At 35.7% G+C, this 72,089-nt stretch overlaps 1 pseudogene; it reads left to right on the top strand.

Annotated features, from left to right (window-relative positions):
* The first annotated feature begins 38,753 nt into the window (after positions 1-38,753).
* Positions 38,754-54,480, top strand: LOC112855682 (ras-related C3 botulinum toxin substrate 1 pseudogene; annotated as a pseudogene).
* The last annotated feature ends 17,609 nt before the right edge of the window (positions 54,481-72,089 follow it).

Genomic DNA, 72,089 nt, shown 5'->3' with positions numbered 1-72,089 from the left:
CAGAGAAAAGAAGGCAATGTAGAGTAGTAGAAAGAACATAGTATTTACACTTAAAGGAAACTAAATTTGAATGAATTTATTTCATTTCTTAGCTCTAATGTGGTGGGGAAAAGTTATATTCTCCATATCTCTAAAATAGGAATGAATATACCTATATCACAGGGTCGTGATGAGAATTGACTATTGTGATGCATGTGTGGTGCCTAGCACAGGGTGGATGCCCAGTGAATGTTCTAGTAAACTATCCTTCTTAATAGATGATGTGCATTGTACTAAGAACTTTGTATAAGTTTATCTCAATTATTTTACCTAAAAGCATTGGATGTATATTGATATTTATACTTTAAAGTAAATAAAAACTCATCCAATATTTTATATTTATAAGACATTTATTATAAGGCTCCATATGCTTCTAAGTGCTGAGTTGTAAGAATTTGGTTGCTTTGTTCACTGCTGATTTCCCCCTGGTGGTTGATAACCATAAGTATTTCTTGAGTGAATAAATGCAAATCTTAATCTCAGTTCAGATATAACACTGAGTCATGGTGAAACAGAGGAAATTGCTAAAAATTTTAATAATAAACCATAAGCCCTTTTCTTATTAACAGAAAATCTCTGGAGGTTTCATGTATTCTTTTTAAATTTTGGCATAATGTTCCAGTCAATGTTCCAAAGAGTTAGTCTTTCTGTAGTCCAGGAGAAAACAAAATCTAGCTGTTCTGAATTTTTACCTGGCTTTACCTGAAGAATAGTTTGATTTTTGACCACCATATATTTACTGCATAAACTCCCCCCAAAATCTCACAAACCTCAACATGTCAACAACGTGATACCCACCAATTAAGAATGTGTATGTAAGATATATAATGGTATGTAAGCAATTATTAATTAAAATTGGACATTTCCCATTGGCTCACACTGGTATCATTCCCTGTCCTTGCTCCCACAGATGGTCTGAAGCTCAGCACATCACACATTAGTCCATAAAATTCTTCAGGGAAACTATATCAAATTTTGTCTGATTAATGAAGTGTCCACACTCAGGGAATTTCCACAAATGCTCTATTGCCAATTCTTGATTACAATACAGTGAGATGGTGTTTTGAAGTATTCTGAGTATTTCTTTATTCCATGATGTTTAAGGAAGCCCTAAAATGTGGAAATAAAGCAGGGCAACTGGGTGGCTCAGTCGGTTGAGCATCAACCTTCGGCTCAGGTCATGATCTCAAGGTTGTGAGTTCGAGCCCTGCATCAGGCTTGTTGCTATGAACATGTAGCCTGCTTCAGATCCTCTGTCCTCCTCTCTATCAGACCCTTCCCTGCTTGGGTTCTCTCTCTCTCAAATAAATGAACATTAAAAAAAAAAATGTGGGAATAAAGCAAATGCTCTGTGGTAATTGACACCTAAAAATAAAGTCACTGGAATCCTATATCATGACTCAGCAACAGAGTATAAATCAGTACATGTGGTAATGGGCAGTTAAAAAAATAGCCACTGGAATCCTATATCATGACTCACAGCAACAAAGTGTAAATCCATACACATTGACCATGACTTAGATCTAAGTTCTCACAGTGACTTCAAGCTTCTTCTAGAATATCCACTATCTTTTATTACTGGGCACCCAGAAATGCTATTCTCTGTCTTCTCTGTAGTTAGATGAGACCATAAGTCTGTGTTCCCACTAATGAAATAGAATTACGTGTGACATTCCCAGACCAAGACTTCATGAAGCTAGTGTGCCCACTCTGTATTTTCTTCTTGCCTGGTGGCATTGTGGGAATAGGAGAGTTATTAATGTCACTTTAGCTTTTTGTAGCAGCCAAGCTGACCCCCAATCAGATCTACTACTAATGGATACATGGTTGAGCATAAAATGTCTAGTATGTTTGACCCATTGCATACTTTGGGATCTCTTTGTGTCTGATGTTTTTTCAATACAAACAAGGTGTGTATTCATAAGCAAGGCATTGATTAATACAAGCCTACTTTAACAATTGCAGTTAAAGGAATTTTATTGATCTATGGATTTGTAAGGTTTTTCATTGTATAGTAGTTACAGGCCTACTTTGTGTTAAGATTAGCATCAATATTACGGATAAAATAATAAAAATAAAAAATAACTCTTGGTCCTAGCTGTCTGAAGATTTTATTATTTCATTCCCAGAATGAACCAATTCCTTCTAGTGACAACTCTACATTATGGAACAGTGAGCATGAATTTAAGTACACTGTCTCTGTTGCAGATATTTTTTACAGAGTCTATAGTAAACCTGTGGAGTACTTTGGAAAGATATATATTGATAGTTTCAAAGCGTTTATGTCTTCAATGTCTAATAAAGTAAGCACTCTTTCAGGGGCCTTGGTTGGTTTAGCTCTTGTTTTAAAACTCTATGTCCAAAATAACCAATGTTAATATTGTGAGAATTATGAATTATACTAACTCCAGTAAAGTTGGACAACTATATGATGATGCTTCAGTGTGTGTGTGTTTGAAAGTGATCTAACAAAAGAAAAATGTCCAAACTTAGTTTGGGGATGCATGATACATGATAAACTTCTATAATTTCAATTAACAGTAGAGTATTTATTGTGTTATTTATGTTGGCAAAGTGAAATATTGCAAATTGGCTTTATTTCTGGTCTTTATTTAACCAGTCTGGAAAACGGGTGGAAATATATTGGGTGACAAATGGAAGAAAATCCAGACTTAAACTTTGAGCTGTATGAACAAGTAACATTCTATGTAAATATTTTATTTAAAGACAGAAAATAATATAATAGACTGAAAATTCCACATAGAATGAAATGTTTAACAACAGCATTTTTCATACACTTCTAGTTTGAGTGTAAATGATGAAACTACTTTGGAACTCTGTTTGTCAATTTCTTATATGTTTTAACATACAGTTACTCTAACTCTACATTTCTACTCCTAAGTATATATCTAAGAAGGATGATTAAGTCCATAAAACATTTTATACAAGACTGTCTACAACAGTTTTATTCTTCATACCCAAACCAAGAAAAATTCCAAATCTGTTTGAATGGGAGAATAAGCAAATTATGATGTATTAATGCAATGTAGTACTACATTGCAATAATAATGAGCAGACTAGACAGGTCAATGCAAATATGTTTCAAAAATGTGTTGAGTGGGGCGCCTGGGTGGCGCAGTCGGTTAGGCGTCCGGCTTCAGCCAGGTCACGATCTCACGGTCCGTGAGTTCGAGCCCCGCGTCAGGCTCTGGGCTGATGGCTCGGAGCCTGGAGCCTGTTTCCGATTCTGTGTCTCCCTCTCTCTCTGCCCCTCCCCCATTCATGCTCTGTCTCTCTCTGTCCCAAAAATAAATAAAAACGTTGAAAAAAAAAAATTAAAAAAAAAAATGTGTTGAGTGGAATAAACTAAAAATAAAGGAATTCAAAGTAGGATTGGATTCATTGACGTGTAGCTTGGGAACTGAAGAAATTAATTCATATTAATATGGCTAGAACGAACTCTCAGGAGATCGTTAACTGGGAAAAGGCATGAGAAAACTGCTCATAGGTACAAAAATACCCATTATCTTGACTTGGTTAGTGGTCACCTAGGTATGTTAATATGAACAAAGTAATTTAAAAAATAAATAATAATTAAAATACTTTTGGAAACATGGTATCACATCTTCAGTTGAGATGTCTGGGTCTCAGATGATACATTTTGTCACTCAATATACATTAAATATTTATTAAGGATTTACTATGTATCAACCACTTGGCTCAATGGTGGGAATTTTAAAGTGAATAAGGTATTGATTCTGTCTTCAAGAATCTCCTAGTCTGTGAAGAAAAGGAATAAAATAATTCATAACAAATCATTGATTCCTTATTAACAGTATTTGATTGCATGTGGTACATCCCATGTAAAATGTGTGACTATGATGATGGCACAATGGAAAAATTGAGGCATATGGAACAGGTTTCATCTTCACTGTTACATAATGCACTTAATTATCACGAAAATAGCATCCTCCCAAAGCACAAATGTGGGAAAGCTATGTGGCTAACCGATCCTGTGTGTATTAGCTCTGTTTCCTTAGTTAAAACCAGTAGTCTCAAAATGAACCCCATTTCTTTCTAACAGCAGCCACTAGGAAAAGTGGATTGCTCTAGAATGGCAATTAATGAAAATGCTTCTGTAGACCCTAGATCTCAAATTCTTCATTGGAAATGTTAAGATGACTTATCGGGGGAAAAATCCCTAACCAAATTTAGAACTTGAGGATTTAATAGAAACTTACAATGAAAGTATCTAAAACTAAATGACATAACATATACATGGAGAAGATTTCCATTCTGGCCTCCGAAGGAAAAGCCTTCTTTCTTGCCATTCTACTCCTTTCTAGTCTAGAACACAAGGCCCATCTTCAATACTCTTTTTGCCAGTCCTCTGCTAACAGCCCTCAGATAGTCTATTCCACTTATTTCTTTTAGTGGACTCCTCCCAGACCTTTTGTTTTCATTGCAGGTGTTTGCAGTTCCAGCACTCTGCATTTTCAGCTGCAATGAGAAAGGGCTGGATACAAGGAGGGCCGTTTCATGGGTCCTTTCCAACTGACTCATGGTTAATGTGTCATATTTCAAATTCCTTTTTCAAAGAGTAGTTTGAGTGTTGTAGTGTTCTGAAATAAAATGAGAACACATCGTTTATGCAAACTATAACCTCTCTGTCTTTAATTGCAACATCAATACTTCAGTGAAAAATAAATAATTGAGCTAAGAGCTCTGGCAGAATAAGGGTTAGGCTTATTTTGAAATTTCTTTCTTAAAAGACCAAAGCATTAAACTGCATGGTTATAAACTCACAGCTCAAATAAAAAACCAAGTCATGCAAGGCAAATACTATTCCTGTAAAAAAAGTCATATAAGTAGAGAAAAGCTGAATCAAGTGCAAAGCTTGGCAAATATGTAAATATGCTAACAAAAGCTATTTTCTTACCAAAGCCAGATTGATGCTCCCTGTAGTTAAAAAACAAACTATATTACCACCTAGAAATCTCAAGCTTTATAAAAATGTATGGGTACAGAAAAAATGATCTAGGCAATGGCACATCATGTAATATATGCTGAATTTTACCTAGTAATGAAAATTGAAAAATGTAAAACCAAAAAACAGTGGCTTTCAAAGAATTTTTAGAAACAGCACTGAGTAGGTTCTATTTGTATTACCATTGACAAGTGAGCCGCAAACAGATTCTGCACAGACCCCTGCTCCTTCACCCACTGTAAACTTTTCAGTGGCATACACATCACTACTGGCCAAGAAACAATCCACTTAAAGGCATCCATGAATGACGGGGACTGTGTATAAAGGCGGAGAAATAACTGTTACTTAATCTGTCAAATTGTTCTTTCAGAAGAAGTTATGTTTAGCACATTACCCTGGGAACTGGGCTGGGGAACTTGATCTCAACAGTAAGTTGCCCCACTGTGTCTTCAGCACCTCGTTGTGGGCCAACAGTGGGAGTTTTGTTTTACCTCTTTCTTAATGAGAAAGCACCTCATGAATTTTCATCGACTATCCACATAGGCAGGCTGCTCTCTTGGCGGGGGGTGAGAGGGTAGCATCATTTTAATAGGTATGGATGCATGCCCAGGAGGATTTGCTTGAGGTTTTGGGGATCTTTGTTGTCCCATTTGTCACCTGCTTCTCTAGAAGTGAAGAAAGTTGTCCCAGTATTTTTGCAAGGTCTTTTCTTCAATGCAAAAGAAAAAGCAAGGAATATTTCACTAGGGTGGAATTGATTCTAGACGTTTGAGTGCTTTCTTTAAAAATAAATACCTTCTTATCCTGGCGAAATCTTCAGTCATTTGGCAGCATGGGATAAAAGGGTAGACTGTGTGAATAAAAGTGAGGTCGCCAGAAAGCCTGTAGTCTTTTCCAACCTATTCTTCCCAAAGTGCTTCCTTTTATTCTAGCAATCTCAGAGAAAGACTGGAAGTGCCCATTTGACCTTTTTTTCAAATAAACATACAACGTATTATAACTCTTATAAATATAAAAAGCAAAGTTTGTGTCCTTGCCAAGAACCCTCTCATTGTAGTACAAATTAACACTGAAGCAAAAGCTTTCACCTAGTTATCATATCTATTCCACTTATTCTCTTGTCTCCAGAGCCTTTCTTTTTTCTCTTCCTTCACCTCACTGCCAAAAGATTTTTACTTCTGAAGAAAACATAAATTTATATTGCGGAACTGAAACACTGCTGTATTGCAGATTGTCATTTAGTCATGGTAGACCAAGGCTCTTAAAATATGTTCATAAAACAGAACATCAAATAGTTACATTGCCTACATGCAGTTTAGTGGAAATTATAGATTCTTCTATTTACTATAAGGACTGCTTATATTTCTTCAGTATCCCTTATATGAGCACTTATTCTTTTAATTTCTCTCCTTGGTTTTAGATGTTTTCACCTTGAAGAAAGGAGTTTCCTACAAATCCATATTTGTTTTCTGCTGTACTTGATAAATCACAACAGTATTTTATATGGTTTTAAAATTAAGCATGAATAATCGCTCTTAATTATAAAGATGTATGCTGATGTTCTAAATCTATCCTTGTTTTTAATTATGCAGTTATTCCAAATAGAAAGGTTATTTTCATGGAAGGTTGCCAGATGTTTCACTGGCTTCTATATACTGAATTTTGATATAGTAGGAGAGGGGCACTTGGGTAGCTCAGTCGGTTAAAGCATCTGACTTCAGCCCAGGTCATGATTTCACATCATGAGTTCGAGCCCTGCTCCGGGCTCTGTGCTGACAGCTCAGAGTCTGGAGCCTGCTTTGGATTCTGTGTCTTCCTCTCTCTCTGCCCCTTCCCTGCTCACTCTCTGTCTCTGTCTCTGTCTCTCTCCAAAATAAACATTAAAAAATAGATATAGTAGGAGAATATATTTGGCGATAGTTTCAAATTAATGGTGAATAAATATCATACGTTAAATAGGGACAGTACCAGGCTTACAGAGTTGATGAGTATTCTTTTTTATAAGAAATTTCCCCTTCAGGGGAAAAGTCATTATATAACATTTAATTTCTGATGAAACACCAATCAACACTTAAATCTATAATTTAAGTCATTGATTTCATTAAAGCACTCATACTTTCTTTTATTTAAGTGTCCATTTTAGCATGAATTGATGTGTATCCCTTCTTTTTTTTTCTGGATGAGCAGAGAGTTTATTACTTCTTTATTACTTCCAGCGTTATATACTAAAGTTCATCCTTAGCAACAATTATTTGTTATTGGCCTTACCAATCCACTTTCCATCCGTAAGTAAGTTTACCCCTGCATTCCTTTTCTTCTCTACCCAGCATGTAGTCAGTAGTCTATCTTTATAAGCACTCTTTTCCAAAAACTGTTAGCTCCCTCCCTCTGTTTTTCCATTTTCCAAATTAGCAACACAGCCATCTCTTTTCTCTGTGTTCAAACATGCAGCTGAGTACTGATGTTGACAATTCCACAGCTCCAGAAAGTGATGTTTAGGTTCAGAGCCACAAATGTTATGGAAATCAAATAGGCAAGCAAAACTGCGTCAGTAAGATGACTCTCCTAATTTTAAAGGAGATTGTTTAACATCTTTTCTTATATCTAAATCTCATATCAACCTTTACTTGCAGCCAGTTTTAGCTTTACAGTTTTACTTACAATACAGTCACCAAGTTTAGACTCCCTGGTCTTTCAATCAGCAATTCCAAGCTTTCCAAGTGCAATTCCATGTTAACTTGACTAAAACACCGGTCTTTTTTATTAGTTGAGCTTCTCCTGAGTCTTATCGTGTTTCCCTTTCCACCTGGCGCATTTGGAGACCACCAGTTTGCCAGGCACCTTGAATTCAAAGATGAATCAAACACAGTAATTGAAGGGTTGCTAGTGTCAGAATGGTACTATGAGCCGTGCAACAGAAAAGACAATAGAATGCTTGTTTAATTAATTAATTAATTGATGACCCCCCCCCCCCAAGATTAATGAAGGCAGGCATAGTGAGCATTTGTAAGGCTGTGGCAGAGATGTGATTTTGTTTTAGCATGAATCATTGATTAGATAATCTGTTTAACAGATTACTTATTAGCCTCTATTCATTGTTAACAGAAACAAGGAAGACTTTAATCAATGATACAGTTGATGGAAATTTTTGACATTATTTTGGCTTGATGAGGAGCTATGCAAATGATAAAACCATCAATAAAACCAAGAGCTCTCTATTTTTCATCACTTAAGAATTTACTTGATGCCAGTCACTATGTAAGTGTTTTTGAAGTATTATATTATTAGATCTTTACTTCACTTTGAGGTAGATGCTCTTATTAAAATTCACTATCACACCGCCATTTTATAGATGAATAGTTGATGGTTAGAGGCAGTATGTAACTCACCCAGGATCATTCTGCTGGTGAGAATACATCCAGGACCTTTGAATCCAGCATCCAAATTATTAATCATCTCTTCCTTACCTAATACTAAAATTTGAAAGTTCTACTCAGTCACATGGAGAAAGAACTTTATACTCTTATGTAGCTTAGAAAAGACCTACATTCAGATTAGATAGTAATGAGTACTGTCTAATAATTACACTTTTTTTTATGTCAACAATTGCGATATTCTCTCTTAATATAACCAGTGAAAGTTAATGTCTGAAACACTATTGTGTTCTAAATAATCTACTATCTTAAGACAAAGAGTCCTAAATGTAAATATCCACATATAGTGTTATCACACTGAATTTGTTTCATTTTAATCTATTTCATTTATCTTTTAAATACCTAGGGATCTATGTCTCAGTCAATACTCTGATCTTTTCAAATTAAATTATCCTCCTTTAGGGAGATAGCCTGATAAAAGTGATTTAAGTAGCTCAAACAATTTGGGTTCATTTCCCTTTCCTAGTTTGAATCCTATTAAAATAGTTGGCTTTTTCATTTTTAAATTGAATTACTGATACCTGTAGACATTGCTCTGAATGACTAAGGACTTAAATTAGAAAAATAGACCCTAGATATTTAGGTAGTTACTTTTTTTTTAACCTATTATTTTTTTTTCCTGAAAGATGCTAGTGATTCTGTATGCTTTTTTTCTTCATTGTTTCAGTACATTTGCTTTGCAGTTCGTAAAACCATGTTTCTGAAGATAATATAAATAAAATATTGTAGGGGCACCTGGGTGGTTCAGTGAGTTAAGCATCCACCTTCAGTTCATGTCATGGTCTCACGGCTGTTGAGTTTGAGACCCACACTGGGCTCTGAGCTGACAGCGCAGAGCCTGCTTTGGATCCTTTGCCTATCTCTGTGCCCCTCCTCAGTGCTTGCATGCTCTCTCTCTCTCTCTCCCAAAAATAAATAAACGTTAAAAATAGAATAAGACAAAAAAATAAAAGAAAATCCTGGAAATTAAATGTTATTTTAAGCTTACCAAATTGTTGTTCTAAGTTTACCAAACTGTGTTTCACATTTGAAGTTGTCTTGAGATGAATTCTCTTCAGAAGCAGAAAATCTCTTTTGATAACCATCCTCATCAGTAAATATAGGTTGTAAGTTGTGACATCTGGTTTAGTTAGTTGAGACTGTATCAGATGGATTTTGACTCTCCCTGAATATTAGATTTACTAGGCAATAGTTCATCTCACTTGTACTTATAAATAGAGCAGGTTCATATTTTTAAGAGTACGACCTCCTGGGGCGACCTTCAGAGTCTACAATATAAAAGGAGAAGACAATGTAACTAATTAAATCAAATGGCAAAATAGTAACAGACACAGATTTTTCTCTTTAACCATAAGTTATTAAAAATTTAATTTTTTAATTTAAAAATATTAGAGAAATAATATTGAAACATTGTTTTATTATGAGGTAGGATGTAGTTAAATGAAAATAACTCCTACCCAGGTATAGCTTGCTAAAAGCTTTGCTCCCATGTATCTTACTTCTGCTGTTGAATACTGACAATCAAGAAAGAATCATCATATGTTAATTTGAAACGAAATCAGAAAGACATGCAGAAAGTATATATGGGCACAACGAAAACCTAGGGAATGAATTGAATTTTAAGGGCTAACATTAAATATGTCAAAGTTTATGCTAGTTTTGTTCAAATATTCTCATATTTTTCTTTATATAAGTATAGGTAAATAGTTTGTTTTATTTTTTAATGTTTATTTTTTTAATTAATTTTGAGAAAGAGAGAGACAGACAGGGACAGAGAGGGAGAGAGAATCTCAAGCAAACTTCACACTGTCAGTGTAGACCCAGATGTGGGGCTTGATCCCACAATTGTGAGATCATGACTGGAGCCGAAATCAAGAGTAGGACACTCAACTGACTGAGCACCCAGGCGGCCCGATAATTTGTTTTCATTGGAACTTGTAGAGTTATATTCATTTACTAATTCACTCCCCAAGAAGTGAGTTCTACAGTGGACCATTGAACTCTGAACATATTGACTGAAATGTCCCAAATTCTTTCTTATTTCAAAAGTTAACTGTAAAGGAATATCAGTGCAACTATAATATTATTTCTTATTTAAGTTGTGAAGAATATGTGTTAGAGCAAACACAAATCCCTACCAAATTATACTGAGATATATTCAGTTAATGAGACTAACAGCTTGTTTCTTAAAATACAACAATATTTTTGAATTTTTGAACTAAAGATATGAATGACTGTAAACTCACATACACACATCTAATATAAATACGTGTTTGTGAATACTTAATGTTTGGAATTATATGGTTTCTACTGAATTTGACTACAGTCTCACTTAAATTTTGTAGTTGGTTGAGAAATTTTGTTTAAAATAAATTATTTCTGATGCAAGAAATTTCATTTTCAAGATGACTGTATTTACGTTCTTTTATATGGTCTCTGAAGTCTCTAAGCAAGAGTTTTTAGCTTTTTTGGACCAAAACTGTGAATGCTCAAATCTATACCTTTTTTTTTTTTCTCTTCTGTATAGTCTAGTGAATGGACAACACAAGGAGTGGTAATTATATCCCCATCCTGAAAGAGACATGCTGAGTTATCAGTTCAGTTGGTAGTTTATTGGGTTAATCTAAATGGTTAGTAATTTTTAATTTATTTTAATTTATTTTATTTTATTTTTTATTTTAGAGAGAAAGAGTACAAGTAGGGGAGAGGGACAGAAGGACAGAGAGACAGAATCTTAATCCACACACAGCATGATAACCCACATGGGGCTTGATCCCATGATCCTGGGATCATGAACAGAGCCAAAATTAAGAGTTGGACATTCAACCAACTGAGCCACCCAGACATCCCTAAATCCTTAGTAATTTTTGAATGAGTTTGTAAACTGGCTTTTGTAAAGAATACAAAATAAATAATTGAGCTAAACCGTGCCCAACCTAGAAATAAATATTACAATGTTCATTAAATAATTATTTTACCCAAAGTTAATCATACACATCCCTCTTAGTCCTGTTGAGTTTACTTTCTAACATTTGTTGAATCTTTCTCTTCCTCCTATATCCACTCTTACTGCTTTAGTTTATTATGCTGTCACAAATGTCCCTGTGTCCCTGCTTGTTGTATTTTGTCCTGATTTATTTCTCTAAATTTATAATCTTTTTTCTTCTATTTCATTTTGATTCCATTTTCTATTTTGTTATCAGAACAGTATTTTAAAAACACAATTGTTCATTCTTTTTGAGAGGGAGGAAAACAAAACAAAACAAGAACAAAACTTGCCCTGGTTTAACAGTTCATTTACAATTGGTCTCTTGTTAACATGTTTTTAGCTCCTGCATTGCTCATACATTACCTGCACAAGGCAATACTCAATTATTTGATATTTCCCACATATACATCCACATACTTTAATGCTTTTCTATAATTTGCCTCTTTTCCAGAAAAGTCCTTTCCTTTCACATAGTTAACGTTCTTTGAGGCACTGCTTAACATACAGTTCTCTGGAAACATTCTCTGGTAACCATACGTCTAATGGAAAACTCCTCTGAGCTCCAGCAACCCTTGAGCATACCTCTCAATATCAGTACCTCTTGAGTATTGATTGTGTTGTCATAAATGGGTCCTTGGAGTCTTCACTTCTGTATCACCAACAAAGTACACAGCATCAGACAGGTCATAAGAATCCAAAAATATTTGTAGAATGTAAGATTTTAAAAATTGTATGTTTTACCTGTATACTTTAGCATGAGCTCATTGAGAATTAGCATCACGTTTAATTCACCATTATCAATAATTGAGAAAATATTGTTCTTTTTCTTCAGTTTAAGCCCTATATAATTTTATGAATCAGAAGTAAAAACATTCCATTTTCTCAATTTTCCCAGCTTTGCTCATACTCCTTAACTCATAACCCAGTCATCACCAGAAATAGTTTGTTAATAGTTGCCATAACTTTCTGATGTCTTCTCTGCCTATTCAAACAAATGTTTGTAAGCATACACAAACAATAAGACATTTTTAATTTAAAAATAAATTTTATTATAATTATTATATATATGTGTGTGCATATATAGATAAGTATATATATGTATATGTACATGTGATTATGTATCTATATATCTGAAACTTGTCATTTTTCATTTTTATTATTTTATATAATAATACTAGGCGCATTTTTCCATGCCATCCTATACAGATCAACCTCATATTTTTAGTGGTTTTTTAGTATTATATTATTTGGAAATGCCTTACTGCAGTTGTCCTGAGTGATAGTGAAAATAAATAGCTTTTTCAGTCATTTCTTCAAGATTGTTGAAGTGAGAAGTTTTACTTGAAAGTTATTTTTACATGATATTTTAATATTAGATAATACCACTTGGCTCCCTGAAAGTTTAAATTATGATTCTTTCATATTTTCCTCATATTTTTCTCATATTTTTCTCTCCACCTCTGTTTATCATAGTGTTTATATTTATATTTCACTTGTAGCCACAATTTCTCTGGTATTCAGTTATTTTTTTATTATTTGATATTTAGCCAACAATTCTTTGTTTTTCCTTTAAAAAATTACTTCTAGGCTTAATTTCATCACTAAATACATCAGATAAGAACATTCTGTGAATATATTCAAGTTTGAAAATATCCTCCCATTACAAAAACCCTGTCCAAACATACTACAATATTTTCAGGTCATACTTTTTATCCTCTGGAACTTACAGACATGACTTAATTGCTTTGGGGCTTTGAACACTGCTTAAGGGAAGTCAGGGGCCAACCTCATAGGTAAGTTGTTTGACAACCTGGAAAACTGAAAAATCTTTTCTTTATTTGACAGTATATTCCCCAGAAGGACATATACCATGAAGCTAATAAAAATTAAGCTTCAAGATAACTCACTAACCGTGTATTCACATAGGTCCTATATTTGTGAAAAAAAAAATTGGGAAAGTAAGATACTTGACTTTGAGTCAGTTGAGACTTGGTGTCTTACTCTACTCTGACTTTCCCTTTGTTGGATAAAGTAAGGTGGTGTAGCCTTATTAAGCATTTTGGGAATTGGGTTAAGTAAAAATTTAGTTTGCTTTAGTTTTAATGATATTTTTATGTGATGCACAGTCAATTTTTGTGTATAGTTAATTTATTGACAGCTGTCCTGGTGTCACAGTTACTTCCAGGAATAACCCTACCTCTCACTCTAATGACTGACCAGGCATCAAGTCATTAAAATACAGACACATTGATAACAGTACAATATGAGTGTGTTCCGTAGCATCTAGTGACCAAATTATGTAGGTAGGAAAAAGGCAGTTTGAAAAGTATGAAAAAAGAAGCTACACTGTGAAAAACTCTTCTGAGTGTTGGGGGGGGAGGGTCTGCAAAAATCACCAAGAGACCTAATAAATACATGACATTATTAATGACATGTTGAGAAGCTGAAATAAATTATTTATTTCTAGTTCTCAATATTGAATAGTAACCTATACTAAAGGAAATTATAACCATTATGTTCTTTTTAGAAAAAAAAGTGGCAATATTGTTATTCTATGAAAGATAATAAAATTAATGCTATCTATAAGTGTAGGGGAGAAAAGTATTGTAATGGTATATCAAGAACTTAATGGAACTGCTATTTTGTTTTTAGATTTTGTGGTATTCATCAAAAGATTTCAAATTTATAATTTTTCTTAGTCTGAATGTTTATACATAATTTTTTATTCGAATTTTTGTGGTCTTCCTCTTAAAAAGAGACATTAAATTAGATAAGCTTCATCCAGTCTCCCTCTAAATCTTTAAACCTCTCATGCTGAATTAAAATTTCTTATTTTAAGGTTTAATGTTTTTAATGTTTATTTATTTTGAGAGAGAGGGAGGGGGAGAGAGAGAGAGAGAGAGAGATGGAGAGAGAGAGAATCTCAAGCAGCAGCTCCATGTTGAGCATGAAGCCAGATGGGGGGCTCAGTCCCACAAACCATGAGATCTTGCCCTGAGCTGAAATCAAGGGTCAGGTGCTTAACCAACTGAGCCACCCAGACTCCCCAAAGTTTAATTTTTCATATGAAGATACACTTTTTCTTTCATTTCAGTGAAATTTCTCTTTAAATTTCCCCGGTACTTTTTGGTTTCAGTTTCATTTATTGGGTATTCTACTTTGGGAATTATTTTTTGTTCTTTGCCCTTCATATATTATATTCTTCCACATAACTGCCTTAATATGTATCTTAGATTATGGAGTTTATTGTGATATTTCTAGTCTTTTCTCTGTGTCAGATGCTGAAATTTCAACCATATCTAATGTGTTCTTGGCCAGTACTGCCAAATCAACTCCAGGAAACTCTAAAAAATGGTCTCTTGCCTCAACTGCGGCTGTGTTGTTGTTGTTTTTCTTTACCTGAGACTGTAAAGAATCTAATTTTTGATTGAAGTATATCAATGAGAAATCTCAGCATTTGAATTTTCTTGCTGTCTTTTCTAAGAAGCGCTTTGTGGTATACAGGAAGAGATTAGAAACTTGTCATGGCAGAATTTCCATATTGGTGTTTCTTCATATGACCACCCATATTCTAAATGTTTAAAATAGATTTTTTTAGCTTTTTGTGTGTGTTTTTTTTAGCTTATTAAGAAATAGAAAGCATTTGATAAAATTGTATTCCATCAAAATTGTATGGATTTTTATGGTTATTATCTTATTTTTCATGTATTTATGTTTAACCATACAAAATATATTTTGTTTGTGTAGATTTGCGTATAGTATAACTCAGAGATTAAACTTTTTAAGATTGATTAATTGGCCAACTTGTGAATTTTTATACTGTTTTTTAATCATTTTTGTCTTTTAAGTAAAAAAAAAATATCAGGTGTATTATATACTCGGTCTTCATTTTTCCAATAATTATACATGTACTTTCTGTTCCTTATCATATTACAGAGGTTAAAGGAGTGATTTCTATAGTATGATCTGCAAACCCAAAGGTAGGAAAATGATGGAGCTTTGGGTTCATACTCTTGTTAAAGCTATGGCACTCTCACTCCTATGTGATTAACCTATGACATCTACAAATGGTTTAATTTAACCAAAGTATTTAGCTGCAGAGTTGCTTATTTTTCATAAATAAATATAAAAATGATCTAAACAGTAGGCTCACAGCAGGAATTATTTTCTTTTCTATCTCTGTAATTAACATACATGTCAAGTATTTTCATATATTTTTGGAAAATCTTGATTTGTTTTCCTTCTTATAATAATTTTATTATACAGTTATTTTTGTTATGCCTCATAATCTGTCTTCGGTGACCTGGACTCTGTTTTACTATAAGAGTACTAAATATTTACATTGCATATTAATTAATATTAAATTTTAATCAAATACATGTAAAATAAGCAATTAAGAGTTTGTAGCTGCCTTCCATTATGAACATATTCCCTTCATGCCTTCCAAATTCCTCCTCTTATTCAGTTACAAATTTTTTTTGATATTTCCTACTTGGAAAATTATATTTTCTGAATTATTAACAGATTATTCTGATTATTAACAGAATAACATATTTTCCATTTCTGCAAAATATCCCTTTTCTTGTTTGCTTCTTGTATCATTCAATTAACTCTCCTCCTATCCCACACCAAGAGTTTCACTGGAATAATTTGTGTGTGTGTGTGTGTGTGTGTGTGTGTGTTCGTTTTTATAATAGGTCTGAGTCACCACCAAATATTAGTTGATATGTTACTATGGAATAGTGCCTAAGCCATAGATATGTTGAGGAAGTTTTTTGAAAGTCATATTGGATTATTATTTTACACATTATTATTATTATTATTATTATTATTATTTAGTTATTTGGCTATGATAAAGTAAGACTAGTACAATCTCACTCAAAACAACTTCCATATCATTGCACATGACTGTTAAACTATGTGGAAGCAACTTAGTACGTAGTGCAGTACATAGCTTGAATTGGTCATACAACCATTATGAGGATATATTTAATGATTTAATGTTAGTATTTCAATGCTGGAGTATGTTGGTTTTCAACAGTTGACACAGTGCAATATTGGTATATTTTTTGACCTATGGTTTTTGTACGTTCATTTTGGTGAAATGTTTTCAACATTTTGAGTTTCTTCACTTACCACTGTAATTTTAGAGCAGTAAATTGCCTCAGTAAGTTTTATGAGATAAGTTTCAGTCTTTCAATTATTTGAAAGACTTAATGGTTCACAGAAAATCAGAGGTACATTTTATGTGTCTGCATTTAAAATATCCACTTCATTGAAAATGAAGCCAAAAAGAAACTGGATCTTATTATATTAGTGACAATGTTATCTATAAAAGTATAATTTAGATTCATTAATGCAGTTTCATTAGAGACATGTTTATTGCGAACCTACCATTTTGCCAGGCACTTGGGATAGAGCAATGAAGAAGTGGTTAACCACACATATCCTGCTATAATGGAGAACATAAAGAGTGTGTGTGTGTGTGTGTGTGTGTGTGTGTGTGTGTGTGTACACACATGTATATGGTGGTAGGGAATGATAAGTGCTGTAGGAAGAAAAAGGAAGCAGGAAGGTGGAGAATGAATTTGCAGAAGGGAGTTCATTTTTAAATAGCTTGCTTAAGGGAAAGCTCACTGAAAGCTCTGTGATAGAATAAAAATGAACGTGAATGAATGAGCAATGAAGGTATGTAGTAGAAATAACATTCAAAGCTAAGAGCCAGCTCAAAGGTAATGATGTTGCAATATGCTGGGGGAAAGCCGTGGAGGTCAATACAAATGTAGCTGAGAAAGTGAGGGAATGAACAGTAGGTGAATCCAAAGAGGTAATGGAGGATCCGACTGTCTTGATAATTGTGAGCAGTGATCAGATTATGAGTAATGGCATACTATTGCTGGTAGAGGAAAAATGGATGGACAAAGACAAGAACCGAATTAGGCAGATGAATTGAAATATTATCATAATAATCATGACAAGAATTATAACTCATGTATCAACTCTGTGGTGAGAAGTCATTGAAAGTTGTTGGGAGATATATATATATATATATATATATATATATATATATATATAATTTTGTATATATGTATTAAAGTTAGAGCTAACAATTTTCTAAGAGATTAGATGAGGGATTTGTGAGAAAGAGTGATCAAAGATGACTATAAGAATATTTTCACAAGAGTAACTGAAATCTGTAAGAACTTTAAAATGAGAAGGTTTTTGTTTGGGGTTAATTATTAGGGATCAGTTTGTATATGTCAGTGTTAAGAACATCAGGAAACATCTAAATGGAGATGTATGCAATGGATAGGAACCTAGAGCTCACACATAGAGGCCTGAGATGAAGATATATATTTGGTGTTCATCAGCCCACACCCGTGAGACTGAATAAGATCACCAAGAGGCTAATTATCATTGGAAAAGAAAAGAAATCCAAGGACTGCATTCTGGTGCACTCCACATTCAGGAGATTGAATGAGGATATGGGGGGGGAAAAAAGAGAAAGACAGCAAGAAAATTAAGCAAATGTGGTGTTTTGGCAGTCAAGTGAAAAAGGGTTTCAAAGACGAGTGAAGAGTTATATCAAATGGTGTTGATAGATCAATAAATTGAGGACAGAAAATAAACACTTTTTTAAAGGAGACTATTTTTCCACTTGATTATGGGTTTTTAATCCTTTATTTGTGACCCACCCATTTCGAAATGGCAGAATGTGAAAGCAAGTCATACGTTTAAGCTCGGAGACGAGGGGTAAAAAAATAAACTGCACCCACTGATGAGAGGACATTTAAATATACATTTCAAAAGAGTGGCATGCAGAATTGAGAAGAGTGATCAAGGCCATTTTTATAAGCACTGTAACATGAATTGAGATGCTATACATAGTAAAAGTTAATAAAATGACATTGTGGGCATTATGCTCAATATCAACTATTAGAAATGCAAATGAAAACAACAGTGAGATACCACGATTTAACTACTGGTTGGAAAGTAAGTAAATAGAATGGTTAAAATTACGAAGACGGTACCAAGTATTGACAAGGGTGTGGAGCTTTTGGAAATCTCAGACACTGCTAGTGTGAATGTAAAAGAGTTACAGCTACATGGATAAATAGGTTGTCAGTTTCTCATGAAATTAAACGTATACTTACTATATGCCTCAGAGAATAAATTCATAGGTAGTTTTTCAAGAATAAGGAAAATCCATGTCTATGTAAAAGCCTCTATGTGAATGTTCACAACAACCTTATTCATAATTTTCAAAACTGTAAACAACCCAAGTATTCCTCACCATGTAAATCAATAAGTAAATTGTGGTATATCCTTGCAGTGGAATGTTACTCAGCTGTAAAAAGACATATTAATACATACATCATCATGGGAATGTGAAAAGTACTCTGAAAATAAAAGAAACCAGACACAAAGGATTGCATACTGCTTTGTCTTGGAAATTCAATAAAAGTCAAAACCATAGGGAAAGACAGATTAGCGGTTTCCTGGGGATACGAGGTGGGGCAAGGGAATTGCCTCCAAAAAGGCACAAGATCACTATTTGGGGAAATGGAAATATTCTGTATCTTGACTGTGATTGCCTTGACAGTATATATTTGAAAAGACCCATTGGTGAATTTTAAGATGACAAAACTATAGATTTTTCATATGAATTACCCTTGGGCAAAAATTACTCTTGCATTGCAGTGTGCATTTAAAGTGGGTGAAATTTATTATAGGAAACTTACCATTATTATAACTGATGACATGCTTTGCCTGTGTAACATAAGCAAAACTAACATGTAACATGTTTAGTGCAAGCATTTTTTTTTAAGTTTTCAATTTTAATTACAGTATAGTAAGCATACAGTGCTATGGTAGTTTTAGATGTATAGTATAGTGATTCAACAACTGTATACGTTACTCAGTGCTTATCATGAAAAGTGTACTCTTTAGTCCCCTTTACCGGTTTCTTTATTTTTTTTTCAAGTTTATTAATTTTGAGAAAGAGAGAGGAAGAGAAAATGAGTGGGGGAGGGGCAGAGAGAGAGGAGAGAGAGAATCCTGAGAAGGCTCCACACTCGTTGCAGAGCCCTACATGGGGCTCAGTCACATGGCCATGAGATTGTGACCTGAGCCGAAATCAAGAGTCAGAAGTTAAACTGACTGAGCCACCCAGGCATCCCTCCATTCACCTATTTCACCCATTCCCCAAGCCACCTCTCCTCTGGTAAGCATCAGTTTGTTCTCTATAGGTAAAATCTGTTTCTTCATTTCTCTCTTTTTCTCTCTCTTTTCTCTTTGTTCATTTGCTTTGTTTCTTAAATTTTACATATGGTTTTTGCCTTTCTTTGATTGGCTTATTTTGCTGAGCATTGTAATCTATTCCATCCTTGTTGCAGATGGCAAGATTTATCATTTTTATGGCTGAATAATATTCCTTTGTGTGTGTGTGTGTGTGTGTGTGTGTGTGTGTGTGTGTACACAAAGACATACCACCTTTTGTTTATTCATCTATCAATGGACACTTGTGCTGCTTCCATAATTTGGCTATTATGAATAATGTTGCCATAAACATACAGGTGCATATATCTTTTTGAGTGAGTGTTTTTGTATTTTTTGGGTAAACACCCAGTAGTGTGATTACTGAATCATAGGGTGTTTCTAGTTTCTAGTTTCTATTTTTAATCTTTTGAGACACCTCCATACTGTATTCCACAGTGGCTGCATCAGTTTACATTTACACCAACAATACATGAAGGTTCCCTTTTCTCCACGTCCTCACCAACCCTTGTTGCTTCTTGTGTTTTTTATTTTAGCCATCCTGATGGATGTGAGGCGATATCTCATTGTGATTTTAATTTGCACTTCCCTATTGATGAGTGATGTTGAGCATCTTTTTATGTGTCTGTTGGCCATCTGGATGTCTGTTTTGGAGAAATGTCTATTCATGTCCTCTACCAAATTTTAAATTGGATTATTGTCTTTTGGGCGTTGAGTCGTATCAGTTCTTTATATATTTTGGATGCTAACCGTTATTGGGTATGCCATTTGCAAATATCTTCTCCCATTCACTAGGAAGACTTTTAGTTTTCATTGTTTATTTTGCTATGCAGAACCTTTTAGTTTGGGTTAGTACCAATAGTTTATTTTTGCTTTTTTTCCCCTTACCTCAGGAAACATACCTAGATAAATGTTGCAATGGCTGATGTCTGAGAAATTACTGCCTGTGCTCTTGTCTAGGATTTTTATGGTTTCACGTCTCACACTTAGAGTCCTTAATCCATTTTGAGTTTATTTTTGTGTATGGTGTAAGAAGACCATCCAGTTTCATTCTTCACAAGTAGCTATCTAGTTTTCCCGACACCAATTTCCCATTGAGTATTCTTGACATTTTTGACAAAGATCAATTGACCATATAATCATGGGTTTGTTTCTGGGCTTCTGTTCTGTTCCATTGATCTATGTGTCTATTTTTGTTCCAGTACCACACTATTTTGATTACCACAACTTTGTAGTATAACTTGAAATCTGGAATTGTGATACCTCTAGTTTTGTTTTTCTGATTCAAGATTCCTTTGGCTGTTTGGGGTCTTTTGTGGATCTATACTAATTATAAGATTATTTTTTGTAGCTTTGTGAAAAATGTTGGCATTTTGATAGGGATTGCACTAAATCTGTATATTGCTTTGGGTGGTATGAACATTTTAACAATATTTGTACTTCCATTCCATGAGCATGGGATATCTTTCCATTTGTTTATGTCATCTTCAATTTCTTTTATCAGTATTTTAGTTTTCAGAGTTCAGGTCTTTCAACTTCTTGGTGAAGTTTATTCCTAGGTATTTTATTATTTTTGGTGCATTTGTAAATGGGATTGCTTTCTTAATTCTCTTTCTGTTGTTTCGTTATTAGTGTATAGAAATACAGTGGATTTTTCTACATTGATTTTGTATCCTGTGAATTTATTGAATTCATTTATCGGTTCCAGTAGTTCTTTTGGTGGAATGTTTAGGGTTTTCTATATATAGTATAATATCATCTGTAAATAGTGAAAGTTCTACTCTTCTTTACTAATTTCAATTCTTTTTATTTCTTTTTGTTGTGTGATTTCTGTGGCTAGTACTTCCAGTAGTATGCCAAATAAAAGTGGTGAGAGTGGACATCTTTGTCTTGTTCCTGACCATAGTGAAAAAAACTCTCAGTGTTTCACCACTGAGATGATGTTACTTGATAAATGGAACATTGCCAAACACCACCTAGAAAAGCTGCAGGGATAGCAGTTATAGTCAAACTATAAATCACCATCTAAATTAAGTAAGAAATAGTCACAATTGTTACTAGCTGAGCTTTGGGAAATCAATCATTAGTAAGCATAGATGACCTATACATAAATCTATCTCACTCACTGAACCATTAGATATCTTCCATACTATGAGAAAGAGTTGAATATTAAGAGAGAAAATAAAGCCTAGAGATTCCAGGTTTACATAGTTCAACAAATATTCACTGTGTTCTTATTTTTAGGAAAGTGTGCTAGGTTATCCAGGGAGAACTGAGATCCATTTCATGTCTTTGAGGAATTCATAATCTAGTGTGGAGAAAACTCACAAACATAATTACTTTAAGATATGTTTCTGTACTTGGTTCAAGTGAAGCATAATTATGGTTCCAGAGGAGTACTAAGAAGGAAGGAGGAGATTTTCTCCAAATTTACTATGAAGGAAGATCTCATGAAATAAACACCATTCATAAAGGCTGAGGAAAGTTGTACTTGATGCTGAAATGGTTGTACTTCCCTCTCCTGGGTTGACCTAACTCCTTCCTTTGCTCTGTCTCAGTGTGTGCATCTGTTTCTTAGGGTGTCTTGCCTTGTTTTTTTTTAAACAGTTTTTTTAATGTTTATTTATTTTTGAAAGAGAGAGAGAGAGAGAGAGACAGAATGCGAGTGGGTTAGGGGCAGAGAGAGAGGGAGACACAGAATCCAAAGCAGGCTGCAGGCTCCGAGCCATCACCACAGAGCCCAATGTGGGGCTTGAACTCACAGAGCTGTGAGATCATGACCTGAGCCGAAGTCAGACGCTCAACCAACTGAGCCACCCAGGCGCCCCTTGCCTTGTTTGTTGAGAGTTTTTGGATGACTGTTTCAGTTTCATTGCTGGTAATTGGTCTTTTCAATTTTCTATTTCTTCTTGATTCAATTTGGGGAGGTTATGTTTCTAGGAATATAATTGTTCATAATATTTCATAATATTCTTTTATGTCCTTTGTATTTCTGTGGTGTCATTAGTAAGAAAGAGAGCCTACAATCAGGTGGAAAAAAATACTGAAGGTAGAGTTAAGATTTAAACCAAAGTCTTTTTTAATTTTTGTTAGAAAATCATATTGCACATGACTTAAAATTCCATAGCAATCAAAATCTTATCAAATAAATGCTGGAATATTCATTTTACCAAATTTTTTTTCCAATTTAATATTCAGTGGGAAATGGCAAACAAGTAGAGTAAAACTAAAACCTAGTTTAGGGAAGAGGTCTTTTCTTCTCAAGTTACAATAACTTGTTGACTTAAAATTCCCCAATTTATTTTCAAGAATGAATGAAACATATGAATAGTCATATATTTGCATAACTTATTAATTATATAACTAAACATATTCAGTGCTGACAAAACTGTGTCCATTTCAGGTGATTAAATACACATCCCAACATCTAAGCCGAGTTCATGTATCAGTTTTTAAAGTTACCATATTCAGAGCACGATTGCTTGTTTGAGTTAAACAAATCCCTGATATAAAATTATGTTCAGTTTAATAACATCTTCGGCATTATTCAGATATGTCAGGGACTGGACAAGCTAATTTATAGATTTGAAGTGTTGGAGAGTTTATTACAGACAGTCCTTTAAAGCCACATCTCATTAGAGTCTAGGAAATTGAGGACCAGGGAAATTAAATACTTTCTCAAAGATATAGAGATAATTAGTAATATAGCCAGCCTTATATATTCCAATACCATTGTCTTTTCACGATACCTCAGGTGTGTATGTATGTATATGTGTGTGTGTGTGTGTGTGTGTGTGTGTGTATATGAAACATTATTGTCTCTGTTTCCTCATAAACTTCATTGGTTAAAGGGCAACTCCAGTAGGTTGACGCTGACCAGGATGACCTTAGCAAAGTTCTGTCTTTGTATAGTGCACCCAAAATCTCCATGCCATGTCTGTCCTGTTCTATCTCTGGGCTGGAAGATAATTGTTCCAGTCCAGAATACTTTTTTTAAATCTTTCTTAAAAGGGGAAAGCAGTCTCAGAGGTCACTAAACCAATTTAGATTGAAATATTTTGTGCCTATTATTAAAAAAAAAATAATCAGTTTGTACTTTCTCAAGAATATGTGGGTATTTTTTTAATGACTATTGATGTGGAAAATGCTAATGTATAATGACCTGGCTTTTGTGAAGTGAAAGAAAATTTTGGAGTAATCAGGACTTGGCATATCAAGGACATGGTAATGTGACTATGGTACTCAATCCATAGCGCTAGCCTCCAACTTGATCCCTTTGAGAACAGATGAAACAATGTATGTTATTTTGGCTCTTCAGTGTTTGAGGCAACAGAAACTTCTTTCCTTCAGGAGATAGGGACTAATTGCAAGGATACAAAAGTTATGTGGCCTGGCAGAGAAATGGAACATAATATAATTATATTCAGGGTTAAATAATAGATCTGGGAGCCTAAAAATATCCTCGGTTCCTCTCCTCTCTTGTTATCTCCTCTCAAGTGGGTTTTACTTACTTTTTATAGTTGTGACTCGTCTGATGTGAATTTCAGCTTCTCCTGGAGTCTGATTTTCTTCCTGCCTGTATGATTTTCTCTAACTTTGCTGCATTCCCTATGTGAAATTTACACTAAAAGCACCTGAGACGCTAAGGCTGATTAGAATGTCATCATCTATTTGGGGAGATTTACTTTGTTGGACACCTTAGTAAAACAAAGATATTATTTCCCTAATCCTTCTATGGTACTCTTTAGATAGCATGCTGGTTTCTGGTTTTCAGTCCCATGTGGCAAGGATAACAAGACCATATGACTGACTCATAGGCAAACACACGTAATTATGGTGATAATAATGAAAATGACTAACGTTTGTTAACTGCTTAGTATATATCAGCCACATTTCCAAGCATTTTGTGTATACTCTTCCATGCAATCTTTATGACAAATCTATGAATTTAGAACCACATGACCAATTTATGAATGAGGCTCTGGGGGTTTAGTACTTTGTACAAGATGGTATAAATACTGAGGGATTATTTTTCACTTAACTTTTTTTAACTTTTTGGCAGGAGACAGGAGCTCATTATTAAATTATGCTTAGATGTACACTCTTAGTTGTATTGTACTCTGCTGCTTATATTTATGTTCCTAAATGGTGCAATATCCATGTCCACACAAGAGCAAGTGTTCAGAATTTCTAATGTAGAAAACAAGAACAAAATGGGAGATATAATGGCCATCTGTTGCTTCTTTTCTTGACATCTCTTCTTTTTTCTATATATAAACAGCACCACTTCTTGTATGGAATAATCCACCAACCACCCAGTATGGTCTCGTTACAATGGAAGTTCAAAAGCCACAGTATTCCACTTGTGGTCCAAACCTTGACAATCATGTTGCTGTTTCATTGCTTTCAATGCTCAGTATGAAAATGCAGACTTACAAAGAATCTTTCGTTCGTCCATTTCTTCTTTCACTTAGGCAATATCTGATGCAGCAGTGAACAACAACAAAATGCCTGAACAGATGAGCTGTAAAAGAAATTATTATAAAGAAGGCATAAATTATATACAACAATCCACTAATAACACATAGGAAACCAAGAAAATGCATATATTAGTTTTTTATGCACTTTTATTAGTTCCTCACTAAGGGATTTGTGAAGCATGAGACAAAGTAATGCAAACTATAATATCCCTTTCTGGTCCTCAATGAAGCATTTCAAGTATTATATTTTTTCCCCTCAAGCTATTGTTTTACCACAAGGACCAATTTTATCTAATTAGTGTTCATTTACTATCTAAAAGTCAATAACTATCCATGGAACTGGGATTAAAGGAATCCCAAGATTCATTTCCAGAGTACATGATCAATGAATACAAAGATGGGAATTTGAGAATTCCTCTTTCTGGCAAATGAAACTTTATCACATGTAACTCATCCACCACAAGCTTGTATTCCTAAGCCCTTGACAGATTAAATGTTCATTGTCTAAAATTGATTGTATCTGTTTTTAAAATTTAATCTAAATCGTCTTCTAATTTGATTTTAGAGGAACTGGGTTTTGTTATATTTTTCTTAATTTCAGAGTACGGCATATTTTGTTCCCCGCAGTGTTTTTCAGAGATGCCCATAACTGCCAAAGCATAGAATGGAATATATTAGGCCTTCTCCTCTAAATTAGAATAAATGGTATCTTTATATACATCATTTTATAGTAATAAGGAAATGGGTTTGTTGCAAAATCATACAAATTCTCTCAGAATCTGAAATCAGTAAATTCCAACTAATAATCTTAATCCCAAATTTGGTATAGCATATATTGTTTTATTTCACAAATATTCTTCCCTCTTAATTGTGAAATTCTAGAGATAAACCATTGATTACCAAGGTCAATGCCTTTATTATTCAAATGAAATACAGCTGTCATTTACACAGAGCTTTGTGTCAATCAGACTATTCACTGTGTTTGCTCTGAAATGAGTTTCACATTTACTCCTATGCCCAAGGGTTTTTCATAAATCCATTCTTACTCATGCAAATTTAGTCTACCTCTCTTTCTGCTTTCTTGGCATCAATACCAGTCAATACTGCCAACTCTTGATTGTCTGTGTTAATGAAGTGTAATATTAATGCAAATAATCCAGAACAGTGGCAAAATATCATGTGCTTTGGAAGTCTGTTCCCACAATATTTCTTGGATCCTATGCTACTCAGGTGATTGTATAAATTAAGCTACATTCCCTTGACATAGAGCAATAGTGTGTAATATTGTCCTGGAAATGTTCTGTATGATTAGGACATCCGGTGTGAAATTAAACTATTGGCATATAAACTCCTTCAGAAAATAAAACATTAAAATATGCCATATCTATATGACAAAGCTTGGCATAAAACATAAACTTTTTTGAAACTTTTTTGGGGGCATAAAAGAAAGAGGAAGTTATTGAGAGAGCTATAAAACTTCTTGACCTTTTTCATAGGTCTCTGTTATCCCTTGAATCTTTTACAGCTAAAATAATGGCATATTCTAAGCATTGACTCACTGTGAGTTATCCTCCCCACTAACCCAGATTTCTTTATATCAACACACAATTCCTGCTACAAAACTATTTTATTTTTTTAAAACTTGACGTTCTCTACAGGCCTACATTAGGAACAAATACAGAAGTGATGTTATGTGAATGTCCCTGATTATTTATCTATCATGTTTATGAAAGAGAATGTTCTTTTCATCCACTGGTCACCTATACAAAAATAATTGACATATGGATTGGCTCCTGGTGTCCTGTCAAAAATCAGAATTTTAAGACTACCAGTCCTGAGACTTGGGCAAAATTATCAAGTTAATACAGATCTGAGGGCTGCTCGTGTGCTGCTTATTGTTTCCTAGCTAGCACCTCTCTAATTTATTACATACCTTGTTGCACTGCAGTGTCTCTCTTACTTTAACTTTGAAATATTATATAAACTAATCTTGCTATTATGAATTTTATACTGAGAAGGGATATAGAATACCAAGATATTTAACATTAATTTTCCTTAAAATGATATTATATATAATGGAATTATTCTTTTTTTTTTTTTTTGCATTTGATTACCTCTACAAGTAACTCAGAGTCATGAGCTTTTGAGGATTTATATAATTCAAAATTATACTAAAATCTATTTATTAGAGTATACATCAGTATCATCCTAATGGACAGCTTAACACCTATGCTTTTTAACCCATCTGGTCTTTTTTTTTTTTTTTTTTTTTTTAATTTTTTTTTTTTCAACGTTTATTTATTTTTGGGACAGAGAGAGACAGAGCATGAACGGGGGAGGGGCAGAGAGAGAGGGAGACACAGAATCGGAAACAGGCTCCAGGCTCTGAGCCATCAGCCCAGAGCCCGATGCGGGGCTCGAACTCACGGACCGCGAGATCGTGACCTGGCTGAAGTCGGACGCTTAACCGACTGCGCCACCCAGGCGCCCCAACCCATCTGGTCTTTAGATAGTCACCCTCAGGTGGAAAAACAAAACAAATACGTACAAAGAGTTTCACTAGAAGAATAGATCAATATAGTACTGTTTGTTTATTTATTTTTAATGTTTATTTTTGAGAAAGAGACAGAGCTTGAGTGGGGAAGAGGCAGAGGGAGAGGGAGACAGAATCTAAAGTAGACTCCAGGCTCAGAGCTGTCAGCACAGAGCCTGACCAGAGGGCTGGAACCCACGGACTGGGAGATCATGACCAGAGCCGAAGTTGGATGCTTAACCAACTGAGCCACCCAGGTGCCCCTATTTTTTTTCTTGTTTTTGTTTATATTCTAGTTAGTTAACATATATGTTAAAATGGGTTTCAGGAGTAGAATTTAGTGATTAAATTTAGTGATCATAACACCCAGTGCTTGTCACAAGTGCACTCCTTAATACCCATCACACATAGCCTATCTTCTACCTAACCCCCTCCATCAATCCTCAGTGTGTTGTACTGTTGAAAATAACAAAACTTTAGGGGTGCCTGGGTGGCTCAGTTTGTTAAGCATCTGACTTCTGCTCAGGTCCTGATTTCACGGTTCTTGGGTTCAAGTCCTATGCTGTCAGCACAGAGCCTGCTTTGGATCCTCTGTCTCTCTCTCTCTCTCTCTGCCCCTTCATCCCTTGCACTCTCTCTCTTTTTCAAAAATAAGTAAACATTTTAAAAAGTAACAAAATTTTATAGGAAAAATTTAATGTTCAACCAAAAAGGATAGGTTCAATAAATTATAGTCCAAGGGAATATTTTTCAACTATAAAAAAAATGAAATTATACTACTGACACCCCTTTATCATTGAATTACTAATTATATGAAGTAGCACACATTCTGAGACCTGGAGAGTGAGATGTAATTGTCCAAGGAAAAAACAATAGGGGTGATGTGAAGAAGGGAATACTACGTGTAAGCCCAATCAGGCCATAGGGAGCATGGCATTTTCAACAGTTGGGAGAAAATCATACAGCTGCAGCATATAAAATAAGGCAAGTTGTGGGGGAGTCCTCACAAAGTGGCAGATTATACAGGACTACAGAGACAAAGTTAATGAATTGGGATTTTACTCCAAAAGGAACCTAAAGTCTCTAAAGGTTTTTTTTTTCTTTTGGTTCAAGGGAGTACAAAAACAAGTTGTATTAATTGAATAGATTTTTGTTTGCTTCTCTAAGAAAATTGGGAAGTCAAGACATTTCTTCTTGTAGAGACAGGAGATGATTCTAAGGCAGAGAAATTGGGAGAAAGGGAGATTGGGATTCATGACTAGATTTGTGAGATATATATATCTCACATAGATGTATACACACACACACACATATATATATATATACACACACATATATATATGAGTAAAAGTATAGATGGTTTTTATTGTATCATTTTAATAATATCTGGAAGTCCACCTCATCAAAGTCATATAGTCATCCAAAAGTATAGTTCAAATAAATGCAGAAAAAAAGTGTAAATCAAGATCCTTGAGTTCACAATTTTGTGATTAAAGATAGGATTTTACTTTACAATTCACTTAAACAATTCACTAATAAATAGGCATAGGGACATAGATTAAGTAATCTAGTAAATCAAGAGTTTTATAACATTTTGTTACAGTAATCAGTTCCATGTTTAATTCCTTATTTCTATCTACTGGCATGTGAGATTGCTCATTTAATCCAAATGACTTCTGGTATAGAACAGAGGCCTTGGCATTCATTTAATTAGAAAGATAGGTTGATAGGTGTTTTTGGTACAGTTGTCATTTAAGATTTGGCTTTCACCTCCATGTGAATAAATTTAATGAAATTTCAATATGTAGAATGTTAGGTGGTAGTATTTTCTGAACCTTTCTTAGATGATGACATAGAGTAAATATAATCTGTATTATGTAGCTTGGGTTGCAGTCTGTTACTATATCACATGGTACAGCTAGGCATGTATTCACTAGACTGAATATAATTGGAAGGTTGCAGAGTTAATGTAGGGGGCTGACTGCGAAGCTGCCTGCCATTATCCTAACTCCCGATTTTCATATTCTTCTGTGATCTCCTCTCCTTAAGGCTGTGGGAATCCTGTGATTTGCTTTTAGCCAGTAGAACATAGAGAGGTCACAGGACATACTTGATTGTGTCTACATGATTATGAGATTATGTTACAGAAGACTGTTGCCCTCATCTTTCTGGAGTCTCTTGCTCTCCTTTGGTTGCTTCAAGGAAGCAAGTAGCCATGTTGGGAAATCCAGTATGCAAGAGAACTGTGGGTGGTCTCTAGGAGCTGAAAGCAGCCTCTCATCAAAAGCTAGCAAAAAAGGGGAAATCTTCCATACCCACAAGAAAGGTAATCTTACCAACAACGTGCATGAAATTGGAAGCAGATCTTTCTTGAGTTGAGCTTCAGGTAAGACTACATCCTGGCCAACACCTTGATTGCACAGGACTTAGCTATGCTGTGCCATCTCCAGACTCCTAGAAACTGTAGGAAAATAAATGTGTGGTTTGTTAAGCGGTTAAATTCGGGACAGTGTATTTGCACAGCAATAGAAACTAACAGGGATGGCTTGTGAGGACCCTCGAGGACAAGTGAAATGACGGGCATGTATCCTCCAGCACAGTGACTTTACCTGACAGGGTTCCATTGGACTGACAGATGGAGGCTACGTCAAACATGCTGACTCAGTGTAAACAGAGAAAACAAACAGTGATTTCATGCACGCTCCTCACATTTCCTGTTGCAAGGTGGTCACTCCAAATCGCAGGGTTGTTTGTGATTGAGATGCTCCTGGCAGAGACAAGTCCTTTTATTTAGCATTATTCTAAAGAAATGGCAACAGGAACTTCTTTTCTTAAAGAGTTAACAGGGCACTTAGTTGCACTTAGGACGAACAGCAGTTCCACATAAATTTTCACTGTCTTTTTATTATAATTATTTAAAGAAAAAAAACATAAAAGCAAAGGCAGATATGAATACTCTCTTTCCGGTAAAATTTCAGCCTGCACTGAGAAGAAAGTTAAATCTAGAATAAAAAGCAGTAGGGGATTGTTTGCCATGTGCTATTTGAAGCTTGTTAATAGTGCTGTGTCTCCAAAAACATTTTCTATTTTTCCTTGACTTATATGTTTTCTTTTCATTTACTTACATATAATTAAGACGCTTGCCATGCTTCTTGGGTTCAGCATCCCGTCCCTGTGATAATTACACTGAAAATGGAGTCCTTTATTTGATCACTGACACCTGAAAGGATGACGAGCACAGGATTGATGTCATGATCTAGGCAAGGCAGGGAGCAAGACCGCTAATCCCTGCAAAGCAGCAGACATCGTTGGGTTATAGCACATGCAGGGCAGGCATAGGCCAAAGGGCATTTACAAAGCACCATGAAAGAGAGCAGCTGTGTGAAAAGCATAAGGGTATGTGATGTGTGATACCATGTTTGCACACAGCTCTGCTCTTTTTTTAAAAAAAATTTAATACTTATTTTTTGAAAGAGTGCAAGCAGGGGAGGGGCAGAGAGAGTGGGAAACACAGAATCCGGAGCAGACTCCAGGCTCTGAGCTGTCAGCACAGAGCTGGACCGTGGGGCTCCAACCCACAAACCACGAGATTATGACCTGAGCCAAAGTCGGTCGCTTACCCAACTGAGCCACCCAGGTGCCCCCACAACTCTGCTCTTTTCTACCAACCAGTTCTTCTTTCTGGAATTCCTTCTGTTTTGTATTCCATCCAGTAAACATCTACAGCAGTAGATTTTTCTATATTATTCAGGCATGGTTGGTGTGTGTTGTCCTGTGGGTCCACAGTACTTTCTACCTAAACTCATTCTAATATTTGTAACAAAACTGTAGCTTTCTGTCTCCCTTTCAGTGTAGGAGATACAAAGCTTCATGCTTTTAAATCTGTTTTTAGCATGCTACCTGGCATTCAGTAGATACTCAGTAGATATTTTTTTAAAAATGTTCTTATTGCTGATTGAAAACCTGCTGCGCAGGAAACAGGAGTTCATACTAGATCACATTTGGCCACATCATATTACATATTCTTGAAAAAAATTAATATACATACACACTCCAGTACATGCTCAGATTTGTACTTTAAAATATTGGTTTGGAATATCAAGTGGTCACATTAGCTTTTTTTTTTAAAACTAGCTTTTACCTAATAAGAATGTTTGCAATCTTTTCTTTTTCTTTTTTATTTGAGAGAGAGCGAGACAGCGTGTGAGCAAGGTAGGGGGGCAGAGGGAGAGATAGAATCTTAAACAGACTCCATGCTCAGTGCAGAGCCCAGCAAGGGGCTCGATTTCACGACCATCAGACCACGATCCCAACCAAAATCAAAAGTCCATGCTTCACCAACTGACCCACCCAGGTGTCCCTAGAATGTTTGCATTCCTATGTGTTCTGAAAATGAATTATATTTCCAAATATATATTTCCAACATTATATTATATTCGAACATTATATTTCCAAAAGTACTAGGAAGATTATTCATAACTGAATAAATACATTCTCTATCACTAATTTTGGTTATAGACTTACATACTTCCTTATGGAAATCAAAATAATAAACTAACCTTTAAAAAAACCTTTTGAAAAATAAAAAATATGCCGTCGCCTCACATGCTTGTGAGAAATAAACAATATCAGATTTCTTCAGCCTTCTACCTGGTGTATAAATGCAATTTGTTTATTAATAGTACACTAAGAGTTCTTAATCTCTTTTATTTTTTAATTAAAATAATGTTTGCATTTCTTATAAAAATGTATACTCAGTATCAAAGGAAAATTCAGTAACCCATGAACATCATCATCTGGAAGTAATCCTTGTTTTTATTTTCATGTATTTATTTTTCTATTATACGTGTAAACATATACCTTTAAATAGTAGAGATGATATTAGACAAACATTGTTTTTTATGTAACATTATACCATGAATAGTCTTATGTCATTGAATTAAAATATTTTATTTATCTTATATTTTCCAGATATTATTTGTATAAAAGGAATCTGAGTGGCATTTTTTATTTATTTGATGGGATTGTCTTTTTTAAAGAATTTTTTTAATGTTTATATCTGAGAGAAAGAGAGAGAGTAGACAGAGTGTGAGCAGGGGAAAGGCAGAGAGAGGGAAACACAGGATCTGAAGTAGGCTCTAGGATCTGAGCTATCAGCACAGAGCTCAACATGGGGCTTGAACCCATGAACCATGAGATCATGACCTGAGCTGAAGTCAGACGCTTAACTGACTGAGCCACCAAGGTGCCCCAGGATGACTTTTTAAAAATTTCAGTATATTTTCTTTCTTTAAAATAATTTTTTTAATGTTTATTTATTTTTGAGAGGGAGACAGAGTGTGAGCAAGGGAGGGGCAGAGAGAGAGGGAGACACAGAATCGGAAGCAGGCTCCAGGCTCTGAACTGTCAGCACAGAGCCCGATGTGGGGTTTGAACCTACAAGCTGTGAGATCATGACCTGAGCCAGAATCAGATACTTGACCAACTGAGCCACCCAGGCGCCCCTGAAAAAATCTCAATATATTTTCATAATTTTTAAGAATGAATCCATGTGCAAGACATTGAAATGATATAAAGTAACAAGCTCTGTGCAAAAACATGTTTCTTTATTTTGTTAATTATGACCATTTTGTTAAAAAATATAAATATGTATAAAATCTTTAAGTATATTGCCAAATATCCATACCTCTCACGACGTTTTTCCTGATCATATAAATTGCCAGTTTGAATACTGTATTCACCCTGAAAAAAGAAACAAATAATTCTTTTCCTTGAATAACTCATATTTAGATTACTCTGCCTATGACAAAATTGGTTCAGATTAAAACATTACATAAGTCGTTTTTCCTTAATACTCTAAAATACTTTAATTTTCTTTAAATTTTTTTTTTCAACGTTTATTTATTTTTGGGGCAGAGAGAGACAGAGCATGAACGGGGGAGGGGCAGAGAGAGAGGGAGACACAGAATCGGAAACAGGCTCCAGGCTCTGAGCCATCAGCCCAGAGCCTGACGCGGGGCTCGAACTCACAGACCGCGAGATCGTGACTTGGCTGAAGTCGGACGCTTAACCGACTGCGCCACCCAGGCGCCCCTAAAATACCTTAATTTTCTAAGTCCAGTGACAAATTGACCTAGTTTGCCTGAGACTGAGGGGATTCCCAGGACTTGGAAATTTCAGTGTTAAAATCAGGATAGTCCCAGGCAAGCTGGAAGCGCTGGTTGACTTATTCCTGTGTGAATGCTTCCTGCTTCTCAATTTTTGTGGCAGGGGTTTGTTCTCTGTTCTGCAACTCCCTTTCTTCCTCTTCCTGGGCACACAGCTAGACTAGATCTTCTAGCTCTCAGGCAGTTAAATGCAGCCACATATGTGTAGAAGAGGAAGTGATGTACCCCACATTCGGGCTTGCCCCCCTGAGACCGCACAGGTGCTCCTTAAGGCCCTCTTTCCCTCTTGGCTGATTGGGCAGAGGAAGGGCACGGCAACCTTGGAAGTCACAGGCTGTGTAGCACCTTGGCCAGCCTGGGTTTCTTAACGACAGCTTAGAGCAGAACCTCTCCTCCAACATAAACCCCTACTTTGGACTGTGGCGTACGAGGAAGTAAACTTCTGTTGGGTTTGAACCACTACCAATTTTAGGACAGTATGTTACAGTAGCTGGAGTTAAAATATCCAATCAAATTTTTCACTATATACTTATTTACTCAGATACAAAGACTATCACTCAGCTGTTTGTGAGGTTTACAGAGGGGAAGAGTGATCTGAGATTGCTACATTTTTTAAAGAAACAAATCACTGTAGCTTGAAAAGGAAGTAAGTAGAATTAAAAGAAGCTAAATAATTGGAATTAGGCCAGAATGCCAAGGTTAAAAGCTGTTCTCTTCTATGTGAGGGAGAAAAAAAAATTACAGTGAGATTTTTATTATTAGTACCAATAATATGAACAATTTAATAGCCAGAAATCATTGGTATCTCAGTTGTATAAATTTGTTTTAAGATCACCCTTCACAATTCCATCTGTACATTTTATGACTTGCCCATAAAATTGGATTTAAAAATTCAGTCATTCAAAAAAGAAGTTCAACCATTACTAAAACTAAAAGCTTGTTCCCAAAGTCCTCACAGAAAGCCACAGCTCTACTAATAGCCACAGAAATATGAGCTTTAGAGGAAAAAAAAAACTTTCAAAAGGCATAACCAAGAATAATGAATCAGAAAGTTTATTTTTGCATTACTTGAGAAGAATATTTTCTGAAGGTAAATCAATAGGATATAAATTAATAAAAAGATGAACCACCCAGATGTAACATTTATTTTTTTCCAAATGAAATGAAAGCTGTGTAGGGGAAATGTGGCTATTTTGTATTAATCTTCAAGCTCCATTTTTTATTAAATACTAGATATGAAATTAACATTGAGGAATATAAACCTTCAAAGTTGAATAAAATTGACTGTATTTACAAATATTAATTTAAAAAATAGTTCAATCAGGGTGCCTGGGTGGCTCAGTCAGCTGAGCATCCCACTCTTGTTTTTGTCTTAGGCCATGATCCCAAGGTCTTGGGATGAAGCCTCGCATCAGGCTCTGCACTTAGGTGGAGCCTGCTTAAGAGTCTGTCTCTCTCTCTCTCTCTCTCCCCCTCTCTCCCCCTCTCTCCCTCTCCCTCCCTCCCTCTCTCCCCCTCTCTTTCTCCCGCTTTCCCTCTCCCACACTTGCACACACTCTCTCTCTCAAATAAAATAAGAGAACTGAGTCCTGGATCCTTAAAAAAAAATAAATAAATAAAATGTAGTTCAATCAATGAATTAACCTGATATGTTCTTACTGTGATTCTAGTGGTTTCAAATTTCTTACCAGTCTTCAATTTGATGATTATTTTTTCTGACTGAAAGAGAGATATGGATTCAGCTTTTCATTTAATATCTTTAGAGCATGCAGTATTTGTTGTTACGAATATAAGCAGTCCGGTGGCTCCATGGCTTCAGAAAGCTTCTTCTATTTTGTTTTATTTTTTCTTTGATACCCTTTTCCTGCCTGGTTTATTTCTAAGTCTCCATTCCAACAGCCTCTGCAAAATAATTAAAGGGAGCAAGATTGTTAAATAAGCAAAAGGCCACAACTTGGGTATTTGGAAAATAAGCATTTGAGTATTTATTTCTTTATTTAAATGTGTATAAGCAACAATAAGACAGTCTAAGGCAAATGAAAAATATACTGCAGCACAATTAATGGTGCAGTGAGGAGAACCACGGCCAGGAAAACTTAAAGAAAATAATACCTCTGAATAAGCACGGAGGTAGAAAATAACAACAACAAAAGTTTCAGAGATCTGCTTTGCATTCTTAGTAAGTACAAGGTGATATTGCCTCTATAAAAATAAAACAGTGTAACATAAGACAGCAAGCGGAAATGCAAATACATAAATCTGAGAAGCAGGTTGCAAAGAGAGAAAGAACTTGCTTAATTAAAAACACAATGCAGGGGAATAAAAAATGCAATAATGATTATAATTCTCATTGGAGGCCATAAAATCTTGAATGGAAATTGAACAAATGGGAATAGAAATTTTAGAGAGTAAACTTTATTCATTCTCTTAGAATTATTGTAGTAAAAAAAGAGGCAAATATGAAAAGGCAATCTAATCAAAATCAAGGATTTGTAAGGAAAAATCCTCACTACAAATAAAATAGCCCAATAAATACATGAAACAAACAAAAGGATAAAACAAAATAAATGGAAGTGAAGATAAAGCAAAAATATCTGTATTCTAAAATAACCTGAACCTGTAGGACAAAACTACTCATCTTATTCTCGGCAGAATCAATGCAAAATTAATGGACTCTGGCAAGATGCTTCGATTTTGAAGATTAAGGAAAAATAATCAGGTCAAGAGGTTTAACAAACAAACAAAACAGGAAAAGAAAAAAGAAAAAAGAATTCATTTCCCTTTGTGAAAAATCGATGTCAGGCAGCGATTTTCAAAAAATTGCTGTTAACATTTGTAAATAGTAGAATACTCTAATACAGGTATTGAGTTATCACTTCTTTATCTCTGACTGTTCTCCACAAGCTCCCTGAGGTATGGCAATAGCAGCTTCCTTGCAGTTTGAAAGTGGCAAGTGTCTTCCTGTCTCATTATCTTTGTACTTTTGTATTAGCTGAATTACTCTTTCTACAAATAGTCATCTGACTCCTTCAGCTGTACCCTTCAGATCTCAACTCAACCATCACTTTTGGAGAAGTCTTTTATGAATGTCTAGAGGGCATCCCCCCTCACTCATCATTTCTTATTTCTGCTTTGTTTATATTCTTTCAGCTTATTGATAACTAGTGTCTTTTTAATGTATTTATTTCTGTTTTTCACAGAGATATTCACATATGAATGTTCACAGTTACATCGCCAGCACATAAAACAGTGTCTGGGAAATAGTAGGGATCAAAAAATCTTTGCTAAATAGTCAAATGAACAAAAGATATGTGGATGGGGGAATCACACAAATGAGTTTAAATACAGGCCAACTGGGGCGCCTGGGTGGCTCATTGGTTAAGTGTCTGAATCTTGATTTTGGCTCAGGTCCTGATCTCAGGGTTCCTGAGATCCGGCCCTGCGTCGGGTTCAGGGCTAACAGCTCATAGCTTGGAATCTGCTTGGGATTCTCTCTTTGTGCTCACTTATCTCTCCCTCTCCCTCTCCCTCTCCCTCTCCCTCTCCCTCTCCCTCTCCCTCTCCCCCTCCCCCTCCCCCTCCCCCTCTCCCCCTCTCCCCCTCTCCCTCCCTCCCTCCCTCCCTGTCTCTCTCTCTCTCAAAATAAATAAACATTTAAAAATACAGACTAAAAGGATTTGTTAATCTTCCGGAGATTGAAAAAAATAGATGATTTAAGGTTATGGACAGCGTGTAGAATAGATACTACCAAAGACAGCCTGATAAAAATAAGTAAAATTGTGAATAAAAGTAATTTACAACTTTTAAATAAACCACTAAGCTATCACTGTAATGAGGAATCCAGAAAAGGATTAGGATGAAGTGAAAGTCGGAACTTTAGAGGTTAGAAGATCACCAAGGTCTGGAGACTTTGAGGTCCTACTGCAGTGCTATGTTAACTGTAACACATTTAAATATCTGTTTTCAGGCAGATATTTTCTGATGTCTGAAAGATAAAGTTTTACAAACAAGGAAATATAGATTGTTCCTTTGAGAAAAAAGAAACACAATGAAGTATTCAGCTAAGAGTCCATAATAAGATATTAACTAAAGAAAGTAGATTCAGACAGTAGAAAGAAGGGAATATCAAAACAAATGAAGTCATCAAAGCCAAAAGTAGGTTCTCTGAGACATATTAGATGAACTTCTTAAGATTGATCAAAATCAAAAGGAAGATAAGCAAAATATAAATCAAAAAGGAGACACAACCATAGAACTCATTAAAAAATATAAATATATTTAGGCCAATAATTTGAATGTTTCAAAAAAAGAATTGCTTTGAAAAATACAAATTTCTGAAAATGACTCAAAAGATGTTAAAAACACAAAATGTTTTTATGGCCATTGAGGTAAAATTTTGAGCAGTTAAAAGTCTTCCTGGAACAAAATACTAGGTTTAGCTGGCAAAATCAGTCATTTATAGGACAGCTATCATTCACACAAAATTTTAGCCAATAAAAGTAGAAAAAGGAATATCTTTACACTAAAAAAAGAGCATTTATAACACACACACACACACACATTTTTCTATATCACATTTAATTTTGAATTAACAAATCATTTCCTTTCTTTATAGTCAAAGCAATTTAAAAAATGTTTATGATCCAACGTTTCTATACGACATTGTCACAAGAGAAATAAAATGTATAAAATTTGAAAAGGAAAAAGAAAAATATCATAATTTTCAAATTATCTTGTAGAAAGTCCAAGATGATTTAAGACATATTTTTAGTTATTTTGCCCTCCAGTTTTCTTATATGTGACTGACTTTTGTTGCCAGGACCTTCCGTATAAAACGTTGACTAGAAATGGCGGTAGTGGCTATCCCAGTCTTATTGTTGACCTCATAGGGACAGTTTTCAAAGTTGTGTCTTTAAGTACCATGTTTGCTTTAGTTTTTAAGATATATTTTATTGGATAATATAGTTTCTTTTTTTAGTGTGGTAGTTTTTTTTTTAAGGAATCAGTATTGAATTTCATCAAATGATTTTTTTTATAATAAGATGCTTATATAATTTTTATGTTTATCCTCTAAATATTGTGAATTAAATGTTTTGTTTCTATTTTAAAACTGCTTTTCTTTTCATTACATAATAGTGTTGAGCATGCGATTTCATAACACTAGTTAGTAAATGTATCTGGAGCAAAATGACTGTGTCCCTGGAGTCACGTATAAGACTGTTTATTGAAGCACTGTCCATAATTACCCAAAAAAGAAAAAGAAAATTGGGAAACAATTCATCATCTATCAAAAGCACAATGGAAGAACACAATTTTGTTATACAATGTAGCACTAAAATGGATGGACTTCAGCTAACATGTAGAAATGGAGAAATTGCAAAATATTAGGCAAAATGAGTAAATTGCTGAACAATACATGTGCTATGATACCATTTTAATATTTTTAATGATAGTGATATTAACTACACAGGTAGTAAAATTATGAAGAGGTACAATAGAATTGGCAAAATATTTGTGATAATGGTTCCTTTTTGGAGGTAGGGTAGGTAGTGCTTTGGGGGCGGGACACAGAGGAGGTGTGATGTGTATGGAGAAAATGTTACTTCTTAAGCTGGGTGTATATGAGTGTTGTTGGTTTTATCATAACTCTTTGAATTATTCAACATTTATATACTTTTCTAAATTAGCAATATAGACCACAATAAAGACTTTAAAATAATAAATGTATGAATATATAGCTGACTAAACGACAGTATAATTTTATTTCAGTTAGAAAATAAGATTCTGTAGAAAACTAAATAGATAAATGTTAAAAATAGATACATCTCTGAAAAAAAAAACTCCTCTCATGTTTTCTTTGACATTTTGTCATAGATTTTCTTCATATATATTTATATATATATATATATATATATATATATATATAAATTTTTAACTTGTTCTTGCCAGTCTTTTCCACAAATTTTTGTCTTCATGACAGAGAAGATCTTGCCTGCTCTGTTCAATACATTGTACTACACATATACCATGTTGCCTGGTGAACAGTTGTTTGCTCAACACATATTTGTTAATTAATGAGAGGGATAATGCATAAAAAACTCATGAAATGCAAGTGGAGACATTACTAGATTGGTAAATCTATCTCTATGTAAGATATATATCTATATAAACATATCTCTATAGATATATCTATAAATAAGGCTCTCCTTATATTGAGCCTTATACCCCGTTATTTAGGGATACTTAATTTTTCTCTACCCAAGGATAGATATTGTATAAACAAAGTATACTATGTCCTGTAGCCACAAAACGAGCAACAGTAAAAAATCAAAAATGTTTTCAGAATAAACTAGAAAATATAAGCTTACTTATTTAGCTGACTTTTTGCAGCTGCATTTCATAGTTCTCTTTGAATTATAGCCCAATTTAAAGGAGACATTAGCTTTCTGCAATGTCTGCAAAAATGTCTTTCTGCCATAAAACATTAAAACATCCCACATTTTCCTGGGGGAAATATTATTTCTCAATTTGTTATTGCAATAACAGAGACCATAGCTGTGAGTGATAATCTCAGAATGGGGAATAAAATTACTGATACTTTTTTTTTCCTGTAATGATGAATGCCTCACCAGTAGAGTGGTTTTATCCCTTTTCAACAGAAGCGTCAACTCGTTTCACTGCTTATCTTTGTCAGAAGTATTCATATGGCCTCTGAGCATATACTGTAGTTTCTGTTTAGATCCTCAATGAAAAACACGGAGCTTTAGTTAGTTGTGCCAATGATTAAACAGTGATACATTTTCAGAAAGGTTATTCCAAAATGCATTTAGGGGTTTTGTATTAGGGGTTCTTCATTCTCCTTCATTAATTCTGTAAAGGGGAAAACATTGGCTAGTATACTTTCCAACTTCACTCTTGGCTCTTCAACAAATAGTGAATTCAGTTGCTATGACACTGAGTTGCCAAATAATAAAGCTGCTTGCGACTGCCACATTAACATCGGTATTGGCAAGAAGGAAAAACCAGACATAAATATACCTGACCACATTAAGCTAATTAGGTACATTTAACCCTTCACACAGGGTTAGGGACACCAAGCCCCCCATGCAGTTGGATTCTGTGTATAACTTTTGACTCCCCCAACACTGAACTAATAGACTACTGTTGTCTGGAAGCCTTACCAACACCATAAACAGTCAATTGACACATACTTTGTATGTTCTATGTATTATTATATACTGTGCTCTTCCAATAAAGTAAGCTAGAGAAAAAAATGTTATTATGAAAATCACAAGGAAGAGAAAACACATTGATGATTTTGTACTGTATTTACTGGGAAAAAAAAATCCATGTGTAAGGGGACCCGCATAGTTCAAGGCCCTATCTTTGAAAGGTCAGCTGTATTTCCTGAATATACCAAAGGTTTGGTGTTATTGTGAGTATTTTTTGTATCACAAGGAAGACATGGGGCACCTGGGTGGCTCAATTGGTTAAGCATCTGATTCTTGATTTCAGCTCAGGTCATGATCTCACGGTAGTGGGATCAAGCCCCGTGTCGGGCTCTGTGCTGAGTGTGGAGCCTGCTTGGGAATTTCACTCTCCTTCTCTCTGTGTCCCATGCAAATAAATAAATAAGCATTAAAAAAAAGAGTTCCCTTTTCTTCATGTACAATTGTATTCCACCTTCAGGAAAGGCTCCCTGAATTATAAAATGCAGAGAGAGAGATGGCCGCAGTTAATAGTATCCGGCTCTGAGGGACTGAGTGGTAACCCAGTTGAACCTACACAAGGAGGTAGAGAACAGGTATCTAAAGAATTAGTAGCGCATACTTCCTTTCCCCAGGACTCATCCTGTGGCTTGAGTTGATCCAATACCTGACTTTTCAAGTATTTATTAGGGCACACCCAAGGAAGACATGATAGTGTCTGTATCTAAGCAGCTCCCCCAAATAGACCTGATTCTTTGTTTGGAAGACTTTAAAAAAAGGGTGAGAGAAGTATAAAAATCATTTAAGACTCCAAGCACCAGTACGTCTGTTGGAGAGTCCAAGAGAAGAATAAGCGGAATTTGGCGACAATTCAGCCTCTTGTAGGATTTTTAATTCTTGGTCCACCTCAGTAAATGCTTCTCCCGGTTGCCTTGCAGGCGTCGGACAACAAAATGACCGGAAGATGGTAAAAGGGTCAGATGGTAAAAATGGTCAGAAGATGGAAAAAGCAAACTTTGCCCCAAGAACTTCTGTTTCATCAACATAGGGCCTCCTGGGAAGGAGAGCTAATGGGGTAGAGGTCATATGTATCTAGTTAGAGCTGAGATCTTGCATAAATGCACATGGGAGTTATTAATAAGTTTGAGCATCGATGGTTTTATGAGCTCTTTGTACCTACAGATTGTCATGGCCTAAGGAAATTTTTGTTGCACTCATTATTTATAACCATATTCATATGAAAATGTTGTAAATTCAAGCCATAGTAATTTAAATTGTAGAATAATTGGCTAGAGTTAAATTTTACTATAGTTTAAAGATACTGTTTCTCTGTAAGTCCTGTGCACTGATAATGCAATTCAGATGTTGGTAACTGGTAGAATTTAAGCAAATTTCCTTCACTACACTCAAACACTTTATTTTATACATTTTGAAAGTTGCAGAATATTTCAAACAAAAATGGACAGGAAATATATCAAAAACACCTTTGTACTCACACAATTTTGCAAATGTTTATGCATTAATATATTTACTTGAGATCTGTTTTTGAAAACGATAGAGATTCGATTAAGAGAAATACAATCTTTTTTTTCCCATTATTTCTCCCCAGAGGCAACTATCATCTTAAAGTTATTAAGCTTCTTTGTGGCCTCTTTTTATACTACCCATATCACTATGTTTCCACATATGATATATAACATTGCTATGTAAATTGAAAAAATTACATTTGCATTCAGAACTAATTCATTACTGCAAATTTGTGCCTTTTTACTACCTTCTTCTAATCCCCTGTACCCCAATCCTCAGCCTTTGGTAACCACAAGTGTGATTTCTTTTTCTAGGAGTTGGGTTTTTTGTTTTTAGATTCCAAATATAGGCGAGATCATACTATATTAGTCCTTCCCTGTCTAACTTATTTCACTTAGCATAATGTCTTCCAGATTCATCCATGTTGTCACGAATGGTAGAACTTCCTCTTTCTTATGGCTGAGTAATATTTCAGTGTGTGTGTGTGTGTGTGTGTGTGTGTGTGTGTGTGTGTGTGTGTTACCACAACTTCTTATCCATTCATCTATTGATGGACACTTAGGTTTTTCCAAGTCTTGGCTTTTGTAAGGAATGCTGTTATGAATATGGTGGTGAAGATATACTTTTAAATTATTGTGAATATGATTTCATTTCCTTTGGATATATTCCCAGAAGTGGAATTGCTGGATGATATGGTAGTTCCATTTTTAATTTTTTTTAAGGATCCTCCATACTATTTTCCAGAGTGGCTGTACCAGTTTACATTCCCACCAACGGTGCATAAGAGTTCCTGGGGCACCTGGGTGGCTCACTTGGTTAAGCATCTGATTCTTGATTTCAACTCAGGTCATGATCTCACAGTAGTGGGATCAAGCCCCATGTTGTGTTCTGTGCTGAGTGTGGAGCCTGCTTGGGAATTTCACTCTCCTTCTCTCTCTGCCCCATGCAAATAAATAAATAAACATTAAAAACAAGAGTTCCCTTTTCTTTTTTTTTTTTTTTTTTTTTTTAATTTTTTTTTTCAGTGTTTATTTATTTTTGGGACAGAGAGAGACAGAGCATGAACGGGCGAGGGGCAGAGAGAGAGGGAGACACAGAATCGGAAACAGGCTCCAGGCTCTGAGCCATCAGCCCAGAGCCCGACGCGGGGCTCGAACTCACAGACCGTGAGATCGTGACCTGGTTGAAGTCGGACGCTTAACCGACTGCGCCACCCAGGTGCCCCTAGAGTTCCCTTTTCTTAACGTACATGCCAGCATTTGTAATTTCTTGTCCTTTTGATGATGGCTATGCTTATAGGTGGGATATGATAACCCAGCATAATTTTAGTTTGCATTTTCCCAACAGCTAGTGATGTTGACCATCCTTTCACATACCTGTCAGCCTTTTGTATGTCTACTTTGGAGAAATGTCTCCTCAGATCCTTTGCTCTTTTATTAATTGGGGTATTTGTTTAGCTGTTGAGTTGTTTGATTTCTTTATGTATTTTGGGTATTAACTCTTTACCCAATACATAGTTTGCAAGTATGTTTTCTCGTTCTGCTGATGGTTATGGTTTCTTTTGCTGTGTGAAAGCTTTTTAGTTTGTAGTGTCACTGGTTTAATTTTATTTTGTTGCTTGTGTTTTAGGTGTCATATCCAAAAATTCATTACCAAGACCTATGTCAAGGAGCTGTATTCTTATGCCCTAGGAGTTTCATGGGATCCATACCTGGATCTTCCTGCTTTTTTGTCTGAAGGCATTTTCTGTCTGCAGAACAGTGTTCCATACCTGCTTTTTTTTCTTTTTTTTTTAATCTGAGAGCATTTTCTTTCTTTGGAAAGCGCAGCCATGATACCCCAGAAGTGCTAAAGAGTTAAAACCCCTGAAGAGTTAAAACCCTAAACAAATGAGAGATTACAGGAAAACATGAGGTTAATATATCCAACCATGATTTCATAGTCAGTATTTCCAGAAGGAGAATAAGTAGTTAAAGGATTTAAAGAACGATATTGACTAAATTATGCAAGGAGGATCACAGATACAGCAAAATTAACAAAGGTGGTTTGTGTGCATAATCTCGGAGCCCAAAAAAGATTAAATGCATGGAGGGGAAACTCGTCCAAGGATCAAGGCTCGGAATTATGCTGAGCTCCATCTTTAATTGATATCATTTTCCTATTGACATATTCATTCCGCAAGCATTTGTTGATTCTGAGTTATATTTCATATCTTTAAGAGTTCCTAGAAGAAATAAGATTTGGCCACAACAGTGACACACTCATTTACACACCCTTTGTTGTTGTTGTTTTCTTTCCTTTATTCCTTTCTCATTTTTCTACTTTTTCTTCTTCTTGTGGTTATCTTACAAACTACTTACACCCAAGTCTTTGCTTGATGAAACATGTTTGTGTAATACCCCAGACTAAGGCGCATGATCTAAAATGCCTTCTATGCACTTACTCTCCTTTTATTTCTAGCCATTTGTTTTTAGCCCAGCCACATTAAAAGTAACCATACAGAATATCTTTTGCTGGTATTCTGGAACAGGTGATAGTAATTTCCATCCCTGTACTTTTGCCTGATCTCACATATGGTCTTCGTAGCCTAACTACGTGACATGCATGTCAGCAGTCAAGACAAGCCCTCACCCACATGCCTGTGGTGGTGCTGTGGTCATTACCCCTTGTCTGAAACGCCCTTTACCATTGCCTTTGAAGTCCTTCTTCTCCTTCAGTATTTCACTTCACAAAATAATTCTCAAAGCTGAATTATTATCTCCCCCGAATTTCCATACCACTTTGTCAACTTTAGGAATTATCATCATGTTTTGTTCAAGATACTGTCATTCAGTTATACATCTGTGCAAATTCCTATACATCAGGAATTTGTGAGTGCCTTGAGAGCACGAGTCGTGACTGCATCTATTCTGTATAGTTGTTGTAAATGTTGCATTGCTGTCTGTGGAATAAGCTAATAATAATCTGATCAGATTAAATATCTATTTTGGAGATATTTTTAATAGTTTTGTAAGCTGGATTTAACTAATTAAATAGATGATAAATAAAGTATAATTACAATTTTTGAATGCTTATTTATTTTAAGTAAGAAAGAGGGGAAGAGGGTGAGTATGTGCACGAGTCAGGGAGAGGCAGAGAAAGAAGGAGAGAAAATCCCAGGCAGGCTCTGCATGGTCATCGCAAAGCCCTCTGGGGGGACTCCATGTCACACACTGAGATCATGACCTGACCCCAAGTCAAGAGTCACATGCTTAACCTACTGAGCCACCCAGGTGCCCCTGTCATTACATTTTTTAATTTTAATATTGCTACTTGTCTTAACTATTCTGAAAAATAAAAAGTAACATGTGGTAAAATGTAAATCATATGATTTGCATAGTAGGCAAGTGTGTTAGATTGAAACTTTGTCCATAATCATTTATCTTTACCAACATCACACCTTTGTATTTGCTTTAGCATTTGGAGAGCATTCCCCCTCATTTATAGATTGTGGATTTAACTATGTTATTTGTTTTGGAAAGAAAGCATGTGTATGAAAATGGCAATGAACCATTGACGAATCAAGACCATAAGGGGACTTGCATGGTTTTGTTTGTATGTGTGTATGTGCATGTCCCTATCATTATCATAGGAACAGCTTCCCTTGGTTTTTGACTATCCTTTGAACCCCAGCCCCAGAAAGATACAAATGGTGAAGACCAAAGCCATCTAGAACTGCATTCTGGAGAAGTGAAACACTGGCTTGAGAGCATTATGTCAGACTTTACCACCCATAGAGATTCTAATAGTAGATTTTATCATGTAAGAACTGTGAGTCTAAAAAATGGCATGATAAAAGAGTAAGTTTATTGTTAATGGCACTTTCCCTGATTTTATTATTTTTGCCAATTTTCTTTGATTAAGTAAACTATCTGCAGGTTCAGGTAAGTGTTAGCCAGGTCATGTTTTCACCAACTTTTTACAAAGAGCCTCAAAAAAGATGAATTATCAGCTTTAATGACTCCATCTTTCAGTTAAAATCAACAGCAACAATAATATTAAAAAGCTCTAGATATTAAAAGGGAGATGTTATCAGTTTATATTGACTCACAGTTATAGGTTTATCACATAACCAACTATATTCCACTCAAATAATGCTTCTGGCACTGGAAAACTAATTATACTCTTTTTTTACACTTAATAAGTCCCATAAATCATAATGCTTAATTTTGTGGCACACTATTCCATTTTACACATGACGAAAAGAAATGTAGCTATCCTTAGTGGGAAAATAACATAGCAAAACTATTATTAGTAAATAAATATTAGTAAATAAAAAAATAGAAGTCTATAGATGCACATTATTAGTTTATTTCATTGTTTTGGCCGCTCAAGGTTAATGTTAAATCCTTGAATCCTTATTTTTCAGTACACTTCTTTATTAAAACTAGAATGTAACCATAATTCAAACTTAGAACCACAGCAACACTTAAGACAGTCACACCCATTTTAAACCAAACAATTCCGGTCCAGTTGGTCTCTGTAGGCTCATTCCTGCATTTCAAAATAAGACAACCCAGGGCATTTGAAACTAGCTGAGAGAGAGTAGCAGCCACGCTTTGAAAATGCTCTGTGGAAAGAGGCTGAGTGTGCAGTTTGCTATTTGAGTTTCATATAGGTTTGAAAGAATCATAGAAAGTTATTGAGTTTCAGAACTTGTTAGTGGAGATCTAGGAATATTTTTTTAGTTTTTGCACCTTTTAAATTGTTCATGTTCACTACTTTTAAAAATACCTGTAAATATACCCCCCCCCCCCATTTTTAATTACAAATGTGTATTACCAAGAGACCAAAGTTATTTAGGATCATAGTGTCTCAGGGTTGGAAAACATATAAAATGTTATTTTTTAAGCTTTTCCTTCAGTCTTAGATTTCAAGGGTCAGCCAACTCCAGAGCCTGAAGACCAAGTCTATGTTGCCACCTTTTAGTGAACTTTTATGGGAACACCGTTACGCTTATATGTGCATTCTCTCTGGTGGCTTTTGCGCTACACTGGTAGAGGTGAGGCGTCGCAACAATGCTGAATGTGCTACAAAGCCTAAAATGTTTACTGTCTAACCCTTTACGGAATATGTTTACTGAATCCTGCGGTATTCAGTAATATTCGATATACATATTTACTGTAGAATTGTACACAGTGCAATGAATAAAGTAAGAAAATTGGATAATTAGAGCATTTAAGTAGTTGCTTAAAATATATAGTCAACTAGAGACAATTCAAGTACTCAGCTGTTACTGCATAGTTGTGAATTCAGTGTTTTTCTCTACTCCAAGAATTGGAGATGTGCCTTGTTAAGCTTCGTGAACTAGACTTCATTTAAAAATAAGGTATTTATAGGGGTACCTGGGTGGCTGAGTCTGTTAGGCATCTGGCTCTGGGTTTTGTCTCAGGTCGCGATCTCACGGTTTGTGGGTTCAAGACCAAGAGGGGCTCTGTACTAATAGCATGGGGGCCTCCTTGGCGTTCTCTCTCCCTCTCGCTCTGCCCCTCCCCTTCTCATCCTCTCTCTTTCTCTCAAAATAAATAAATAATTAAACTGAAAAAATAAAAATGTGGAACTTGTAAAAATAGTCATTAGCTCTAGCTGGGTGGCTGAGTCTGTTACAGGCATCTGACTCTTGGTTTTGGCTCAGGTCATGATCTCACAGTATATGGGTTCAAGCCCAAGTGGGGCTCTGTTCTAAGAGCAGGGGGCCTGCTTGGCCTTCTCTCTCCCTCTCGCTCTGCCCCTCCCCTGCTCATCCTCTCTCTCTCTCTCAAAATAAATACATAAACTAAAACTATGGCACTTATAAAAATAGTCATTAGCTCTTTTATAAAATTGAGATTTTTATTTGTCTCTAGATTATTGTATGTATTTCGTAAAATAAAGTATATTTTGATGATTGAATCATTTTGGCTACATGATAATCTTTATCGTGATAATTATTATTATGTTCTTAGTTGAAAGTAGCATCTCGTCCAATACCCTGATGTCAAAGCTTCTGACTATCGCATTTCGCTCCTGACCATGTATTATCAGGAGCAAAACATCACTCATAGATGCTGGATGCTCATTTGTGAAACAGCAAAATTATAGATCTCTCTCTGAGCTTTTATTATTACTCCAAATCTATTCCCTAAAAAACTGATATTTGTCTATCAAAGAATGCATATTCCTTTTGATTTGGAAATTTATTCCAAAGTATTTCCATCATAAGTTATTCTGGCACTTGTCCACAAAAGTATGTTTTATTTTGTAGTAGGGGAAAAAGATACCTGCCAACTACCTAAACGCCAATAAAAATAATTAAATTGGTATATCCAGCTATTAAGAATAATGAATTAGCTTTTTATTAAGTTATATCTATAGCTGTTATGTGTATTACGTAATCAAAAGAGCAGGCTGCACAAGTGTATTTCTTTTCCCCCGTCTCCTGTCTTCAATGTCATTGTCTATGTATCTTCTTCTATTTAGCTTGAAGGTGTTGCCTGAGACAGGTGCTCCAAACAGAAACCCAGTCCCCTTTGTACCTCCTCAGCCGTTAGCTATTATGAGTCAGAAAGTTTGGTGAATAATGTCGCCAAAAAGAATGTCAAACACAAACTCAAACCTTCTACTTCATTCTGTGACAGCTCTAGGACAAGCTCTTGTTTCTCTTTGCTGAGTTTCTGAACACCTGCAATAAACTCCTAAACCCTATCAGGAAGCAGTATTTTCTTCAGGTCTTACAATGAATTCCCCACAATGCCTTCAGGCAATTGTTCTGAAGAGACACTTGATTATGTCAATCTCCTTGTTCAAAACTTTGAATGACTCCACTGTTCCTTGCTACAGCCTAAGCTCCTGTCATGGTTTATCTTTTCTTTCATGACCTAGCAAGTGCTGACCTCTTTAGTAGGGACCACAAATCTCATATGCCGACAGGAACCAGGAAGGAGATGTAAATGAACAAAATGAACCTCATGGGGTGCATTTCCTGTTTCATTTGGAAAGCTGCCCCTCAGCATTGGCCAGTGTTGCCCTCTGAGTGTGCGTGTCCTGTTTCTGCCTTTTTGCTCACCGGTAACTACTGTTACTAAATAGGCAAGGCTAGCTCTAATATCACTTTACTTTCATAGCTGTCTGTGGCCAATGCTTCCTCTGTCTCCTGCCCAAGGTCAAATTAAAAGTCCCCTCATCTGTGTCCAGAACACTCCATATATAGTCTTAAGATGTTATTTATCACCGCGTATTTTAGTTTTTATTTGATAGGTCTTTCTTCCTAAAATGTGATCTCCATAAGAGTAGGAAGCATAACATTTATTTTGTATAATGCCCAATGCTGAGGCCTTGGATATATAATTTGGCATTTGAAATGTCAAAAAGTATGAATATGAGCAAAATGCTTCCAGGACTGTAAAGAAAAGGATGTGGTTAATTCAGTCTTAACATCGAGGGGGATGGTAACTGCTCCACAGGGAGATGATTTTCCAAATGAATCTTGTAGAGCAAATAGGAATTTATGGGAGAAGATGACAGGGTGAAGGATGGGGGAAAGTCAGAGGAAGGGATTCTGTACTCAGGAAACAAGCATTTGCAGACTGACACTGAGTGTGGCCTGGGCTGGCAATGACGGCCGTCCACAGTGGTCACTTGCATGGGTTTAAGAGAATGGGAATTAGGGATGAGACAGCACTCTGAGTTCAAAGGGATGGGCACACTTTAAGTGTCAACATAAGGTCTTTGGATTTCATTTATGGGATGTGGGAAGTCAGGAATTTTGAAAGTATAATATTGGTGTGATTTATCTTGAATGTGTTACTTAGGAAAAAAAAATAGAGTTCTTTTATCTATGCAGAGATTAGCTTTGAAGACAGAAACACAGGCTGGAGAGAGGACACACAGAGGGGGTTGCTGAAAATATGAAAAGTACAAAGGATGAACCTCTGAGTTTGAAGAGAGATCAGAGTCACAGATGATAGACTCACTGAGCTTGCAGTGTATGAATTCTGCTGCCTTACCAAAGCGGACAAGACTTAGCCAGATTTTTTTTTTTTTCTGGCTAGAAAGCCGACTGCTAACCCACATGCTTACTTCTTACTTATTCTTCAACACAGCCATGTCCCTTCTGGGAGGAAACATATGAGGTATGAGCATCTTGAGGAAGTTGCCTGTGAGTTGATTTATAGCATCTTTTTTTTTAAACTGTATTTATTTTTGAGATAGAGAGAGGACAGAGAGAGAGGGAAAGAGAATCCCAAGCAGACTCCACGCTGTCAGCATGGAGCTAATGTGGCACTTGATCTCACTAACCTTGAGATCATGACCTGAGCTGAAATCAGGAGCTGGCTGCTTAACCTACTGCACCACCCAGGTACCCCATAGTATCTGGTTTTAATACCAAGTGCTGTAGGTACCAGTAGAAGTTCAGTACATTAATAAATAAAAGAAGGACTGATGAAATAATTGTGGTAAATAGGAGACACCAGATTGTTAATATAACTGGAGTTATTGCTTTTAAATCTTTCTAGTTTTGACTGCCTTTCTGCTATTTTGCCTCAATGATTTGAGATAATGCTTTCTTTAATAATTAAGTGTACCAATGGATTGTTAATTTTTACTTAATAAAACACATATTGTGCTTTAAGTGCCACATCATCAAAAACCTGATACAGATTGAGCTTTGAAAATTTAATTAAATTTTCTCATAAAAGCTGTCTGAAAACTAGTCTGTGTAATGTAGCTATATTATAAGAGAGCTCATACTGAAATAGTGCTAAAGATTTTCAGTCAATTGAAGTAAAACCGAGAACAAAATGAAAATTTAAGAAGATAATTCATTTCTTTATTATTGAATTAAAGTTACAGAAAAATGTACATTTGCAATCAATTAGCATATACATCATCTTCTATATATTTCAGCATATATTCCTTAATGCTTTAATATACACAATTAGGAAAAGATATTCAGTTCATTGTTTTTTCTTATCTAAAAATGGTTAGGGGTGTCTGGGTGGCTCAGTCGTTAAGCATCCGACTTTGGCTCAGGTCATGATCTCGCGGTCCGTGAGTTCGAGCCCCACGTTGGGCTCTGTGCTGACTGCTCAGAGCCTGGAGCCTGTTTCAGATTCTGTGTCTCCCTCTCTCTCTGACTCTCCCCCGTTCATGCTCTGTCTCTCTCTGTCTCAAAAATAAATAAACGTTAAAAAAAAATTAAAAAAAAATAAAAATGGTTAATCTTGTGAACTTTATCTGTTTAAAGAGGACCATTTGTGTCATTTATGAATAAGCCCTTGGCATGTGTGAGCACCAGTTCTACGTGGCTGTTTTACGGTAACAGAAGTGAAATGAACACCATTTCTAATATATCGCTGTTGCATATGTCTCTCAGTATGACCCAGCTAAACATCACCAAGGCCACTTTACTCGTATCTATGTTTTCCTAATCATTAAAAAATATTATAGAATATTCATAACTAAAGTGGGGACAATGAAATTTAAAGTCACTCTCCGTTTTGAGGGGAGAATGAATTGTTAGTGTTTTAGAAAACATGGCACTATATAAAAAAAGGTTTACCAAAGTCTTCTGGAGAGGGTGTGGAGACAAACAGGCAGAGAGCATAGAGGATTTTTAGAGTGGTGAAAATACTCTGTGTGAGAATGTAAAATAGATATCTGTAATTATATATTTGCCCAAACCCATACAATGCACAACACCAAGAGTGAATTCTAATGTAAACAGTGGACATTAGGTGATTATGGTATAACAATGTAGGTTTATCCCTGGTAAAAAATGGTCCATTCTCGTGAGTGATATTGATGATGGAAGAGGCCGTGTGTGCACCCTGGGGAGCAGGGGGTGTATGAGAAAGCTCTGTATCTCCTCTTAATATGGCTCTAAAAGAATGCAGTCTTTACCAAAATTATTGCTGGAATTATTTTTCATAATGCCAGAGCCTAGAACACGTATTTGTCTTCCCATCTGCCCAGAGAAACACTAAAGTGACGGTAACTTAGAGCTACAGAGTAATACTGAAAAGATTTTAAAAAATGAAAGTGAGAGAAACAAAAATGTCCTCTATAGAGGAGAGACCGAGTTATTGTAAGAGAGGGAGCACATGATATCATTTTAGCATTTAAACTAGATGGAAACTTCGAGATTGATGGAAACTTAGTAGTAGATGTTTCCATCTAGTAGATGGAAGCTTCAGGTTGAAAATGAGACTGAAGAAGCTTTCAGAGAAGATGGGGCTTGTATTTTTCAAGGTGTCCATCCATTCCAAGATTAGGAAACCTTGCTGGCTACAGAACAAGATACGGAGAAGCAGGATCCAGTCACTTCTCTCCCTCTGCACTGCAGAAGTCCTGATCTGGATCACCACTTCTGTGTCGGGAGGACTGGAGTAAGCAGGTCTCCTGCTTCGCTTGCTGAGTCCCTAGAGTCAGCTCTCAGCAGTGTCAGTGCAAGACCTTTCCAGCCAGATCATGTTGCTTCTCTGCCCAAATCCCACGAGTTACTGCCTCTCTTGAACTAAAGGCCACATTCTTTGAGCGACCTCAGAGTCCCTAACCAGTCGACCCAGCCCGTCTCCCTGACCTCCTCACCTCCCACTCTCCTCCTTGCCTCAGCCCCTCTGGCCATTGGCTTTGTTATAGTCACATGGGCTGAGGATGCTCCAACTGCTGCTGTTTGAATGGACACTTGTGTGGGCCCACACTGTTCTTCCCATAGGTGTTCACATGGTTAACACTTGCTGCTTCCACGTCTGCACAAATGTTACCTTCTCAGTGAGATCTGCCCTAGTTACTGGATTTAATAGAGAACTTCACCCTTTGTTAACCTCCACAAACAGCATGATGCTCCTTAACTTCTTTCCTATGTGTTTAAACTGTTAACATACTGAACGGTGCCTTTATTATACTTATTACGTTTTTCTCTCTCTTGATGTAGTGTAACCTCCATAATGATAAGTATATTAATCTGCTGTATTCCACAGCAAGAATCCCAGAACCTAGAACATTCTTTGCACATAAGAGGCGTGTTACAAATGTCAAATCAACCAGTGGTGAAAGGATAACTTGAGCCTTTAGATTTAAAACCAACAAAAAAAGCTCATTTCCTGTTTCTCTGCAGTTTTCCCCAGCTTTGGGTGGTCACCGCTGCTGGGCTCTGGCTTCTCGTTGGCCGGAGGGTGAGGTGGCCTGGACAGCGGCTCAGGCACCTTGTGCCCAGAGCCCTCTGCTTCTTGCCTCACCCAGCTGCCAACCCCCAGATCCCAGACATCACGGTCTGGTGGTGGGGGATGGGGCTGGAGGTAGATCTCACCTACTGACAGTTACACAACCAGTGCATTTCCCGGAGAGTATATCTCCGCTGCCTTTGTCAACTATTCTGTCAATGTTATGGCAGATGGAAAACCACTGAATCTGGGTTTAGGGGATACAGCCCGACATTAAGATTACGACAGATTACACCCTTTATCCTCTCCGCAAACAGATGTATTTCTCTTGTGAGTCCTGCATCATTTGAAAATGTTCAAGTAAAGTGTTACCCTAAGGTGGAACACCACTGCCCCAACACCCCAATTTTCCTGGTAGGGACTAACCTAGATCTCACAGACGACAAAGGCATGATTGAGAAACTGAAAGAGAAGAAGCTGAGTCCCGTGATCCACCTGCAGGTTTTGGCCCTGGCTGAAGAGAGCAGCACTGTAAAATACCTGGAGGGCTCCACTCTCACTCACCAAGGCTTCAAGACAGTGTTTGATGAAGCTATTCAGCTGTTCTCTGCCTGGCTCCAGTCAAGACGAGAAAGAGAAAATGTCTGCTGTTGTAGATGTGTGGACCCTCGCCTGCCCTGTCCCCCTCGGAAGCTTTGTACATTTTGCTCAAAAATGATGAAGCCTTCTACTCAGTGCCTAGCTTCTGTTACAGATTAGTTTTTTCATAGAACCATTTTGAACCAATGCACAGTTTTAGGTTTTATTTGTTTAAAGTATAAGACTTTACATAATTTGGCTATTGTGAGAGTGCTGCTATAAACATTGGGGTACAAGTGCCCCTATGTATCAGTACTCCTGTATCCCTTGGATAAATTCCTAGCAATGCTATTGCTGGGTCATAGGGTAGGTCTATTTTTAATTTTCTGAGGAACCTCCACACTGTTTTCCAGAGTGGCTGCACCAGTTTGCATTCCCACCAACAGTGCAAGAGGGTTCCCGTTTCTCCACATCCTCTCCAGCATCTATAGTCTCCTGATTTGTTCATTTTGGCCACTCTGACTGGCGAATTATGGAAAGAGCCTAAATGTCCATCAACTGATGAATGGATAAAGAAATTGTGGTTTATATACACAATGGAGTACTACGTGGCAATGAGAAAGAACGAAATATGGCCCTTTGTAGCAACGTGGATGGAACTGGAGAGTGTGATGCTAAGTGAAATAAGCCATACAGAGAAAGACAGATACCATATGTTTTCACTCTTATGTGGATCCTGAGAAACTTAACAGAAACCCATAGGGGAGGGGAAGGAAAAAAAAAAAAAAAAAGGTTAGAGTGGGAGAGAGCCGAAGCATAAGAGACTCTTAAAAACTGAGAACAAACTGAGGGTTGATGGGGGGTGGGGGGGGGTGGGTGATGGGTATTGAGGATGGCACCTTTTGGGATGAGCACTGGGTGTTGTATGGAAACCAATAAATTTCATATATTGAAAAAAAAATAAAATAAAGTATAAGACTTTAAACTTTCACATTATATTACATTTAGTCCTAAAATGGTAAGGTTTCTTAAAGCCTTTTGTTTTTTTTTTCCAAAAAACAAAACAAAACAAAAAAACAGAAAAACAAAACCAAAAACCCTATTGTTGCTCAGATTAAGAGTTGCCAAAATGCATTGTGAACCAAGTCACGTTGTTGTACTACGAACATCCAGCACTAAACCCTTGTTTTTAAGACCTTTGTTTTTAAGAAGAGATGACAGTGTGTCAAGTTTGGAAATGCAGACACTTTCTAACCAGTCTTTGCAAAAAAAGCAGCACAACCTCCTTCAAGAAATGTTGCCATCTAACCATCCATAATTAATCAAGCAGTGTTCACTCCCTAACACTGTACTGTATGTCATAATGGAATGAGTGTAATGACTCAACTCTTTGGGTCAATCTTTTGATTGAGTGACATTAAAACAAAACAAAACTGTGTATTCACTTTAGCTGAGATTTTGAACAACCCTCTTACTCCCTTGTTTCTCTGATGAACCATCTGCTCTAGCAGTGGGCGGACCCAGGAACAGGGGGGCGGTGTGTGGGCAGCCCAAGTCCTGTCGTGAATGAAGAATGAAGACAGTATTTTGACAAAATATGGAGGTTAATTTATACTACATTGTACATACCATAATTAAACTGAGTAAAAGTGTCATGGGTAAAATTTTAAAAGGTTAATTTCTGTCTAGTGCAGTGAATGATGAAGAAAGGTTGGTCTTCTCACTGTGTGCTTTAAGTTTTTCCTTTTTCTTAGACCTGCCATCCCTCCTGAAATTGGGCATTTAATTCATCTTTAAACTGGTTTTTCACATAGTTGCTTAGTGCTTTTCTTACAGAAACCCTTATTAATGAGCAATATGCCTCCCTGTATTATAAAATCTTTCTGATAATGCATTAAACAGTATTTTGTAGATTAGTAAAAGTACGTTCCTGTTTCCTTGTTACTTTATTCAAAGCTAATGCTTTTCTTAGTTCTCTAGTAACTAGGTTTAAAAATCATGTTTTGCAGCTTTACAGTTTTTGAAATCTTTTAGATATTCCTAAACTATGAACTTTCTTAACCTCACTATCTTGCCAGATCACCAACACTGTACTTGACTAATGCTGACCCTCCTCTTTGCCTCACCCCCTTCCCCCACCCCCCACCAGACACATACTTCCTGTTGCTCTGCCTATCCATATTCCTTTGGGTCTTTGAGGTTCTATAAGCCTGTGCTCCTGCTAATGAAGTTCTGTACAGCTTATCCACTGTCAAGAATGCAAGGTTGGGCCTTTCAAACCCTAGCACAAATTTTTTTAAATTGACAGTTGCAGAATTGTAGAGTGTTTTTACAATTGATCTTTGGCTAATGCAATTAGCAGTGTGTTTTGCATGTATGACTTAATAAGTCTTTGAATCATTAAAAAAAAGTGCCCAACAGAATGAATTAAAGAAAAGAGAAATATGTAGATTGTAGTGAAATTAAATAATATCTGTGGATAAACAAAAATGTTTGGAAAGCTTCCAGATAGAGAATCAGAATAGAATCATTTTGGCTCCAGATTTGTCCTCAACAGTCTGAGTCTTCAGGAGGCATTTGATCTGTGCTGCCCAGGTTCTAAGTCAAAATACATTGGGATCTAGACTTACATACTTTGGCAGATAGTAATAAAAAATGAATGCAGAATAAATATTGTTTTTAAGGTTCATAGGTTGAGGTAAGTTTGACTCTCACCAAACATATCTGAAATGAGTATTAGTGAAAGGTATACAATACCAAAATGAAATTTTAGTCAATAATTGTGATTCAGAAAATAGCAAGTCACAACTAGAATGCAATGGAAAGTGAAGCAAAGCAGAGGGGGAAGCAATGGACCTCCATTGTAATTGGCTCAAATTAGCACACACAAGAGAACTCCAACAGATTTTTTGATAAAAGGACTAAAAAACCTTAATATTATAATTAAAAATACGTGTACATTTTGCCAATGAAAAGGCACTAAAAAGTCTCTAAGAGACACAACCAAACCACAGAAAATATTGAAAATATGGAGCAAAATCATGACACAATTTTGAGCTTTCACTGGTGTCTTAAAAAAACACACCCATTTGCTCTTCACGCCTGTGCTGGTTGGTCTCTTTCAGATTTCATAGGTACAGTTACATGAAATTATACACTATTCAGTAGAAAGGTGTATTTCAATTCTTCTAATATTGGGGATGCTATTTAACTGCCTTTAATGTATATAATCAGCATTTATACAACCACAATAAACATACTTACAGATGAGATAATCAATTTTCTAAAATAAGACATCATGAAATGGGTATATCTGTCTTATATCTGGGTGGTAAAGAGGGAGATAGAGTCTTGCGTAGAGATGATGCTTTTTCCTTCTTTTATAGTAGTGCGGAGTCACCATATCTGTTTAAAGATAATGATTCAAGATGGAAGTGTTTAAATATATGCTTACGGGGAACCCTTAGAACAGAAAAATAAAATAACACACAATGGGAAAAGAAGAAGCAGCTTCCTCTGGTGATACAAACTCCCTGCACAGCTCACTTTTAATACAGAGTTAATAGAATGCATCTACACTTTATAACTTTAGGACAAGAGTCACCAACATTAAATGTAAAGTTATGGTGCTAATTACCAGAAAAGCTGAAAAGAGAAATGGTTAACAGTTAACATAAAATGTATGTTTAGCCTCTGAAGAATACATTAATGTTAATTGTGTTCTTTTCTAGTTGTGGCATTTCAGATGATTTCATTGATTTTTTAAAAACTTTGTGTATTTCTGTGTTTTTGCAATTTATAGCCAGGAAAAAAGTGATAAAATTATTAAGCTTAAATGTGTTCAGTCTTATAAAAAACCCTAACTTCAGTTCTAAAATTTATAGTGTTTCCTAACAAATTACTGCTCCATATTTTATAATCCATTTCAGTTGTCCAGCTTTATCTGTGGCAGTATTAAAAGGAATATAAAAATCATCTACTGGGGGAAACGCGTTTATCAACAATAATTATAACTCACTATCTCAAATGGGTGAGCGATGGTATGAATACATTTTGTAGATACCAAAGAAAGAGAAAAACCCAATTCTGAAAAGCAGTTATACTGATCAAGGACAAATCAGGAATAGCTCCACAAAGAATGTAAAAATTTACTTGTGTTTGAAAAAAAGGAAGGAAGGCATCTTTATCTGAGGAAGGGAAGAGGAGTATTCAAAAAGCATGCTGCGTAAATAAATTTAAAAGCACAATTAACAGCTTGAGGGGATGGATAGCTGTTAAATTAATTTTAAAGGTTACTAAGGTGATTTTTTTCCTTATATTGAAAATAGAATACTATTAACTTTAATTCAGATTTAAATGCCTGCTAGAAAGAAATCTAGGCAATATGACTTAGCCAAAAAATACACAAAGACCACAGTGAATTACTACTGCATACCTAAATGAGTATATTACAGGTTAAAATTGTGTATATAATAGCTAAATTAAAAAAAAAAATCTATCCTTACCAGCTGTTGAAGTAAAGAAAGTAGACCCTTACACACTGCCAGTGGAAATGTAAAACCATGTAAAACCATATAACCACTTAGAAAACAGACTTTAAAAATTTTAGACCACATTCTTAAGTATTTGTTTCATGAAAATCCATGCAATTCGCTCTTCCCTAATAGTCATGAATGGGGAATTGATGTACTTTTGTGCTGTTTATAGTGTTTTATATTTGAATCATACACAAATCGTTTATGCTTCTGCATGTTAACATTTATACATAAATGGTTATCAATTCCATAGCACAGTTTATGTAAAAGATCTCTATGTATGGCAACATTTATTTAAAAAGCCTCAATAATCTGAAAATATTATTTTTTTTATTTTTTTAATGTATGAAATTTATTGTCAAATTGGTTTCCATACAACACCCAGTGCTCATCCTAAAAGATGCCCTCTTCAGTGCCCATCACCCACCCTCCCCTCCCTCCGACCCCCCATCAACCCTCAGTTTGTTCTCAGTTTTTATGAGTCTCTTATGCTTTGGCTCTCTCCCACTCTAACCTCTTTTTTTTTTTTTTTTCCTTCCCCTCCCCCATGGATTTCTGTTAAGTTTCTCAGGATCCACATAAGAGTGAAACATTATTTGAATAATACACTTTATCAAGAATCAAAACAGGGGCACCCTGGGAGGTTCAGTTGGTGAAGTGTCCGACTTTGGCTCGGGTCATGTTCTCATGGTTCTTGAGTTTGAGCTCTGCATTGGGTTCTGTGCTGTCAGTGCAGAGGCCGCTTAAGATCCTCTGTCTTCCTTTCTCTGCACCTCCCTGCTGGCGCTCTTTCTTTCACACAAATGAATAAACATTTTAAAAAAAGAATCAAAATATTCTAGCATCTGGCCAGATGTGAATAATGAATAACCTCAAATTTCAATAATAACAGTTACTGAGTGATCTTAAAACCACGTTGTCTTGACCAAGCGAATTAAAGATTACATAGCAAAGTGACATTTTTAGTCTCACAAGGACAGAAGGATTCTGCCCTCAGTGTACCAGACAGTCCCATTCTAGTGAAGCAAAAGTTAGCATCCAGCCTAGATGCACCAACATTTGTTTGCCTCTTCCCTGGGGAAGAATAAATATTGAAGAAAAAATTGTAAGTAATAGAAAGAAAATTGTGCAAGATAAAGAGCAGCACCAAGAGAAATCTCTTTTGCTCAGGGCTGCAACAGTTTTACTGATTGGTCGGACTTAAACTACTTTCCACTGTTTAACAATATGTGGATGTACCACAGTTTCTTCCTGAAAGATGACACATATCCAACTAAAATTTTTGTTTAACCCAAACCCTGTCTTAGCAGCATTTATGTAGCATTCGTAATATTTGTACAAGTAACTTGAATATTATGCACAAGCAAGATAAATTGGTTTCTGAATAATAGACTTCTTATTCATTAATAAGCAAGCATATTAGCGAAAATAATATATCAGAAATTATATTCATTTTAAATAATGTTGAATCTAGGCATTAGTAGGTCAAACAGTTTCAGACTGATTTTTTCAATACATATAGTCATGTCTGAACAATACACATGACTGACTCTATAAAAGGAAAGAAAGGGAGAAAAAAGTTTTGCTTCCATTGACTAGTGACCATGGATTCATTCTTGAATTGACCATTAACCCACAGGGTAATTTTTATCTCTTTTCCTTTATACCTTCAGGTTTCTGATAATCTCATATCATTTGTCTTTAAGGTCACTGTTATGAATTTGTCTTTAAATATATACTGAAATTCAGTGTAATATTTAACATATACTCAGTAAGATGTACTTTTAATAAAAATATTTATCGTTAATAAATTATTAAACTGCATAATCAACCTAAACTTATCTTAATGCCCAGGACCTATGCATCTTGCCAGCTTAAATATTATCCTGCAATTTGAAATGCAGGAGAGAGAAGAGTAATTCTTATCAGTTCTAAACTCATTATTGTGTGAATGTATATAACGTGACCCATTCATGGTTTCAAAAATCAAGACAATGCACTATCCATGCACACTATATAAAACCAGTTTAAGAATCTGAATTCATTCTATTGGCCTAAAATCACTACACCATTAGTTGACTACTTTTCAGTAGCAGGGATAAGACTACTATAAAGCAAGCTATGCAAATTTTTATTTTTCTGTGACTTCCTGGGCCATTACCGTGATCTATGTGTAGATGGAATAATGGGCCAAGTCTCTCTGATCAATGGCAAAGACCTCAGCGTGTTACATAATAAAAAGCAGTTCATAGCTTTTTTACAGCGTATTTATTTTAAATTAATATTCATTAGCTTCTGCATGCTTGACACGAACAAAAAGTGAATGCAAAAGTTAGTTACAAATAAATTCCATATTATCCTTATTAGCATGTTTACATTCAAATGTCAAAAAAAAAAGAAAAGAAAAGAAAAGAAAAGAAAAGAAAAATGCCAGGTTCTAATCATTCTCAATGGGATATGCAGATAAAAATCCTGGATTTTATCCTGAGAAATGTTAGTTAGTTTTTGTAAATAACATATATTTTCTAACCTAAGTAGGAAATGAAATGTCCTAAGAAAGTAATGTGAATGCACAATCATTCTTGTCTTATGCAGCAAACCTCACTAACTTACATCTCCTACAGGGACTGCTAGTAATGGTAATGAAACAGTAGTAATATGAATGGGTACATTAGTGTTGAATATACCCTAATATTCATATTTTATTTAGGATATCTGAAAAAATGAAATAAAAATTAATTAGCATATTAAATATTATATATATGCATCACATATACATATTATATGTGTGTGTATATATGTATGTGTATTTTATATACAACACATAGATCTTCTAACCAAATTGTTTCCACATGCACATTAAAAAACTCCTACATGGACACAGCTATAAATTATGATAAATTTTAAATGAACAAAGGAAGAATTCATAAGATTTCAGCTTTTCCACAAAATGTCAAACCAGAAAGATATTAAGCAATTGAAATACAGTGACCTAAAATCTCTATGTATCTCAGCTGAGAAAGAGAGGGATTGTAGAAAGTAAAATATATGATTGTTAACAACTGTTGAGTTTTAAGTCTTGAGTATAACTGGTGGTCTCTAAATAACCTTTCTGATCCTCATTTTCCTCAAATATGGGAATAATGATACTAGCTTTTTGTTAAGATTGTGACAATTAAAGAATAATATATAGTAAAATGTTTGGCATATTGCCTGGCACATCGGGGCGCTAGACATGATGACAAATACCATTACTATTACTAATATAATTATAAGTAGTTGTAACAGTAGTATATTCATAGTTATAGTTCTTAGACTTGGAGTATTATAATAAAGGGTCTGACTCCCTTTGAAATGTTTAAACACTGTTTTAAAAATCTCGCCTTCCTTTTTCCTGTGGTACCACATTTAGATAGGTTGGTAAGAAAGTACTTGCATGTGTGTGTCTTCTAATTTGGCACCGATTGGAAATTTAAACCTCCCACGCACTGGAACTTGTCCCCGGTCCAACCTTCTTCTCGCTGTTCAGGCCCAACTCATTCCCTCTAGTTTTGAGACTGACCCTTATTGTACCTGATTTGCTCTCCCCAGGCATCCCTCTTGTGAATAATACATTTCCCTTCAAATTTTTGTTGGTGTGTGGAATGTCATCAGTTTTGATAGTGAACCAAATTTCGGGTGTCAGTCCATTCTGCTTCCAGCCAATGACCAAAAAACCCCCAAACAAACCAACACAATAAAACAATTGGCATACTCAGCAATATTGTACTGGCATGCTCCAAGCTATGGCCACCGCTCCTCTGAGATCTTTTTTCTATGGCTCCTGGTTTGCTCTGCACGTATGTGTGGCATGGCTCTGCTGCTTGCCAACAAGCTTGCTATTTTGGTTGTGCTGTGCTGTGCTGCATTTGTTGAGTCCTGTTGAGCCTCTTTTAAAATGTTGCTGACTTATGCTGAAAGTTTTGATATTGGAGTTTAAGGACACGGGCAAGGGATTGGGGCTGTCTTTAGTATATGTGCTGCTGAAGCGAGCACAGGGGGCTGTCTTTAGAGTATCCCTGGGTCATGCATCTCAGTCCAGGCCTATCCGTGGGACACTGAATGCACTGTATGTCAGTGGCTGATGCTGGGCTCACGGAGAAGACTCATACTCTGTAGCCAATAGGCTGTTTGTTTTAGCTGAGTACTAGTCTCAGGACTTAGGGAAAAGAATGTTGCATCCTGTGATATGTGAGCCCCCAGAAGGTTCATTATGACAAAGAGAGTAGAGACACTCGAAAGAAAGAAAGAAAGAAAGAAAGAAAGAAAGAAAGAAAGAAAGAAAGAAAGAAAGAAAGAAAGAGAAAGGGAAGGAAGGAAGGAAGGAAGGAAGGAAGGAAGGAAGGAAGGAAAGAAGGAAGGAAGGAAGGAAAGAAAGAGAAGGAAGAAAAGAAAGGAAAGGAAAGAAAGAGAGAAAGTGAGAAAGTGAGAGACTGCGGGCTCTTTCCAGGCCCTAAGACACTACATTAATGGCATGCTTCTGCCGATTCACTAGAGACTCTCACATAGAACATCTAGACATTCATCATTGCATTCACGGAGAGGGTAAGCTATTGCCCTACGTAAGATTCAGGGGCTTGCCATCTCATTAAGATTCTTAAGCATCATATTATTCAATGAGAGCTGTTCTATTCCTGATGTAGTTAAAAGACAGCTCCTAACAGTGTTAACTCTAAGCATGTCAAGTAGGCCCAACACCAATTAGGTGTCTTTGGTTTCTGGAGACAACATAGTTCCCATTTAAATTTATACTACCAAAATCTACTTATGTGGTCACCCACAAGTCATCTCACTTTATGCAGTGCCATTTATTACAGAGGGCTCAAGAAGTCAGTACAGATGACCATACTGCAGACACATCTTGTAGTTCCTCCTGGAGATTCCTTTATGGAGGAAAATTTTGTGACTACCTGTGCTTCTTGGAGTCTCTGAACAGCTCTTAAGGGCTGCAAGTTAGTTTGCATGAAAAAAAGTTGCTTGGTTGAGTCCTGTGTTACATGATATTTGCATATCAATTTGCATCCAAGACCCTCTGAGCAACTGAGGCTTTCATACAACTTGAACCTATGACACTCTACACTCCACCTCACCGTGCCTTGTGCTAACAGCACTCCGACAAGGTCAGCACAGCCACTGAGGCCTCTTTCTGAATTGGAGATTGCACCGATGTGGTAGAGTCAAATCTGGGCCCTTTGACATATTCTACGTACCAGAGGAGATGGTCTCTCCTGCCCTCAGCCCTTTGCTAGGTACCACTGTGCTAGGGAAGATCACCTCTCTCCTAGACGCCTTAGCTACCTGAGAAGCCTACTGGGATCAACTGAGTGAACAGTAAGTGGGATCATAATACTTTAAGAGCAGAAGTAGCCCAATGACACATTGTAGAACTCACTAGAGAACTGCTGCTTTTCATCCCTAAACTGGAACATCCTGGTAAAGGATAAAACCCAATACCAAGCACAGTAGGCCAGACTTTAGGCAGTCACAATGGCATTGGAGGATGCCCTAGCCGACAATTGATCCAAATTATGCATCTTCACAGTCTCCTGAGCCATTGGCAGTAGTCTAGTCATTTGCTCTGGCTATCACCAAAACAAAGCAAAACACAAAACAAAACCCACCTTACTCAAGGCTGCCCTTTTTTCAGGTAAAGAACTTGGGGAATTCCTTACTCTTGGGTAACAAAAATCCAAATTAAGATCTCACCGGTCTCTGCCAACATCAGGCTTAATTTAATGCCAAAGCAGATATAGCAACACACAAATTCTTGGTTTGAGATTTTATCCTCCAAAGGTTATTGGTTTTATTGTTGTTCTGAACTAATTTATTAATTTTCCACAGATTCCTCCTCTTATTTTTATTTGTACTTGTGTGCATTTGGTGCTAACTGTATCTTCTTGTGCTCCCGTCCTTAAACAGACCACAGCAGTCTTGTTTCCAAGTGAACTGCATTCTGGCCAGTTACCCCATTCTGCTAACCACATTGTGGGACACTGTGCTGCCTTCAGAATCCACAATATTATGCAAAATCTTTTAAATTAATGCCACTCAAGAACTGTCTAAATCCACATATATGAGTCAAACCACTTCTACCCTCAAAATTCTACATGAAGGGCAACCGTCTTGGGCAACGATGGTTGCTGATAAAGTTCTAGCATAGGACTATGCACCAGCCAGCTAAATCTTGGAAATAAAAATACTAAAATAAAGTTTTCTAGTGACTGGGTACATGGAGTTTTGATTCCCTGAAATTTTCACATATGGATACAAAATACAGGCAAGGCTGTTCAGATGTTCTAACACATGAGATAACAAGTTAAAGTCAGCAGTATTGCTAGAGTATTTAAGCAATGCCTTGAACTTCACAGATACCTTCTCCTGGCTCTCCTCAACTATCTAGTGTAATTGAATGCTTATGTTCTTCCAAGGTCTTCTCATTTTCATTATAGATGGTTGCACAGGCATATGGTTCCAACATTTATACTTAAATGTAGCCTCAATTAAGTGAGACATCGTACATGTCAGTCATCAATCAAACAACAGGGAGTGAATTATAATAAATGTAATAAAATAAATGACTCCATCATTGATATGACTACTAACTTCTTTTATGCCTCACTCTCCTTTTCTCCTTTGGCCTCATATGTGGACCAGCTGATAATAAAACACAAGCACTTTCCTCCCTGGGTGCAGACAGGGAATTTAAGCCACACTTAGGAATTTTACCCTAATCCCATCTCCTCACCTGTATAAATGACTAGCCTCCAACCTCTGCTTTGCATAAACTAGCCCAGACCTGCTAGCTTGTGTCTAGGTCTATCCACAAGTCCCTCATGTGAGTAATAAATTTTCTTTCAAATTATCTTGGGTATAAAATATCATCAACCTTTACATCCAAACCAAGTTTCAGGTGATGTCTACCCCAATTCTGCTGACCTGTTACAAAACATAGATCCACTGAAACTGAGAAAAATGTTTTCATCCAATGGAAACACCGTTATAGATTATTAATTCCCCAAACGTGTTTTATAGAGCATAGATTTAAAAAAAATCAGGATAAATGAGTTGTCAAGTCAACTACTTTTAGGAAACACAGAAGTAAATATAATTAAACAGGTTTCATAAATTTAGGTCTTCCTAGAGCCTTAATATTCTTATGTTATTTATAAATCACTAAGAGAGGTATACGTAGAGGAAGATGTCAAAAATGCATTTGTTGATAAAATTGGGACTGATATTCAATTAAAACTTTCTACTATCACCTTAAGGTGGTTATGGCCGTGTCTATTTTGAAGGCTAGTATCTATGCTATACCAAATGTGTGTGTGTGTGTGTGTGTGTGCGTGTGTGCACTCATATATGTGTATCCATTTTATTGTACATAACATAGTTATATGTGACATAACCATGTGCATGTATATATGTACAATACACAGGCAGTATGTGTAATATATCTATGTATGTGACATACTTAATATATGACTACATATATTACTCTGTCATGGGACTATATTCAGTGGAGCATGAGTTAAACTAAATCTTCAGCAAACATATTTTAAGAAATAATTGTTTTTGACAGTTATCAATCCTATTATTTTTCTCAAATACAAAAGTCTCTTAGTTTTCACAAGAGTGTATTTACGTTGAACTGAAATTGTCCTTTCGACAACTTCTAGCCACTTTCACTTTTTATTTAGAGTTAATAAATGTCTTTTGATAAGAGCCTGTTTAATGTGTCTGTAGTTATGACTTTATATCAGCCTAAGGGATGCATAATCCTAAGTAATCACAGTATTCAAGATGAAGTGTCTTTTTAGTGAATTTAAACACTCTACTACATTGGAGGTCTTGAGAGATTTCAAATCATGCAACTATCTTCAGAAACTCCTGAACTCCTTTTTCCTTCTGTGTAACCCATAGTGCTTTGTCCAGATACACATGAAAATGCAGAAGTGTTTCAGATTGCTACATAGTGTTGCTACACATTCTTTTTGTATCGCAACTCCATTTTTTTTTATCCTAGTTTTCCTCCTAGTGAATAATAGGATCCCAGTAGAGATAGGTGTCTATAGTGCCTGTTACTTAGTAATTTGAAAATCTGCAAGTGGAGTGCACCAAATGGACATATATCTAATCAATAGAAAACTTCATTATATTTTTATTTCCATGCTTTAAGATTATATTTCTATTTAGTTTTAAGAGACATTGGATGTATACATGTACTGTACATTGTATGGTACTTATGAGACATTGGGAAGTTCTCAAATCTTAATACCCTTGTTGCTTGCTACACTTCATATTTGTTGTGAAATTTTAGAGGTACAAAAGAGGCTAGGGAAAAATATATCACCCAGTGTAAGCGTCATTCTAAATTAGCATTGTCAAAAGATTGTCCACACTAAACCAGTTTTCTGTTAATTTTATGGGAAAAAATTAGTTCCTTGTTAGAATTTATCAAATAAAATTTCCATTTCTAATTTTGCTTTTTCATGTTTACTTTTGTTCTCAAGCATGAACCTTTAAATTGTCATTTTATGGTATTTTTCCTTTTAAAAATTTTACTGAAGTATAGAATACACTGTTGTGTACTTCCAGGCGTACAACACGGTGATTTGACAATTCTGTACATTACTCAGTGCTCACCACGGTAAGTGTAGTCACCATCTGTCACCATACATTATGCAATATTAGGGACTATATCCCCTACACTGTAATTTTTGCCTCTGTACCTTATAACTGGACGTTTGTACCTTTCAATCTTCTTCACCTATTTCACCCATCTCAATACCTCCCTCCCCTCTGGCAACCACCAGTCTACTCTCTGTTTTTAAGAGTCTATTGGTTTGTTCATTTATTTCATTTCTTAGATCCCAATTATAAGTGAAATAATATGGTATTTTCCCTGACTTATTTCACTTAGCATAATATTCCCTAGGCCTATCGATGTTACAAATAGCAAGATTTCATTATTTTTATGGCTTAGTGATATTCTATTGTGTATATACATAATATATATCACATCTTCTTTATTCATTCACCTATCGATAAATGTGTATTTTGTCTTTTTGTTCCTCTCATTATCCCAATTATCCAGATCTTAGAATTCTTTCTAAAAGTTTCCCCACCCTAAAACCAGTGAGAAGTAACATGGGAAATTTTCCCTTTACTATTCAGGTTTCATGTTTGTCAGACCTCCCGAAAGAGTAAACTTCCCTTAGTTCATGTGCTTCTTTGCTTCACATGGATTTATTTATTCTTCGCCATCTGGCTTCTGATTTCAACACTTCCTGAGGGTCCTTGTGCTGAATGCACTGTTGCTTCCTTCAGCATTCTCTTTTGCATTTTGGGGAGAAGGCTGAAACTACATTTCCCGGAATCATGACCCTTAGATTCAACCAATGAGAAGCATTTAATCAAATATTGGAAAGTGGAAGGGGAATAAAGACCAATATTTTGTGATGGCAGAGTCAGACGCATAGTTTAAGATATCAGTAGTAGCTTCCCTTGACTTTGGACACCCACCAAGAATCACTTGCAGTCCAGCAATTAAAATCACATATACCATGAGCAGACAGCTCAGAACATCTACAAGAACTTCTTTTTGATTCTGGAGGTGTTCAGGAGAATCATTAATTTAGATGCTATAGAGAGCTAAATTCACTGGCTACAGAGACTTGAGATATTTACACTTTGATATTTCCTGAGAGTAGTCTATTGTCCTTTTCTCTTCCATTCCTTCCATTGTTTGTGTAAAGTCTATTGTATATACTAAATCATTCTCTATTTAAAATGATTATAGTTTGTCATCAAGCTGTGATAAAGTTATTGGTCATTTCCTAATTGTGTGATAAGACTGACTTCCCAGGCCAAGACTTTATCTTTCCCAACCTTCCCAGAATTTAATATATTTGACAAGATCATCTTCTTGAAGCTGCTTCCCTCTTTTATATTTTATGACCATGAAGTTTTTGATCACCTACTTCTCTTGTAAGCATTTTTTTTTCTGACATACTTTTTAACTTCTCAGGGATAGGGTCAGTGGAATATCTATTATTCTATATGTGTGGGATCTCTTTAAACAATACTGTGATTTGGTTCCTTATTGTCTATCATAAAGTCAAGTTTTACTAATAATTTATGTTAAATATTCTTTTCAAATATCTCATTTGCATGATCCTATACATGTTCTAATGAAAATAACATGGGCGGGGCGCCTGGGTGGCGCAGTCGGTTAAGCGGCCGACTTCAGCCAGGTCATGATCTCGCGGTCCGTGAGTTCGAGCCCCGCGTCGGGCTCTGGGCTGATGGCTCAGAGCCTGGAGCCTGTTTCCGATTCTGTGTCTCCCTCTCTCTCTGCCCCTCCCCCGTTCATGCTCTGTCTCTCTCTGTCCCAAAAAAATAAATAAACGTTAAAAAAAAAAAAATTAAAAAAAAAAAAAAGAAAATAACATGGGCTTTTAGTCAGGGATGAGTATAGAGTCTGTATATGACCTTTATAATTGTATGACCTTAAATAAGTTGCATCACATTGTCATTGAAAAATAAAAGTGAGAATACTACTATTCACCACATATCTTATTATATGATTAAGTAATACTGCATGTTACCTTGCTAGTAAATTGTTTGGCATGCAATATTTTTAATACAATGTGTCTCTTCTTGTATTTAACAGCATTAAAGTAGCCTTCTTTTTAGTGTTTTATAGATATTTATATTTGAATTAAGGAAGAACAAAATACATTTCTGGCAATTCCCATTTTATTTTATTTTTTAAATTTTAACTTTTTTTTTTGAGACAGAGAGAGACAGAGCATGAACGGGGGAGGGTCTGAGAGAGAGGGAGACACAGAATCTGAAACAGGCTCCAGGCTCTGAGCGGTCAGCACAGAGCCCAACACGGGGCTCGAACTCATGGACCGCGAGATCATGACCTGAGCCAAAGTCAGCCGCTTAACCGACTGAGCCACCCAGGCACCCCGACATTTCCCATTTTATACATAGCTTTCCTTTTTCATAATTGAAATATCTTAAAAGTCTTTCCATACCTACTGATTTACCATCTGTAGAAAGATGAGACACACATATGCAGTGATGGCTCTGTAGCAGTGCTCTGGAAGGTAAAGTTGAAAAGGCACTTGCAATACACTTTAATTAACTGTTCATGGTTTGTTGTGAAATTTCCAAAAATATAATATCAAAACGTGAAATGTCATATTTTCCACTTTAGCAATTTATAAAGTTAGCCTAAGTCATTCCAAGCAGTTGCTGTTCTTTTCCTGGATCTCACAAATCATAATACATCTTCTACTTAAATCAAAGATTTCTAAATTGGACTTGGTCCTTTGTTAGCAGTAATACTTTTAGAAATCTGTATTATTGATATGAAGGATAATTTTGGCCAGTATGAATTTATGTGTTCTTCCTAAAGTTTCAGTTCTCAAAAATGATGGTAAATGAATATTCACCAACCCAAGTTGGATTAAATATCCCAACTATTTCTAATTATTTATCATAGTCGTGACACAGGAGAGTTATTCTTAAACATGACATGAAACTTTTATGTTTTTATTGACATATTTACTTCATTTTTAAATAGAGAGCTTATTTCAAAAGACAGAAGCATTCATATATTATTCCTATGGTGAACTATGTTGCAAAAATAAGCCTCTATAATTAGTACCTTTCTCTCTTATGTAATCTATTAAATTTGAAAGCTAATGTTATAATGAACTCAGATAATGACACAGCAGATGCATAAATGAAACCTGAGGTGAATAACCGATGAAATTATGGAAAATTGCTATTGAGTCAACATTTGTTGGATAATTTTTTTAGTCTATACACCTGTGCTAGCAGGATTTCAAAATGAAGATTGATTAAGTCTGTTTGAGAGTCTTATGCCTGTTCATTAGCTAAATTTTGTCAAATAAAAGGAATGTTTTACAGGAAATGGAGATCCATAAGAACCTAATCTAGCCTGTAGTATGGTGTTCAACACCCAATACTGTAGTTGGGTGTTCAACAAATGTTCCATATTCTTTCCATGTGCCCCCGACTCCCTTCCATGTAAATTGGGACCACATGACTAGTCAGTGGATGGAAAGCAGAAATAATATGCATCACTTCTCTTCTGAGGCACTTAAAAGCAATTAATGCCTTCTCCATCATTCCCCTTTCTTGCTACAGCGAGCGTGAAATCCCCAAGCATAAAAAGATGAAGGGAGCCCAGGAACCTGAGTGACTGGAGAGATGAGCATCCCTGCTGACTTAAATTAGAATCTGAGAAAATGTGAAATTAATTTCTATTGTTTTAGGTCACTGAAGTAGCATATTGTGTTTGTGACAAAATAGTGCCTATTTTCCTGAATACAGATAATTAAAATGAAGTAAAAATATGTGGCTAGGCTATTCCCAGGAAATTTTTGTTACTGACTGTATGTTTTTAAGGAAACCAGCAAGAAGCGAAAATAATCTTAATATGATCATTCAGTCTCATTGGTTAGCTAAACTTAGAGATACAGCTAACTCTAGTTTGTTTTTTAGGATATAATAAATGGAACATTCTCTCAACTCAAAGACCTCACATAAACACGGAAATACAAATTCTTAGGAATCCATTGAGCTTTAAATGTTTTAAACATTTATGGAAAACAAAGGAATGTGCCATCTCATATGAACATAGAAGCAACATCAGCTTTGTCTGAACTGTAGGATTTTAATGGGAAAAAAAGGACATAATATGGTTTAATCTAATGTATCACACATTTTAAATATTAGCACTCAAATTAAAAAAATATGGCACAATATGAATAGATTCTCCTGAAGTTGTACAATGTAATGGCTCTGATTACTGACACTGTTTTTAACTCCAGCAAGTTCCTATGCAGACATGCTAATGAAGAAAATATATACTTGCTAGAAAGCGAAGTATTTAATTGGTCCAGTTCTGTCATCAAAACAGCATTGGTGTCCTCAGACTTCATTAACTTCTTTCTTCTTTTATCTGATTATCTGTGTGAATATATCTCCATTGATAACCTTGACTGCTATATTAATGACTTTATAGCCTATACTTCAAAGTAGACCTCTCTGTAAAACTCTAGATTCATTTT

This window comes from Puma concolor, chromosome D4, assembly GCF_028749965.1.
Source record: "Puma concolor isolate L17-30 chromosome D4, mPumCon1.1.hap2, whole genome shotgun sequence".
NCBI lineage: Eukaryota > Metazoa > Chordata > Mammalia > Carnivora > Felidae > Puma > Puma concolor.
The sequence above is the reverse complement of the archived record's forward strand: the minus strand, read 5'-3'. Positions and strand labels throughout refer to the sequence as shown.